The sequence below is a fragment of the Nematolebias whitei genome, chromosome 19 (genome assembly GCF_014905685.2).
Source record: "Nematolebias whitei isolate Nwh7 chromosome 19, NemWhi1, whole genome shotgun sequence".
NCBI lineage: Eukaryota > Metazoa > Chordata > Actinopteri > Cyprinodontiformes > Rivulidae > Nematolebias > Nematolebias whitei.
This window is the reverse complement of record NC_056516.1, coordinates 23677475-23746849: the sequence shown is the minus strand read 5'-3', so window position 1 is coordinate 23746849 and position 69375 is coordinate 23677475. Positions and strand designations below refer to the sequence as shown.

Genomic DNA, 69375 nt, shown 5'->3' with positions numbered 1-69375 from the left:
GTGCATTTCTCTGTTTGATTTTTTTTTTTTTCACTGCTGAGAGGAGAAAATATGTAAAGTTTCTTTCAGGGACCTACAGCTCAAGGTTATCGTTACTTTAATGAATGTGGGCAGCCTGACAGTGCTCCATTATGAGCCATGGTTAGTTAAACTTCAGAGTACACTGTGTGACCGTTTCCATCACAAGAGGCTGCAGTGAAGTTAATTATAGTTAACCGCTTCTCTTAATGTGCACATACCACTGGATGTGTCACTTTTGATCTGAACGTTTTTTGAAAGTGTACATGAACGGGTGGTGGGGGGGGGGGGGGGTGATGTCATCTCTCCTTCTCATGAATTGGGTGAGTTCTAAATTTATACCACTGCCTCCCATGTCATGTGCTGGTGAGTTACTGCCAACTAGATGTGAGGTGAATGGGGTGAAAGCACAGGAGGAGACATCACCTCCTAAAGTTTTCTCCCTTTCATTTTAGGATATACTCAGATGCTGGCTTTTGTACTGTCTTAGTGCTCCTACATCTTTCTGCTGCATTTGATACAGTGGATCATAATATTCTACTGAGCTGACTAAATTATTGGTTAGGTGTTAGAGACATTGCTCTGAGGTGGTTCAAATCTTATCTTCATGACAGAACTTTTTGGGTAATTTCTGGCAATAATTCCTCCAGTTCAGCTTCTCACCTGTGGTGTCCCACAAGGGTCTATTCTTGGGCCACTATTATTTTCTATGTACAGTATATGCTAAATTATTCATAAATTCAATGTTTCTTTTCATTTTTATGCAGACGATTCCCAGATTTATTTGGCTATTAACCCATCAGACCTCTCCACACTCAATAAACTTACCCTCTGTCTTACAGACATCAAAACCTGGATGTCTGATAATTTTCTTTCACTCAACAATGATAAAACTGAGGTGAAGGTGTTTGTACCCAAGGCCAATTTAGTATTTAAGTCCCTTTCTGTTCTTGGTTTTAACTGCACTCGTGAAGCCAGAAATTTGGGGGTAACCTTTGATTCTAATCTTAGTTTTTCTAAACATTTTAAGAACATCACTAAAACAGCATTTTTTCAAATGAGGAATATTTCCAAAATCAGAGCATTTATCTCTTTAACTGATGCAGAAACTCTTATTCATGCCTTTGTCTCCTGTCATCTTGATTATTGTAACTCTTTATTTTCTGCTCCAAAGTTCTCTTAATCGTCTTCAATGAGTACAAATCACTGCAGCTAGAGTTCTCACAAGATCCCATAAATATCAGCACATCACTCCAGTTCTGTCCTCATTGCATTGGCTCCCTGTGGCTTTTAGAACTGATTTTAAAATTTTATTGTCTGTTTTGAAATCCCTGAATGGTCTTGCGCCATCATGTCTATCTGAGCTTCTTACCCCCTACATCCCTTCTTGCACTCTCAGATCCTTAAATCTGTTCTTACTTTCCACTCCCAGAGCTCGACAGGTGACAGGAGGGAGGGCTTTTATGGTCAGGGCTCCTAATTTGTGGAATGCTCTTCCTTTAAATATTAGACTGGCCTCTTCATTGTCTTCTTTTAAATCATTAGTTAAAACTTACTTGTTTATTAATAAGGCTTTTAATATCTGAATTTATTTATTTCTCTTTCTTATGTTATCTATTTTAATTGATTTGGTATACTTTTGTGTTTCTTATGTCATTTATAATGTTGTTTTAATTGATTAATGTGAAGCACTTTGTAACATTTGTTTGAAAGGTGCTATACAAATAAACTATTATCATTATTATTATTTTCTATATATTCTGTTCAGGGTCACAAGGAGGTTGGAGCTTATCTCAGAAACCCTGGTCAGATCCCCAGACCATCACACGACCAGTGCAGAGACACTCAAGGAAATAACCCTGCAGGTTTAATAATTCTACAAGAAAGTGGCACCATGACTGATTACTTTTAGAGGCCATCAGTGAGCTAGTAGATATTTTATTTAATATTTGACCTCATTTTTATCAGCAAAACTTGGGAATTAAAAAAACTCGTTGGTTTCCTAACACAAACTACCGTAGACATTAATTGTATTTATTCATTCTCCCATCAGGTTTGATGTGTGGGTCATTGCAACATCGAGTTTAAGGTGTTCACTTTCTGATTTCAAGGACAAATTTTTTATAATTAACTTTGTGTAAACTGTTTCCTCCTGGCAGAGTGGAGAAAGATGCTGCTGCCACCAGGGTTCAACATAGCCTGAGTCAAAGTGACCAAACCTTTGTTTTCTCATCGAAACCAAACCTTCCTTCTTGAGGGTTTTATTTCCAGTTCACATGATCTGCTTCAAACTTTAGTCAGACTTGAAACTATGAGCTTCCTTCTTGGAAACACAAACAATAAACATCAGCAGCTTCTCAAAGACAGCAGAAGATTGCTCATGAATTTTTATACTTTACTCTAAACTCGTTTATTTTTATTTTATGTCTTCTTCCAAACTTCAACATGGTAGTCACATCTACCAATAGCATATGCTTTGGTTAAAATAAAAAAAAAAGAAAATGAATCGATAATCCTAAAAATATGCACTTGTTTAAAGTATGTACTGTAAATGTAGACATTTCTTCCTCCACTCCAGAAATTCCTTAAAGTTTCCTCATTAAGTTAAGCAAACCCATTTTTATGTTGATTCAGAGATTATTTACAGCGGCAGTAAAGATTTATCAATAATTAGCGTTCTTAAAATGTCCTTCAACATTCAATTCAGTTCAGTTTATATAGCACCAAGTCACAACAGAAGTCGTCTCAGGGCACTGAACAGAAACATTCATATATAAAAATAATAATTTAACATTATTTATCTGAGGAGCAGACTGTTTGAATTTAACTTCATCGCAGAACTCTCATCTTGAGCAAGCATGAAGGCGACAGCGGAAAGGAAAAACTCCTTCATGAAGAAAAAACTTTTAGCAGAACCAGGCAAAGGACAAGCTCCATCTGCTTCGACCAGTTGGGTTTGAGAGGAACAGGAAGGAGGAACAGATACACAATGGCAGGTCAAGAATCACATGTTAAGATAGAAATAGAAATAATATCAAATGAAAACTATTCAATTGTAACAATTCATTTAAGGAAATGAAGTCAATTTGTCCTCCAGTAGTCTAAGCCTATAGCAGCATAACAAGCCAACCCTAACTATAGGATTTATTAAAAAGGAAAGTCTTAATCCCAGTCTTAAAACTGGATCATGTGTCAGCCTCACGGACAGAAACTGGAAGTTGGTTCCACAAGAGAGGAGCCTGATAACTGAAAGATCTTCCTCCCATTCTGGTTTTGGAAACTCTAGGAACCACAAGTAAACCTGCAGTCTGAGAGCAAAATGCTCTATTAGGAAAATATGGAACAAGAAGATCTGTAATATAAGATGGAGCTAGGTTGTTGGGGGCTTTGTAGGTTAGAAGTAAGATTTTGAAGTCAATTCTGGACTTGACAGGGAGCCAGTGAAGAGAAGCTAAAACTGGTGAGATATGATCTCTCCTACTAACTCCAGTTAAGACTCTGGCAGCAGCATTTTGGATTAACTGAATAATAATTAAGAAGTATTTGGACACCCAGATAATAAACCATTGCAATAGTCCAGTCTAGATGTAACAAATTCATGAACCAGTTTTTCTGCATCAATTTTAGATGTTTCTAATTTTAATGATATTATGCAGGTGTTTTTTTTTTTTTTTTGCAAGAAACCAACCTAATGCCTTCGTTTTTATAGAAGTGCTAGTTTAATTTTATTAAATTCAACTAGAAAGTCTCCTTAACTGATTACATGGCTTCATTTTTCTCTAAATAATTTGAACTTACACCAATTCTTAAAATCAACTGCGCTTTTTCAAAGAGTGAAGCCAAAATCTTTTTAGGAAAAATAAAGAAATCTGTGGATGTCAGATACAAGTTTGATTATTAAAAAATAAATAAACAAACTTCTGCTGACTGTTGTCGAAGGTGTATTATAATAACGTGCAAAATCGGGTGATGCAGTTCTGCTTTAGATCCACGTGGTCCCGAGGATAACGACTGAAGATTAAATGAAGATTGTTGAGATCTGAGTCATTCCTTGTGGATTACAGTGGAGATGTTTTAAAGCATCTGGAAATCTATGAATCTTACAAGCTGAAGCTTGAAACTGGATCAGAGCAGCACAAATGTGATCTAGATTCCCCGAAGCACCTTTTCTCTTCGGTCGCAAAACTTGAAAACACTGAATACAACCTCTGTTTTTTGTGTTCAGAGCCCTTGAGCACATTTGACCACCACCACTACGACTTCTAGATCCTTGAACAGAGATGACAGGAGGTGTTTTGTTAGCTTTACTGATAAAACCAGCTTTAATGAAGTTCACAGGTAACATTCAGGACAATGAGCTGCCTCTCTGGAGGTCTGACACCCCCAGAAAAACATGCATATAGAGACAATAAATGATGTGAAACCTTAGGATGTCACTGCACGTCAAGGATCCTGTTGCACTACATTACACTTCCTGTTTCCTTTGTGTGTGTGGTTCATCTGTACCACCTACAGTCTGCCTCGTGGAAACCTGATCACTCAGTTGTGTGTACGTTTCAAAAGGGGCCGCCATGTGCTGCCTATAACTTACACACATCTGATAATGTAGCGTCCTCTGACTATGAGGGAGTCCGAGGGCACTTTAGGACAAGTGGAGATGGTCACATGACCTTGTTTTGTTTGTTTTACATGAATTGCATTTTGAGTTTCCATCAGAAATGTTTCACTTTATTTGCTTGACTAAGGAAGTAAACTTTACCAGATTAAGGTTTTATATAATTAGTTACTTATTCAGGAATAATAATGAATAGAAACGTGTCCGTCTGTTTGCTGCAGTGTGTGTGACTGTAGGCATGCGTCTGGTGTTGTTGCTGTCTCAGCTGCGCTTGTGCAATTTCTCTTTTTTGTGCTTCTTCTTCTTCTTTTTGTCCTGTCTTTCTGCGCTGCTGCTCTTACGTCTCCGCTTGGGTTTGCATTCACCGCTGCTGCCGTCGCTCTCCGACTCCTTTCTTTCCCTCCTTTTCTTCTTCTTCTTCATTTTCTTCTCCTGGAGCGTAAACGTACAAGAACGATCACTGATCTGTGACGCAACAGAAGAAACTTGACCAAAGAGGCTGTAGAGGCGGCTCACGGCAGTTTCGCTAACACCAAACTCAGATTGTCGTATCAGCAAAGAAATCTGAGATTTTTTCAAATATTCTCATGTAGCTGCAGCTACAGACATGTTTGGTCACATGAGCTGCTAGACTATTAAGCTGTGAACGCACAAAAGGTAGTGAGAGCCAAACAGATTGTTAATGCTGACGTTTTCACCTTCTTTTTCTTCTTTTTGTCTGCATCCTGCTGCTGTGCTGCTCTGGAGGTCTCTTGTTGCTGCTGCGGCTCTTCATCATCCTCTTCAGGCACCAGAGCGTACTGTGAGCCTGGAGCGGAGTAGCAGTCCTTTGTAAAGTGACCTGAAATTGGAGTAATGAGTTAATAAAACCTGCTGCATGAACTGCAGGTGAATTCTAGGAAATTAAACTGCAGAAATCCACTTGTTCTTTCAGGATTTGAGACATGATGCACCTTTGCAGCCGCACTTCGAACATGTTGTGTTGAGAACAGCTTCCAGTGTAATTCTGTTGCTGCCTTGATCTCTAAAATTCCTTCTTCTCCTTGCATCCTGCCTGCAAACACACACACATAAATAACACATTTCTGCAAACACACACACATAAATAACACATTTCTGCAAACACACACACATAAATAACACATTTCTGCAAACACACACACATAAATAACACATTTCTGCAAACACACACACAGATAAATAACACATTTCTGCAAACACACACACACACACACATTGAAAACACTTACTCTGCCTGAACATTGTTAGGGTCCAAGTCCCGCCCTGTCCCTTGATTGACAGCTTTCATTGAGAATGACAGTTTCACCTTGTCTCCCTGAATCTGACGGACGGAGAGCAGAACTGTGTTTTTCTGTGCTGACAACAGATTTAAAAGCCACGCTGCATCGCGTGTGCCACGTTTTTACGTTCTTACATCTCGTCCGATCACTTTGATCCACACTTGTTCCCCGACGTCAACGATCTCTGAGGCACTTTCAACCCTGGTGGCGGACATCTCGCTCACGTGAACCAAACCTGCGTATGGAAAGGTTACAGGGGTCCATGTGAATTACACACAAAAAGGCTGAGCAAAAAAAAAAAAAAAGAACATGGCAGCCTTTTGATAGGCTAAAACATCTTTGTTTTGCTGAGAATAAAGATGTCAACATTCAAGCATTCTCTTATTTATTATAAATCTTTAAAACAAGCACAACCAGATTAAATATAATATTTTTAAATGTATGCTCCCTCTTTTTTTTATCCACTCTGTCCTTAACACCCACTTCAAAAATTAACTCATCTTTGCCCTCTAGTGGAGAAAAATATTGCAAACGTGCTAAAGCCACAGTATAACTAAAACTTAATCAAAAAAGTAACTTAGAAAAACAGATTTCCAGGACTTAGTATTACAAATAGAGAATAAACCGTCTTCTACGTGCATTAAGCTCAGATGGAAGAAAGAGGCTAGTAAAGGATTATCTGAAGAAGACTGGTTAAATATTTGTAAAACCATGATAACAACGTCCAGCTCTGATTTATGGAGGGAGTTTACCTGGAAAAATACCATGAGGTTTTTTATTACCCCCCAGAGAAAAGGAACTATAAACTAAAAATGTTGAACATGGTAAATGTAGGCAACTTCGATATCTTTTGGGAGTATCCTAAGATTTCCCCTTACTGGACAGATGTGGTTAAAACTGTTCAACAAATTAATGGGCTACCGCTGGAGGAGAGCTTCAGTGCATATTAACATACCAACTGGACTGAAGATACAAGACAGATACTTGTTACAAATATTACAGGCGGCAAATATAAAAGAAAAAAACAAGAAAATGGTTCAATGAGGAACCGCCAACTGTCTCAGAATGGATGGACATAACACACGGACTTTATGTTCTGGAGCGACTAACCTTTTCCTTAAAATTCCTTGGAAAAATATGAACAATATGAAGAACAATGGAAATGTTTTCTTGATTTAAAACAAAGCACACTAGATTTGTAAAGTATTTATTTATCTCTAACCAGAAAACATGTGAAACATTTTACTTTATTTTGCTTTGTTGGCCCTTTTGTTGTTGTTTTTTTTGTGTTATTGCTGTCAGCTGTTCACAAAAAAAAAAGAAAAATGTTCCATAAAAACAAAGTTAAAAAAGGGTAACTTACAGAATAAAATAAAATAATATTTTACAAAATATGTTTGACACCCTTTATGCTTCCATGAATTTTACCACAAAATATTTTGACACTGACTAAAATGGTCACGATATGGTTAATAAAATGTAAACATATTTGTTCGTACTGTGTATTTCTTTGCTTACAGCTTCTAATTTATTTTAATTTGACAGATTTTATCTCATTTTGATTCATTTCACTGGGCTTGTGTTCAGGACCTTTATTTTTTCTCTTTATAAAAAAATTAAAAATACAAGCTCTCTTAACCTTTTACTAACCTTCCTTCCTGTACCCGGGCAGCCGGACAAAGGCTCCGTAGGTTTGCACAGAAACAACTTCTCCCTTGGCAATGCTGTACAGCGGTGGCAGACCGTCCAGTCCAGCTGGTTCTCGACTTGACCCTTCGCGACCGGACATCTTCTCAACAAGTGTTTATCAGAATACCTGGTAGATGGACGATTAAACATGTTTTATTTTTGCAGTATCATTAAAACACAATATAAGAACTGTGAAAAAGTGACAGAAAGCCTAAAAATACAAAAACATTTTCAGGATAAATTTGACTGAAAAACAAGCCGGAAGCTGTTGTCTAACCTCATTTCAGGTATTTGCACATATAAAAGGCTATCGCAGCCTCCAAGTTATATCACATTATAAGAAGGTAAATAATATCAGTCAGTGTGTAACAGGAATAATATATGGAGTTCAATCAGTTTTAACATTTATGAATGGTTAGTCATTATTCAGATAAAAAGGACGTGTTTTGCATCATTATGTTTTATTATGTGATTGCACTTTTACACTTTAAGGCTATTTTAACATTTACTAATGTTTTCTCTGTTTGCTGAAAACCAGCAGGATTTGTAAAGTCCTGATAAGAATAAAATTACTTACACTTTTATTATTGCTATAGCACATAATTTATTATATACTGGAAGAAACACAATCTGACATTGGAAATGCAGATTTAAAGAAATTATGTTGCCTTTATCTACAAAATAGGAGGAGTTTATGCTGATAAATTTAGTATTTTATTAGAAAGTAACTGTATACTAGCATTGACTAGTCTGGTTTTACAGAAAAAAGCATACATCCATTACTTTTCTGTAAGACTCGTAGTGTATGTGCGTGTGGAATACAAAACAATAACTGAACCATTGAATCACGCTACACATCGGTTGAAACATAAGGAGGAACTATGCTATAGGTTTTAACAAAATCTTGTGTCGTTTTGCTATTTAAAAAAAAATCGTGCTAACTTGAACCAAACGGATAGACTTCTTAGCTCTAAATCTGAAAAACATTTTATTACCTTCTTTCGTAGCATCTGAGCTTGGGTTGTTTTACATCCGGTGCAAGAAGCGCAGACAAAAAAATCAGCCAATCACAGCAGCCGGTTCACGTTTCAACCAATCAGAAGCCTCGAAACATGCGGAAATGCTTCCGCTTGTCTTCTTCGTCGGTGGTGCTTCCTTAGACGTTTCTTGTCGTAGCTGTTCATTCATTTTTGGAGCTGTAGCTTTGTTTTTACTCGTTTTTGCCGCTTTTTGCTCACTGCTCCCACGATGATTGAACCGATGAAAAGACCCGGAGACATGGCGGTGGTTCCTTCCGCCATGAAGCGGCCCCGGATGGAGCTGGTGTCGGCGGCCCAGTCTCAGCAACTCGTGGCTTCGGTTCGTTCTCTCAGTGCAACATTTGAGATATTTTTATTTATTCATTGTAAACATGCCTTTTCTTTGTTACTTTAAATGACAGGAATAATGGATATGTGATGCTTGTTTAAAAACTAATTCTGCTTTTCAGACAGCCTTTTGATTGAGTTTTTGAGCTTGTTTTGATTAAGAGAAATAATTGAGAGACATAAAACTATACAAATCTAAAACTGGGATTTTAGAATGACTGCTTATTTTATAATGACTGGTCAGGCAAAAATAATACTCAAAGTAGGATTAAAACAAGGATATTCATGTGCATGTAAACAGACTTTTCCAAGCTTTACTACACCCTTAAGTACATCTATTGAGATATTTTAAAATCTTTTATTTCCCATAGGTTAAGTCCCACAAACACTGAAGAAGTTCTGATTATAGCATATAATGTATGCATATTTTAATAAATCTCACAAGTCAGAATTGCATCTTTTTATTCCCTGCATAAAAGTTGGTTAGAAGCAATGCTGATCAGTGAGGGCGAAAATGACTGACCGTGAGAGAAACCAACACTTCCTGAGAAAACTCTGTGTGAATGCTTATTATTGAAGGGTTTTTGCTGAAACCTGCTGAAGAAGTTCAAATCAAGCTGAAAAGCTTTCATCATTAAACTGTTAATGCAAAAAAAAATACAAGTTGAAAGTAGAAAAATGGCAGACGTGTAGAAAAGGCTAAATAGAGCTGAAATGTAGCAGAATAAGCTGAAATAGGAAGAGAGAGGCTGAATAGATCGCAAAAATCTCAAATTGGCACAAAAACTGACCGAATGAGTCGACTTTACAAAATATAGTAGAAGAAAAATGCTGAAATCAGCACAAAAGTAACTGAAAAAGCTAATTTAACAAAGCTAAAATTAGCATAAAGAGGCTGAAAGGAGCTTAAAAAGTTGAAAATGTTAGAAAGAAGCACAAAAGGTGGGAATTAGTGACAAAGATCAGCAGAAACCTATCTAAAAAGTAGTTGGGGAAAAAAGCTGAAATGAGCAGTAAAAGGTTTTAAACAGCACAATGGGTTTGAAGGATGAGACGAGAGCTCCAAGAAAATCATGGCAGGACAGACTAAATGTGTTAAAAAGAAAAAATAAATGCTTGAATACCAGAAGACATAGCAGGAATGTGTTGAATGAGTTGAACGTTTTGATATATGAATTGTTGAAATAGGACAATTAATGGAAGCAAAATGTTACATCAGAGTTTTAACCAGTGATAACTAACAAGATTAAAAAAAATGCTACTAAAGAAAACGTAGTGGCTGTTATGCCTTTTGAATTATGTGCAGACTTTGCCTTTTTGATGTCAAAATAAAAACGAGGCGGACTCACTCTGCTGGTCCCACAGGGCCCTCCACGGACCTCCAGCTTGCAAGCTCCCATCATGTTGATGTCCGGCCACGAGGGTGAGGTCTACTGCTGCAAGTTTCACCCCAACGGAGCCACGTTGGCCTCTTCGGGATTTGACAGGCTCATATGTAAGCTGTTGTCACGGTTTCTCTCCTGCAACCGTTTGACAAACGCATTGTGTCGCTGTGAGAGACTTCACCGTGTTTCCTCGCTGCAGTGTTGTGGAACGTGTACGGAGACTGTGAGAACTTCGCCACTCTGAAGGGTCACAGCGGAGCCGTGATGGAGCTGCATTACAACACAGACGGCAGGTCTGCACGGGTGCAACAACATCCAATCAGTTCACCTCTGATGGGGAAGAATACGTTAGCCATCAAACATTCATTGTGAATTTAGGAGTGTGATAAGTTGTTTTGTCTTTGTTCCAGCTTGTTGTTCTCAGCCAGCACAGACAAAACTGTCGGTGTGTGGGACAGTGAAACAGGTGAGAGGGTCAAACGCCTGAAGGGCCACACCTCCTTTGTCAACACCTGCTACCCAGCTCGCCGAGGGCCCCAACTGGTCTGCACAGGCAGTGATGATGGGACCATCAAGGTGAAATGTTTTTTAAAAAAACATCCTCTTGTCGATCTCTTGATGCATGCTCAATAATCCAGGTAGAAAAATCTAAAAAGTTAAGTCTGGTCCTCTGGACATTCAAACAACAAAAAAAGTAGAAACGTTTCGTCTTTCATCCGAAAGACTTCTTCATTCTGAGGTGCTGTATTCAGCTCAGTCTTATAAATAGCACCTTCTCGTAGTGGATCAACCAGTTTGCTGCTGACAACTAAAACCAGCTGCTCTTGTCGAGTTGTTTTAATCTGAATATTTCTGCTCATTATCGAGGTTTAGCCCACAGTGGTCATGTAGTCGTAGATGTAGACACAAGTTTAGTTGTGTCAATGTTTATGAAGCATTCACACTATCGTGATCCATTTTTCTTCTGTACGTGTTTCTGCATCATATTCCACAATTTTCGTGCTATTTCAACAAATCATACATCAAAACGTTCAGCTCGTCCAGAAGGGTGCTATGACTTTTGGTATTGGTGCAACTTCAGCTTTTTGAAATATTTAGCCTTTTTTGCTATTTTTTTCCTCACAGAAAATGAATTGAGCTCATTTTACATTCTTCAAATCTATAGATGTTTTTCTGATTTGATCTGATTTTGTTCTGCTTCAGCTTCTTTCAGCTTCATTCTGCAAATTTAAACATTTTTCAGCTGTTTTTTCAGTTGTTTTGTGCTCCTTTAAGATCGTTCTGCTAATTACATTTTTGCGCTTCTTCTAACTTCTTTCTACTAATTTCAGCTCGTAATGATAATTTTCAGTTTATTCTTCAAGTTTCAGCTCTTTCTGCTATTTCAGCTACTATTGGGCTGTTTTAATGCTAATTTTATCTTTCTCAGCTAATGCCACATGTTTTGCACTCATTTAAACTTTTTTTAGCCTAATTTAGAAAATATGTGCTCTCCACTTCCTTCTGCTAACTTAAGCTTCTTTCTGCCTTTTTAGCTACTTTTCAGCTGATTTTTTTATATATATTTCTACGTTTTTCAGATAATTTCCACTTTTTTGTGCTCATTTCAGCTTCTTTCAGCATAATTGGGCATACATGTTTTCTTGCTCCTTTCATGCTAATTTAAGCTTGTTTTACCTCTTCAGTTTACCTTCTTAGCTTTTTTAGCGAATTTCAGCTGTTTTCAGATAAATTCTAGTTTTTCATGCTTCTTCCTGCTAATTTCAGCTTATTGTTTTCCTTTCAGCATTTTTCTGCTAGTTTCAGCTTTTTCTGCTCTTTCAGCTTCTATTTAGCTCTTTTATGCTAATATTAGCTTTTTCAACTAATTCCACATTTTTTTTAGCTCATTTCAGCTCTTTACACTTCCTTCTGGTAGGTTAAGCTACATTTTTCCTTTTCAGCAACTTTTCAGCTATTTTTTTAAGCTAGTTTCCTATGTTTTTACTAATTTCTGCTTTTTTAAACCGAATTCAGCAAATGTGTGTTCTTTCTGCTTTCTTCTAATGTTAATTTAGGGTTTTCCATTACAGCTACATTTCAAAATGTATTTTTTTTATATATAATTTCAGCTGTTTTTCAGCAAGTTCTTCTGCAATAAGCATTCATGAAGGAAATGCAATTTCTCTGGTTTTAAATTATATTTGTTTGCACCTCAGCTGTGGGACATTCGCAAGAAAGCGGCCGTCCACACGTTCCAGAACACCTACCAGGTTCTGGCCGTGACGTTTAACGACACCAGCGATCAGATTCTGTCGGGAGGCATCGACAATGACATCAAGGTGCTGAAGTCCTGCATGAACACGAAGCCAAGAGTTTCTAAGATAAATAGAAAATAATTTAGAAAAATCCTGTAATCATTTTTAATGAACTGCCAACAGGTAACATAATAAGTGTACACTAGATAAATTATCCAAGATCACCAAAATATTGATAGTAAATGTTATGATGGGTCCACATGTGCTGAATGTCACAATAAAAGTAGGATTTCTTCTGATGTTGCTTGATCAGGCTCTTTTTACGACGACATTGATCAAATGTATTGATGTGAAAGCGGCTCCATGCCCACCGTCTGTGCTGTAACCTCTCTGGGTGTTTGTGTTAAAGCCAGTCTGAAACTTCTCATCGTCTTCAGGTGTGGGATCTGCGGCAGAACAAGCTGATCTACAACATGCACGGCCACGGTGACTCTGTAACCGGACTCAGCCTGAGCTCCGAGGGGTCCTACCTTCTGTCCAACTCCATGGACAACACAGGTAGTTTTGGCTGTTTCGTGTCTCGTAACGTTGAAAGATGGGCGGTCGACTCATTTTCTTTCTGCGTCCTCGCAGTGCGAATTTGGGACGTGCGACCATTTGCACCCAAGGAGAGATGCGTGAAGATTTTCCAAGGCAATGTTCACAACTTTGAGAAGGTAATATGATTTACTAGCATTAAAACAAGTGCTTCTCCTCTAATTACTGGTGGAGGTTCTCAGTCATCCAGGTTATGATCAAGCCATAAAAAGGGTTCAAAACAAACAACAAAAAAAAACGGACTTTTCTTCTGAAGCTGAAGAGGTTTTGCTTCTTTCTTTGTTTTTTACTCCTTTGAATTGATAAAATTTCCTGGATGGGAAGCAAAACATCTTCAGCTTCAGAATAAAAGTCCAGTTGTTCTTGTTTATTAACCTTTTTTAGGATTCTCTTCTGCTTCCAGACAAATGGGCTTGTTATATCTAAGATCATATGAACAGTATTAAAAGTATTTTAACTTGTAGCTGTGACAACTTTTTATCTTATCGAGAGCTCTTCTTGCTGATGACGTCCAAAACATCTTTTCCCGCTTGTTCAGAACTTGCTCAGGTGCTCCTGGTCCACTGATGGCAGTAAAGTAGCTGCAGGCTCAGCTGACAGGTGAGAAACGAGCAGACAAACGCATAACATAAACATTTGTTCTCACTCTTTACATCTTTCGGTACTTTGTCCTAACCGGATGACTAAATTACAACTTCTTCGTAGGCCTGTCATGATAACAAATTTTGCTGGGTGATTAATTGTCTCAGAAATTATTGCGATAAACGATAATATTGTTTGAAATTTTACAATAATTAGTAATTATTGTCAAATTTAAGAAGAAATGTTTAATTTGTTTTGTGTTTAGTATCATTTTTCGACCACCAGACGGCAGTATAAGACTGTTTGAACCGAAGGATGGATAGTGAGGGAGCAAGCAGTGTGTCTCTTTAAGAAAAATGGGAGGGAGGCCCCTTGACGTGACATGGGCTGTCTCTCTTCGGTTCTCAAAATGGCAGACGCTCGGTGTGGTTTGAGCTCTTTAGCATAGCATTTTTCCACACAAAGCTTTTAACAAAATATCAGTGAACAAGTTCTCAGCTTCTTTTTGCAGAGAAAACCAAGTTTTTACACGAAGGCACGGGTTTCAACTGTGAATTTTGGAACTTCGACAAGATGGAGGTTTTTTCCCCGAGGTCGGCCTGTAAGCTTAGCTCGTAGCTTAGTTGCTTTTAACGATCCAAAAATGCGATTGTGGATGGTTAAAACAGATTTTAAAGAGAAAGGGAGAAAAGGGTCAGTGAAGAGCACCGGAGTTGAACTTTTGTCATCCAGTGTCTTCAGTAGAAAGAGAGAGACGCGAAGAAACGATAAAGCAGATAAATTAAAATGAGGTCAATAATTTTCATTTAGCATGCGATTAATTGATTTATTATCTCGACAGGCCTACTTCTTCTAACATTAATATAGTTTGCCAATTATTAATCTTTTTACTACGACCTGTTTGTTGCCTCATGGATTTAAACATGGAGAATGAGATGCTTTAAAAGTGAATTTCAAAGTAAAAGTTTGTTTCCTGTCTAAAAGCTTAAAGTCATTAGATTCAAAAATTGTATTTGGAGTTAAAATACTATGTATGCAGAGGCCTTTTTTTCCATGAGGTACTTTTTCTGATTTGGTAAAAAGGGAGGAAAAAAGTTGTTTTTATATATGTAACATTTAATCTGTCCTCACTTGAAACATGTGACACGTGTCATCTGGAGAATGTCTGTGATTTTTGTTAGCATGTGATGGTAATTAATTTAGCTTGTTATCACAAAGTGAGCTGAACTTTTACCAGAAGCTGCTTTGGCTCAAATCTTTGAATGATTTAGCTCTGTATGAGTAATATCTCTTCATGGTTGGTTTATTTTAAGCTTTACAATGAGAAGATCTGTAAGGATCCAAGTTGATGTCAGGAAAATTTTAAACAACAACCGCCAAAGACAAAGATAAAACAAGCACATTTTTTGGATAAATGAGGTTACGACACACAAAAAAGACAGCTATGAAAGTCTTCTAACAGAGGGCTCACGTGGTAAACTTATACTAAGACTTTTTAGACTTTTTTGCAGATATTGGACCTAAATCTTTACTCTGGAGGCTGAAAAGGACAGCTAGTCTGCAGGTCTCAGAGCACAAATGTTTTTATTGATAAATGAAAAATTCACAGTGAGTCAGAGTTTAAAACGAGGGGAAGTTGTGGATTTTTTTCAGTTCTTGGAAGAAATTAAACTGGCGCACCTAAAACTGAGAGTTGCCATCTTTTGAGGTGGGGTTCTGTTGAAAGGTTGTGAACAGTTAATATCTTACCTGTGGTAGATAAATCTTTGAGCAAAGTCTCTTTGGAGAAATAGTTTAATTTCGACCAGACTGACGAGCTATTGGCTAGATAGAGCGAGGCCAGGGCAAAGGTGGATTACTGAAGTTCTTAAACGACTCCTATCTTTAAAAATAATCGTAGTTCATTCAAACACTTTTATAAATCTTGACATTTTTTGTTTTTCTAATTGTTTAAAACCGTTCCACAGAATGTTAATATCAAAGGTTAAGCATCCTAATAAAGTACAGCTACAACAGTCAAGTTGTTTGGAGACAACTGACTAAATGGTGGTAAATGTAACTAAATTGCATTTCCTGTGGAAATGCAGTGTGATTGCTTATTGCAGAGGAACTTGCTGAAAAACAGCTGAAGTTGGTATATATCAGGTCTCAGGTCTCTCTTGTAAATGAGTCCTCGAGGCTCAATGGGATTTACCTGTATAAATAAAGGTTGATTGATATATATAAAAAAACATACTGAAATGAAAGAACAAGCCTAAATTAGCAGAAGCAGAAAGAACACAATTTTGCTGAATTTGGTTTAAATAAGCAAAAATGAGCACAAAAATGAGCAAATCAGCCAAAAAAGAGAGAGAAACTTAGAAAAATAATCTAAAAAGTAGCCAAAAAGGCAGAAAGAAACTTAACCTACGAGAAGGAAGTGGAAAGAGCTGAAATTAGCAACAAAAAAAGTGGAATTGGCTGGAAAAAAAACAAAATGTGCATAAAATGGCTAAATAGTAGCTGAAATAGCAAAAAAAAAAAAAAAGCTGAAACTGGCTGAAAAAAGCTGGAAAAAACAAAACAAGCTGAAATTAGCAGAAAGAAGTTAATTAGGCTGAAAGCAGCAAAAATTATCAAGAAAAATTATCTGAAAACAGCTGAAATTCGCAAAAAAATTCTAAAAAGGTAGCTGAAAAGGTAGAACACGCTTAAATTAGCATAAGCAGAAAGAACACGTTTGGCAGAAAGGAGCACAAAAAAGAAGAAATTTTCTGGAAAAAAAGCTGAAATTAGCACAAAAAAAAAAACAGCTGAAACGTACTGGTAGCTAAAAAGGCAGAAAGAAGCTGAAAATGCAAGAAGGAATTAGAAAGAGTACATTTTTGTAGAATTAGGCTCAAAAAAAGTGGAATTAGTTGAAAAAAATTAAATTAGCATAAACAGCTATATAGCAGCTGAAATAGTAGAAAAGGCTGAAACTTTCAGAAATAAGTTGAAAGGAGCATAACAAGCTGAAATTAGCAGAAAGAAGTTAGAAGAAACACAAAAATGTTGTAGATAGCTGAAAGAATCTGAAAGGAGCACAAAACAGCTGAAATTAGCTGAAAGTAGCAGAAAAAATGTTTAAATTTGCACGAGGAAGCTGAAAGAAGCTGAACCAGAACAAAATGTGTAAGGAGCAGTGAAAGGTTGTAAACAGATCTAAAGATTTGAAGGATGTAAAATGAGCTCCATTCATTTTCTACAAGAGAAAAAAAGTCAGAAAAGGCTAAATATTTCAAAAAGCTAAAGTTGCACCAATACCTAAACTCATAGCAGGATTGTCCTGAAAGAGCTGAACATTTTGACATATGATTTGTTTAAATAGCACAAAAATTGTAGAACGAGAAAGATGCTGAAAAACGTTGTGAAGAAAAATGGATCACAACCGTGTGAATGCTTCATAAACGTTCAGTCATAACATAACGTTTGTGTTCTGAGTGTCTTCTCTGACGTGAATGAGATAAATCCATCAGTCGTCACGTTTCTTTCTCTGCTTTGTGTCACAGCGTTGTTACTGCTAACCGTTCTGTTGGTGTCTGACAGATTCGTGTACATCTGGGACACCACGTCGCGTCGAATCCTGTACAAGCTGCCGGGTCACGCCGGATCTGTTAACGAGGTGGCCTTCCACCCAGAGGAGCCTGTAGGTGAGCGTCGGATTAGCTTTCAGTCGTGCGTTCACAAAGATCTACAAAGCTCCAAGGAATAATCTGGATGACTACGGAGGCTTTATGTGCTAGAAGTCTGTTTGTGTCAGTTGGTGTTAAAACTTATTAACTACTTTTGTTTTGTCTCTTCACAGTGCTTTCTGGCTCCAGCGATAAACGTCTGTATATGGGAGAAATTCAATAAGATGTGTGTGTACATTTGACTGTAAGTGTGTGTGTGTGTGTCCTGCTTTGGAAGCGTTTGATGGCTCGTCTCACAACCTCAGGATGATGTTTGTTTAAATTGGTTACAACAACCTTTTTTTACTCTGATTTCTTTCTTTTTAATAAACTTCAGTATTCTGTGTAAACAGCCCGTCGTGTTGTTTTGTCTCCGTGATGACTGACGTTACGTTTTATTGTTTTAAACTGGATAGGGTTTCTCTGACTTCACTGCATCTTTGAACAGCTGTTAAAATAGATTTATAAATGGGACGTATTTTATTTTATTTATTATTTATCCTAAATGACAATAAAATTTAAGTTTAGAGCAGTAGTAAATCCTATTTTCAGAGGCGGGTCATATTCTGAACCCGTTATCAAGTTGTTTTTTTCCAGAGGATTTTATTTAAACGCTGTAAACAGTTTTTATTTGTTTCCTTGCACATTTTGTTCCTGAAAATGATCCTGCAGCTTGGCCTTAATGAGTGCAGTTTTCTAATAAACCTTTTTGCAATTCTTAGGAGAACATGTGGTTAACACGTCTCACAATGCTCAGCTGTTTAACTTTATGTTGTTTAAAAGTTTATTTTTCCCTGTTGCATAAATTCAGTTTATTACTCAACACTGAAAGGATCCTGAACAATATACTAGAGTGGACACAAAATTTAACCAAATTTAAGTTCTTTAACTTTTGCTTTTAGGAAGTCAACCTTTCATTTATTCATTTTAAGCGGTCCTGATCAATGATCCTTCAGATGTTTCTGAACGTCTTTAAGGATCTTGCTTTGGACTTGGTTGTGTTTTAACCAGTTTCTCGGTTCTTGTAAGAGCTCAGTATGTGCTTGAAAATAAACAAGAGTCAGGCCAGCACATAAGCAGTATCTATAAAATATGAAAAAATAAGGCAAAAATCTAAAACAGGAGCTCCATCTTTTAGCTTCTGCTGCAGTGATTTCTAACCCTTTACACTGAACAGACTAATAAAGAAGTAAACAGATTGTTGTTTTCAGGTAGTTTCTCTGGAAATCCCTAGAAATCTGGAGCAAATTGTATTTTTGTGACAGGCTGCTGGTGACAGATGTGATTTTAAATGGTTGTCAAGTAAAAAAAATAACACTGGCTCGTCCTATGAACCTTTTTAAAATCTGAATGATGAACATTTAAGAGTTTAAGTGGATTTTAACAAACGTAAAAATATATATATTTAAAAAGAAACGACTTGATGTTGAAACCCTGGGAAAAAAATAACCAAAAAAGTCTTGCTTAAAACAAAACAAAAAAAACTATAAAGACTTGAGTCTTGTTCACAGTTCTGTAAATAAATTAATTTAATTCGTTAACAGGATGTTTGTTTTGACGCGACCTGGGCTCGAACCCGCAACCTCAGCATTACTAGACCGCGGACTCCATCTTTTATTGTTCCCCGGCGGCGATTAGCTAAATGAGTGTTCGCTGACCTAACGTCACTTTATTGAGCTGGAGGTCTCTAACAGAAACTAAACGATGCCTTTGAATGAGCCTCCCCCCTGAACGGCCGCAGGCTCCTCACTCCCACACCGTAAAAACCATCATTTTCGCCGCTCTTTCCGTGCTAGCTCCCCCCGTTCCTTTCGAGCTTCAGACGCCTCTGATGTTCGCTCGCGCGCAGTCTCGCACGCGGATCTGCAGAATCCACGCAGCTCCTCCTCGAGGGGGGGTCGCGGTTACTGTGAGCTCCCACCCCCCTCTCGGCCCCGACTGTTGACAAAAGACGCTGGGAGACGGAGCGGAGGAGGCCACGCAGAGAGGGAGACACCGGTACTGGTGAGCGGCTCCGTCGGTTAACGGGTTTTGTTTGTCTCCGCTGAGCCGCGCGAGGAGAGCGCGATCCGGACGACGGTTGAGGGGCTCGCGCGAGCCGCTTTGTGTCCGCGGCGGGCTTGTAGCCAGGCGTTAGCCGTGGTGCCGCTGCGGGGTTCGCTATCTGTGATCCGGTATCATGTGATGCTCGTCTGTGTCTGTAGCCCGGGGCACACTGTGACAGCTTTCCGTCTCTTTGTGCCTTTGTGTGTCCCCCTGTTCTTCGGAAGGTGTGGCCGAGGTGATTCGGAGTTCGCAGCAGGCCGGTGTGAAGCGGACCCAGTCCTCCTCTTCCTCCTCTTCCTCGCCGCGACTGGAATTTAGTAACAACAATAAAAAACAGGAGGCCAGCATGGGTCAGCCGCTGTGAGGGAGAGCGCCGGAGCAGCGCTGCTGGAGGAGGCGGCCCTGAGCAGTGTTCACCCGGGAATGGTGTGAGCTGACACGGGCAGGCAGTCTGGATCTGACCGGGGACTCGTCGTTTCCCCGGAGCCTCCGCGGCTCCAAGCCGCGACCTGAGCCCTCCAAAATGGGGAAGTGCGACGGGAGGTGCACGCTGCTGGTGATCTGTGCACTGCAGTTGGTAAGTGTGTGCGTGCGAGAAGATATAATTAGATCAGCATGCTTCAGACATGCACATTGTAATCAGACATTTTTCCAGCCTGTCTTTGAGCTGCAGCTGTTTGGGGGGGGGGGGGGGGGTCATGCCACATTACAGGAGGTGGTAGAGGATTTGGATACAAGGTGGTGCTACACATTCAGTCAGAAGCTAGAGGTTATTAAACAAGCTTCCCTCCATCTAAAGTTCAGACTGAGCTTTCCCTCCCAGTGTCCTCAAATAGCTCCGGCCTGTTCTTTAAAACCCATAAATAATAAAAATAAATGAATGTGTAATGAGAGTGATTCTGTTTTGATGCAGCAACGTGCGCTGCAGCTGTTGGGCCTATTGTTTCCAGGGATGATGAGTTCTTGTGCAGCGGAGGGATTTGGCCTGTAGATTCTCATTAGTTTTGGGGGAGCTTTTTTTAGTGGGTGGGGGTGAATGAGAGGGGGTGCTCCTCTTTTTACACTCACTGGACTGGCTGGCGGCTCCAGTCAGTTGCCATGGAAACAGCTGCGGCAGCCCCTATGTCTGTGTTTCCTGTCACTATGTGTGTGCAACACCTTGAATAAGTGTGAGTCCCCTCCTTTACGTTTCTTTTTTCTTTTCTTTTGTTTGTTTGTGCGTGTGTCTTCTCCAGGTGGCAGCCCTCCAGAGGCAAGTGTTTGATTTCCTGGGCTACCAGTGGGCTCCCATTCTGGCCAACTTCCTGCACATCATGGCCGTCATCCTGGGCATGTTTGGCACTGTGCAGTTTCGATTCAGATACCTCATTTTTGTGAGTGTTGCCTATCCATCCCCCGCTCCCACCTGTAGTCACAGCTCTGGTTAGTAAGGTGTTCAAAAACAGACGATAATGTACAGTGTGGCTGTCTGTTAGCAAAATATCTAATGAGCCAATGGGCAAGTTTTGATGGAAATCCCATAATGTAATCATTGGATGTAGATCTACAGCTGATTTAACTTATTGAGTAAATCCAATTCAAGATGGCTGCATCCGCTAATCAGTTTAATCCAGCTCAATATTGGCTCTAACTCAGTGAGTTTAACAGATGTTGGGCTAAAGTTTGGTGTGGTAGTAGCTGAGAGTCATTCACAATTTATAGTCTATGACACGTTATTTTCAAGGTTTGACTAAAGCAGCTACAACTTTGTCACTTTGTATCATCAGATGGTCTTAGTCTACAACTGGTATAGAATGCAGCGGGTGGTGTACATTCCTTTAAGAAACACTTTGGCTGTTTTTAAACGTTTCTGTTTTTGACAGTATGCAGTGTGGCTGGTCCTGTGGGTGGGATGGAACTCCTTCATCATTTGTTTCTACCTGGAAGTTGGAAACTTGTCTCAGGTAAGTCGTGGTGTTTATTTAAAGATAAGGTTGACTGACGGCGCAGCCCTGATAATCATCCTCATGGTGTGTGTTCAGAAAAGAGACTTTCTCATGACTTTTAACACGTCCCTCCATCGCTCCTGGTGGATGGAGCACGGTCCTGGTTGCCTGGTAACGCCGGTGCTAGACTCTCAGATAGCCCCCGATGACCACCATGTCATCAGCGTGTCCGGGTGCCTCCTTGACTACCAGTACATCGAGGTGCTGAGTTCGGCCATTCAGATCCTTCTGGCCGTACGTACTAAGCCCTCCGATCTTTCTGTAATGTGTGTCACGCAGCTTTTGCTTGACTTTTGACCGTCTTTTCTCCGACAGCTCTTCGGCTTTGTGTACGCCTGCTACGTAAGCAAAGTCTTCCAGGACGACGAGGACAGCTGTGAGTGCTTTTGTCTTCTAAAAGCTCGCTGATGGTCTTCCAGCTCTTTGTCAGTTCATTTTGCTTGTCTGGCAGTTGACGAAGCGTTTAGTGCTAAAGAAACGCAGCTTTGTGTTTGAGAGTTGTTGTCTTGTTTTTCTTCTTCGTGAGTCACGCTCGGAGATGTATCAGGGCAGAGGATCCCCCTCTGGGTGATGTGAGCTCTCCATCTTTGAGGAGCATTATGTGTGCTGCTGAAATATTCCCACCATGACGGCGTCCGTCCATCTGTCTGTCAGCCGTGCCATCTGTGCCTCTCAGTGGTGTTTTATTCTCACTCTGTGAACGATACGAAGGACTTTAAGACGTTATACGTCTGATTTTCTTAGAGTTCAAGGTTTGGCTGTGATGTCTTTAATAATTTACTGTTTTATTAGTGGTGGACCTTCATAACAGCAGTATTGATATTGCTAAACTTATGGATGCACAATATTGGATTTTTGGCCGATATCCAATACCAATATTTTTTTTTCCCAAGACTACATAGCTTTATCTGCTGTGGAATTAAAATACTACATTATTCTGCATGATATTTGGCAATTTGGCCTGCTACCAAATGCAGATGCCAAAAAGGCATCTGGAAATGATGCAACACTTCAACTTGGATTATGTTTAATGTCAAATGTATTCATGACATTTACTCTTTAACACAATGTCAACACTCGAACAGTGCAAATTTGTAAATGTTCACAAATCTAAACTCACCCTGTTCACAAGCGACAAGTGAAAAGTGCATAAGTAGTAGTGCATTAATACTTGATAGTTTCTTAAATTAAAAATTAACTTAAAACAGAAGCCTTTTATATCGGTCATTTTGATGGAATGTCCGATATTTAACTTTATCGCTAATATCGTCCGATACCGATACCACCCCGATAATATCGTGCATCCGTAGCTAAACTAAAACAAATGACCTAACATTAATTACGTTGTGCATTTTACACATCATCCCATAATTTCTGGAGAAGAAAATGGGGAAACATCAAATATAAAATAATATGAGTGACTTTTTTTGTTTTGTTTCCTAGTAATAAAATGCCTAAGCACTAATGGTTCATTTCTAATAGCCTTTTTACTAATGTAGGTCTGCAAACAAATACAGCTGCAATAAATAATTAATGTTTACTTAGATTTTCTTGTAAAATAAAAAAAAAACTAATGTCTTGAAAATGACAAGCTTTCACAAGAAAACTGGTAAAAAATAAGAGATGTTGCACCAAGAAAAACACTTATCTCCAGTGATGTAAAATATTTGCTTAATCGAAGGACATGTTTTTTTTTTAAGTTTCTAATAAAGGTGGAAGTGATATTTAGGCTACAACTGTCAAATGATAAAGATCATTCTTGCACTTTTTAACATCACAGTAGGTTTCTAATGTTTTTAAAGGTACATCAAATTCAATAGATGATGCATGACATGTTAAACTAGAATCTGATCTCGCTTACAAAAAAAGTTCAAATTAAATAAAATGATGTCTTTTTTTTTTTTCTTTCAAAGTTGATTTCATCGGTGGGTTCGACTCGTACGGCTACCAGCCGCCTCAGAAGTCCTCTCATCTGCAGCTACAGCCTCTTTACACGTGAGTCACAAAAATAAACATTTCTTCTACTTCAGTCTTTTTTAATTTTTGACCGAATGCTGAGTTTGTCATTTTAAATGCTCTTTCCATTTTTATAAAGACTGTGGATCCTTAAGGATCAAATTCATGTGTATATTGAGTTTCTTACGCTGTTTCCACCCCGAGTACCTGGAACGTTCGGTCCCAGTTACTTTTCATCTTTTTTAGTGGATGATTTTGAGGTTGAGCATCTCATTTCCTTCTTATCCTCAGAACTGTTGAGTTGAAAATTGGTTGATTCATGGTTAATAATACATAATTATATATTCACATTTTGCATTATCACATTAAGAGGTAGAGACATCCTAAATATTTTAGGAATGAAGGGTGAGGGTGATAAACTGAACCATTTGGCCCTACAAATAAGTAGAGGTTTGTTTGGGGGAAACACTTAAAGAAAACAGGTTACTAACATTAGTAAAGCAACCCACAGTTGAACTGAATAGATACATTTTATCCTAAAAAGAACAGTTCTAACATTTAGTATGAATAGTACATTAAATTTGGTGCTGAGGTCAATCTTTCTTAACAAACATTTATAAATTGCTTTGTATCCCAGTGTTTGTAGCAAAAGTAGGTAATCTAACAAAGTTAACTCAGGTTCTCTGGACGGATTCTCATTGTTGAAATGTTTCGTCTTTTATCCAAAAGACTTCTTCAGTTTGAGGAGCTGCAACAAACTCAGTCTTATTAACAGCACCTTCTCATAGTGGATCAACCTGTTTGTCGTTGACATCCAGAACTAGGTGTTCACGTGATAAAGGAGGACCATGAGCCTAACAATTGGTTGTTAGTGCCCTGATGGCTGTTTGCTATTCACAGAGGGCTGAGTGATAATAGCAATAAGAGGGGGACAGTTGAACCCGGAGGCCTCCACCCCTGTTTAATGATGGACGGTTTCTTTTCACAAAGATGGCCTCCTTTACTCCTCTTTCAAACCATCGTTCCTCGATATCAAGGATGTGAACATCTTCATCCCTGAAAGAGTGACCGCTGGCCTGGAGATGAGTGTAGACCGCAGAGTCCTGGCCTGATGATGTTGTTCTTCTGTGCTGGGCCATCCTTTTGGCCAGTGGCTGTTTAGTTTCCCCGATGTAAGACTGATCACAACCCTGAGATCATAGGGCTTTTATTCATAAAAGTTAAGAACAGAATCATTGACAACCAGAAACCCAGGTGGAGTCCAACTCTCACCCTGAAAGGGTCTGATTTACTGCCAACAATGCAAACTAAACTCTCACACCTCTTGTATAGGGACCAAATATCCCGTAGCAACAGACCCCCAATCCCATACTCGAGGAGCACCCCCCACAGTGTACCTCAAGGAACATGGTCAAATGCCTTTTCCAAGTCCCCAAAACACATGTGGACCAGACTTGGAAAACTACCTTGACCCCTCAAGGACCCTGGTGAGGGTAAAAAGCTGGTCCACTCTTGGAGCCCTGCCACCATGGAGCTTTTTAACTACCTTGTTGACGGCGCATAGGCACAAACCCACCCGAAGGTGCAGGGAAGCTACCCTCTCATCTACCAGGGAAAACTCCAACACACAGGCTCCAAGTCGGGGGGGCTAAAAGTAGACCCACATCAGCTCAGCACATCTTCCATGGACATTCCAGAGTGGAATAAGGTCCAGCCCCTCTCAAGGGGATTGGTTCTGGAGCCCGTGCTGTGTGTCAAGGTGAGCCCAACAATATCTAGTCAGTACCTCAACCTCACGCACAAGTTCAGGTTCCTTCCCCGCCAGAGAGGTCACTTTCTACATCCCAAGTGCCAGCTTTGGTAAGCCAGGGACAGAGCGCCTTCGGCTACAACCCATACACTTCACACCTAAATCATATGTTCCATCCTGCAGGTAGAGGGCCCACAGGAAGGCAAACCCATGTTGCTCGTTCAGGCTGAGCCTGACCGGGCCCCCTGGATAGAGACCCGGTCACCAGGCACTCTCCAACAAGCCCCTCCCCCAGGTCTAGCTCCAGGGTGAGGCCCACGTCCGGGCAAGAGACACAGAGCTCCTTGCTGTTTTGTCTCTATACGAGTCATTGGGATCGCTCTTTGCCTGGCCTGTCACCTAGGACCAGGCTTTGGTCTTGGATCTGTCCTTGGTAGACCCTACCAGGGGAAACTGCCCCCAACAGCATAGCTCCTAGGATCATTTAGGCACTCAAACTCCTCCACCATCATAAGGTGGCGATTCAAGGAGGAGGCTCATGAAGCAGACGGATAATTTCCTCGTGACTTATTTTAAACCTTGGCCCCTGACAAACCTCGTTTTACTGTATAAACCTCTTTGATGTAACCTCACGAACTACAAAATTGTTTTTTACAGGCTCAGAAGTTTTACTCTTTAGTAATTTTAACTATCACTATAAAGGGTGAACGAAGTAAAATCAACAGAGACCATGCTTTTATTTGTGCTGTGTACTGCTATCTAATGGTACAAACAAAGATGGCTCTGATGCCATGTTTTTCTGTATTGCAGGGCTGGATAAGTGCTGGTAGCACCCCCTGGTGGTCGAAACTGGTGACGTCACTGTGGCTGGAAAGAATCAGCAGGTCGCCCAGATCACTCTCACTTTCTCTGTGTGACAGTTTACCTGAGGAGCAGACTTTTAACCCCACCCAGAGGGAAATGGATCAGCGTGTGTGTGTGCGTGTGTGCATGTGTGTGTGCTGGAGGAGAGGTAGCCCTGAAAAGACTGTACAGAGCTCAGGGAAGAACCAGCATGATGATGGAGGTGCAACAGATGCAGAGACCAGGAGACGTCCATCAAATCACAGAAGAAAATGTTCACTAAACTGCCAGCTCGTAACACTTCATCCAGTGTGTGTGTGTGCGTGTGTGTGTGTGTGTGTGTGTGTGTGTGTGTGCGTGTGTGTGTGTGTGGATATGACTGTGCAACTCCAAGCTGGAGCTTTTTGGTTGCACCCTGGACTCTTGCCACTCTGTGCCCCTGTGATTTAGTTGAAATTTTTTTTTGTTAGGTGGGTGTCACTCTGTATATGTGCCTGTATGTTTCGGTGGGTGGGTGGGGTCACACAATAGAGTCACAGCTCGTACCTGTTGTCATTTTAGAATGTGGTGATGTCAAACTAGAGCAGTCTAACAGCGTCCTCTTCTCAAAGCCTTCTTTCTTTACTTCACAGCCGAGCGCCTCTGAAAATACCAGTGAGTAAAACTGGTATCATTCTGTGTTGATGTCCATTTTCAATAAAATCACCATCACAATGTTTATTTATCTTTTAATTATTTCAATTTTATGTCAACCTTCTGAACCAAATAGTTTCATTCTGATTTATTTTGGCCACCACAGTTTTTATCTAACAAACGTAAACGGTACATTTATTTGGACTATTCGAAATATTAAAGGTTGCAGGTTGGTCTGCGGGATTGATGGGAAAAAATAAAACAAATAGTTGAGTTTTTATTTTTGGAAAAAAACGTATGGTACTTTTTTTGTTTGCGCATGTTTTATATTTTCATCTTGGTTTCAAATAAGAGTGTAATCCTGTTTGTTGGTGTGTTGTTTTGGAGTCAGCCATACGGACCTAACACAGGTAAAAGTGAAAGAAATACTGTGTAAGAGTCAAATTTGCTGTGCCAGGTCCGTTTGTTTCCAGGAAACTGATTTCAGCTTGTGTTGTTTAAAGATGCAGATGGCTTTGGGATAAGGCATAGTGTCTAAAGGGCGGCAGGCGTAGTGGGGAAACTGCATGTACATAACCAGCCAATGATTGTTTTGTTGGTTCCAGTTACAAAAAAGGGGGTGGTTGCATTAATGGTGGGGTTGGAGGAACTGGTTACCCATCATAGTATTACTTTGTATCTGTTTCCCTTCTCACTTTTTGGAAACTTTCACGCTGCCTGTCTTTAGCCCGTTTTTGCCATAAATGTCCTCCACTATGGGGTGCCATTTGTAAAGTTACACAGTCAAAATTTAACAGCAATATTTTGGTTTATTTAGCCTTTCATAAGAAAAAAAGGTTTTTTGTTGTTTTTTCAGTTATATTTTCACCATGTCGTAAATGCATTTATAAATGTCATAGTTCCAAACTAAATATTTAATTTACAAGTTAAATATTGAATTTTTAAGCTAAACATTTAATTCCTAAACTAAATATTTAATTTGCTAACTAAATATTTAGCTCAAACCTATTTATTTTCCAAGCTAGACATTTAATTTCCAAAATAAATATTTAATTTGCTAACTAAATATTTAACCTGGACCTAAATATTTAACGCTAGATAAATATTTAGCTTGTGAGTTAAATAGTTAGGTCAGTTTGAGCTAAATATTTAGATAGCAAATTAAATATTTATTTTGGAAATTAAATGTTTAGCTTGGAAAATAAATATTTAAGTCTGAGCAAATTAAATATTTAGTTTAGGAATTAAATGTTTAGTTTAATAAAATTTAATATTTAGCTTGGACAATAAATATTTAGTTTGGAAATAAAATGTTTAGTTTTGAAAATAAATATTTAGCTTGGAAATTAAATATTTAATTTACACCTGAATATGTAGTTTATTAACTAAATATTTAACTTGCAAGTTAAGTATTTAGTTTGTAAACTAAATATTTAGCTTGTAAATTAAATATTTAATTTGGAACTATGACATTTCTAAATGTATGAACATGGCGAAAATATGACTTTGAAAAAAAAACTTTATTTTTCTCATGAAAGGCTAAATCAATCAAAAATATTGCTGTTATTTTTTGATTGTGTAACTTTATAAATGGCACTCCATACTCTATCGTCTCACTCGCCACGTAGATGCTTGCGGCTTATACCCCCGATCCTTATCTGGACATAAGAGACCTTGATGGGGAAAGTGTCCTGATGTGCGTATAAAAAAACAAGGATGTAAGGAGGAAGACAAGTATGAGGCACAGAACTTAAAGGTGAAGTTTGAAAAAAATAAAGACACTTTTACAATAAATGGGACTTCTGTCGTCATCTGCAGACACATTAATCTCACCCGGTGTCTAAAAATTCAACGAGCTGCTTAGTTTTGTATTCGTTTTATTAAAACAAAGCAACTTGTCAGCTACTGTGCTGACAATAAAATTAAAGTGCATGTTATGAAAAGTCATCTAAACATTAAAAAAGCATAATAAATATAAAATGAAATATTCAGTGCCTGCAGTAAAATAACATTTTGGGTCACCTTTAGTTTTGAATTTTTGGTAATTGGTTTCTTGCAACAATTAAATAATTTAATAAAAAGAGACTAGAAAGAAAACAAGGAAACTTTAGTCACTAAAATATTGATAATGGTGTCAAATTGTATTTGGATTATCATTAAGTATTCATTTATTTTAAATCCCCACCCCCCAAAGTCATACAACAGTTACCGTATATTTTAGCTCAAACTATCCTCTTTAAAACTATGTCGACCTTTTTAACTTGCTGTGTTTATTAATTCAGTTCTATTCAGTTTTTTATAGCGCCAAGTCACAACAGAAGCTGTCTCAGGCCACTGTACAAAAACATTCACATACCGTATTTTTGGGACTATAAGGCACACCTGATTATAAGGCACAATATCAATAAACGGGTTTGTTTTCATACATAAGGCACACCGGATAAGGCACATTAAGCGAAACAAAACAGTCAAATAAGTCAAACTTTATTCAACTCATTCACAATAATCACATAAAATCAGTTCGAGGTCAGTAAGCACAACCAGAATTAATACATATGGCACCTGATTATAAGGCTCACTGTTGATTTTTGAGAAAATTAAATAATTTTAAGTGCACCTTATAGTCTGAAAAATATGGTACATAATAGCCAATTTGTAATGTAAGGAGGCCAGCAGATTGCGTTGAATCTTCACATATAAATTCACGTGCTCGATGGAGAGTTCTGTCGCTTTCCCTTCAAGAATTTTTAAAATCTGACGTAGTTTTTGCACTGCGTTCTTGTGTTTGAGGCTTACTTTTCAGTCTATTTTCTGTCTGCTCTCTTGGCAGTCCGAGAGACACCGGTGTCCGTTATGGTGACCACAATGAGCCACTGGTAGCTGCTTTAAAATGTATGTTTACATTACATAGTCTATTCATTTATCAGTTAGCATGTAAGGGGCTAAATAAATAAAAACAAACACAAGGCCTAGCTTAATGCTCCATGTTTCTGAGGGAACTTAGGGGCCATTGTTGACTTCAGGATCCGTATGGAGATCAACACACCGGTTCTGGATGGACTTCACTTTAAACAACGTGGTATTTTTAATTTGTGGACAACAAATTCACCTTTTTATTCCACATACCGTAGACATCAACAGAGCGCTTGGCAGTCACGCACTTGGAGGGCCTGTGGTTGCCATGGCTACAAGCAACCCCGTTACCGTGGAGACCCCGCTGCTTTGTCGACAAAATCGTGTATTATCAACATATGTTTGATTAAATCACAATACTGAGATATTTTAAGCGGGTTTCCCATTGGTACCTTCATGCTACAGCTTATAAAATATTTGAAAAGCATTTGTTGTTATAAGTCTTCTTCACAGCTGCTTTAATTTATGATATTAAGCTGCTCGTGTGCTACATACACACCATCTTAAACTGCAGTAAACCCTTTCCTATTGCAGAAGATCAATGTGAATGAGGTCAAAGAAAAACCATAATAAACCACTGAACAATACAAACATTTTACACACAACCAGTTAACAAAGGAATGATTTGTAAGGCAAGCGGATTTATCATATAATAAAGTTGTTCACTTCAAAGTAGAGAACTATAATTCAAAGTTTCCTTGGGGGGAAAAAAACAAACTTTTCTGTGAACTACAGTTTTGTTATTAGTACTTATACCTTAAATTGTGAATATTTATAATAAAAACTATTACATAAATGTTTAGAAATTTTTTTTACTTAATTTTTTTTTCACTAGAAGAAAAAGTCATTGTGGATTTACATTTTTCATATTATAATTTGTTAAAAAGCAGTTTTACACACCCACACTTAGACCAAAGTTTAGAAACAATGTAAATATGAATGCTATGCATATATTGTAGATATCTTGTAAAAATCTGATGGGATGCTATTTTAACATAGTAAATGCAGAATTACATTTAAGAACTACAAGCACATTATACATATCTGAAATATTGATTCTTGTAGTAAAAGTTGTTTTTCCAGATATCCACAATGTTAATCTAGATAGGAAGAATGTACTTATACATAAAAACAGTGGTGTAGTCTATGAGATACGCGGGCATACGGAGTATCCCCACTATAAAAGCTTGGGAATTTCTGTAAAGTGCACAATGACACGTGTCATTGTCAACACATTTGGAACATTTTATAAACACATTGAGTTGGTTCAGTCTGATTTTATATAATTAATACTTCTGTACTTACTACTACTTGAACATGTTTTGCTTTGATACTGTTTTATAAATTCTATAACATGTTTTTTTAAACACAAAGCCAACTGTTGTACAAAGTTTGTTGTACATTTATTCAAATAAAAGCATCAGAGAAATTTTGAAATGCTCAATACACTTAAAAATCAAAATAAATTAACGATTACATTGTACTAACCAGTGTACTTTGGTTTCTAAGCACAGTATACCCACTACAAAAATGTAGATTACACCACTGCATATAAAAAAGAATGATGTGATTTCTAACAAAGTTAAATCTGGTCCTCTGGACATTCAAAAAAACAACAAAAAAAACAAACAAAGCAAATCAACAAAAAAATGTAGAAACGTTTCGTCTCTCATCCGAGAGACTTCCTCAGTCTGAGGTGCTGTATTCAGCTCAGTCTCTTAAATAGCACCGTCTCAGAGTGGATCAACCAGTTTTGCTGCTGACAACCAAAACCAGCTGATCACATGCTCAAGAAGGACCATCAGCCTAACAATGGATCATTAGCACACTGATGGCTGTTTACTGTTCACAGAGGGCTGAGTGATACTAGCAATCACAGCATTGTAAGAGGGGGACAGTTGAACCCGGAGGCCTCCACCCCTGTTTAACGATGGACGATTTCTTTTTCACAAAGATGGCCTCCTTTACTCCTCTCTCAAACCATCGTTCCTCTCTGTCCAGGATGTGAACATCTTCATCCCTGAAAGAGTGACCGCTGGCCTGGAGATGAGTGTAGACCGCAGAATCATGGCCTGATGATGTTGATCTTCTGTGCTGGGCCATTTTTTTTTTTTTTTGAATGTCCAGAGGACCAGATTTAACTTTTTTAGATTTTTCTACCTGGATTATTGAGCATGCATCAGGATAAATGATGTGATTTGTTCTTTAAAAATATCAAAAATGTTGGTTATTGAAAGATAAAAGGCATTCTGCATAGTCACATGGTTCGTTGTGACTAGGAAAAAATAATTTATGAATATAAGCCATACATTTCTTTAAATATATATACACTTTTTACGGATTTTTAGGCATCTTAAACTTGTTTTTTTCCTAATATACACTCAGTTTTGGAAAACTTGAAATATAATTTTAATATAAGTAATGCTAATTATATAAATCAAACTCTGATGAGGAAGAATGCCATTTTGACGAGTGCTGCTTATAAAAACAACTAAAGATAGAAGCGAGGTCTGATTATATGATACAAGGTTCTGCCCTAAACGCAATGAACCCTCCGCTCCCTCTCAGCCCTTCCCGTCATGCTGCGCTGCTGCCTGCTCCTCCGTCGAGCCGCCATGTTGTTGGAGTAAAAGCCTGGGGTGTCGGAGACAAACTGGGGCCAAAATCCGCAGCCATCCACCCTCTTCGCCGGTGAGTATCGCTTTTTCCCTGTTCGCGGTTGCACTAGGCACGGCTTATGAACCTATCGGTACGGATATTGTAGCCACGGCGGCTCAAAGAGGGGTGAAACGGGAGAGTTTTGTGATCTGGAGCGGCAGTCTCCCTTTCTGCTGCCTGCCTCCTTCCTCCCCTTGTGTCGGTCTTCCGCTCCAGACAGCTCTGGGCCTTTGTTAGCATCAGCGTCAGCGGGGACCCGTGTCGGTAGACCGACTGAGACCCCCCGGGGTGTTCGTTTGTAACGTAATTATAACGTTGCGGGGAGGACCGACGCGGTTGAAATCGTTGCGTGACGGCTGTGTTCGGCAGCCGGTTTGAGCTTGTGACAGGAGGCCGTGTTATTGTTGGTGGACTCGGGCTGTGGAGCCTCCATAGCTGGTCCAGGTTGAGGTGAGCGGCCGCAGGTGCCTCAAACGGCGGAAACACCTCAACACCCGCCTTTCTTAAAACAATTTACACCGAGACAACAGTTTTCTCCGCCAGCTGCAGGTTGGCATTGTCACACCCCTCTGTGTGCCCGGTGTGCGGTGGATCGATCCCCGGTGTTGAGCGGTTTACCCCCCCGGGAGGACTCCGCTCGTTTCCGGGTGCTGGAGGTAACACGGGCCGGGGAGCCTCGTCTTGTGGACGAGTGGCGGATTTCCGGGTGTTTCGCGCACAGGAATGGAGAGCTGACATTTCCCTGACGCTGAATGGAGAGTGACAGGAAAACAAAGGCAGGACTGGTTCAGAGAACGACCAGTTGTTGAGCAGGTTTGTTTTTATTCTTTCAGGAGCTGCTCAGCGCCTGGTCGGGTCTTTGACCCGCGTGGTTTTCTCTGGGCTTAGCAGAGAGCTGGAGGGTTTGAAGAGTCCCAGTGTCAGACTGTGTCACACAAAGGTAATTATGGCCGTGGCTCAGCTTGTCATTTCCACATGGCCTGTAGGGACTCTAATGCCAAACTGCTCATTTGAAGAGACTGGTGCTTGTTGGAGAAGAAGAGGCAGTAAAATACAGATTATACTACGCTCACTGCTTCTCCGGGGTTAAAACGTTTACTAATTAACTTAAAAGTTCTAGTTGTATACCTAATGATTACTTTCTGGGTTTCATTCACATCTGTCCATCTGTTCACGAGATATTTTGCTAACTGACAGATAAGCTCTTACAGGCCCTTTATCGTCCACCTTGCCTTTCTTTAGCAGGTTCAACACTCTGTCCTTCACTCCGCTCTGGTTATAAGTAACCACGCGACCTCTGACCCTTTCAGAATGACCACCACTAGGTTCATGTTAGGTTTATTTGTCATGTGCACAATCACAAGGTCAACAATGCAATGAAATGCTGAGGACGAGAAGAACCATCTTGACTCGCCCAAAAAAACCCAACAAGAAATACAAAAGCATGCTGCAAAAATACTAAAAAATACTACTAAAATACTAAAAACATACTAAAAAAATACTACTAAATACTAAAAAACAAGGCACCAAAGTTGAAAAAGGCATACATCTACAGTGTGGTTTGGTTAATAGTGAGGTTCTTTCATCATCGTGGTTCTGTTCGGTTAGCGGCGTGGTCTTGTTAGCAGGTCCAGTCAGCAGCTTGATGGTAATAAGGACCGCAGCAGCACTAGTTTGTGTCTCCGTCCTGTAAACAAATCTGTAATCTCCTCTGTGCACACACTTTTAGATATGTTTCAAGTAGATTTACCGTATTTTCTGGCGTATAAGTCACATCAGACAAAAAAAGCATCATGAAGAGGAAAAAACATGTATAAGTCGCTTCAGCGTATAACTCACATTTATTATGCATCACTGCTGACCCGTCGCGTTTATTATGCGTTTATTTAATGGTAAAAACAGCTTCATTTCACCTGGGCGCCACGGTTCCATCCATCGCAGCCGGAGTTGTGAGCTCTCCAGCTCTCCTCCACCTGCACCAGCTGAGTGAAGTGAGCGGGCACCGGAGGACTCGCTGTTGCAGTTCTTTGAAATTTAAAGCGTCAGTCAAAAATTGCGTTATGAATATGGAAGAAAAAAAAACATAAGTCGCAGGACTGACAAATCTATGCACAAAACTGACTTGTACGCCAGAAAATACGGTATTTAAAACACCAAGTACCAAGTTTAAGGTACATCCAGGCTACACCAAGCTGTTCTGAAACATTTAACAAGAGTATTGTCTAAAAAAGTGTTTAAAGTTATTTTTTTTATCCTTCTGAGGCACATGTTTGTGATGCCGCTTGACTTGTTTCAGTTTGTTTATTGAAGAAATCAGAATGAGCACTGACACCTAAAAACATAGTGATTTGCGTTACGAGTGTAGTAAGAGTTTGTTTTTGAGGCGTCGTCTTTCTGTGACTGATCGATCTGCAGCCGTTCTGCTGCCTGAGCAAAGTTTAATCACAAACGTTCCTGCTTAAAGAACAACCAGAACCAAAGATATTAAAGTAATCAGCACACTGGGGTGGGTGTCACGCATGAATTAACAATTTGTTGGTGGTGTTGTTTTATGGTTCTTGTGCAATACCAAAGTTGGCATTGTTTTAATAGGTGTTCAAAGTTTAAACCACTTTATTTGGATTAAAAATACAAGTTTCAGTCGTTCACAATGTTCTAACGTGCATTTTGTTTTACGTGAGCGCAGCGACTTGCATGTTCATATTTTAGCTTTTACTTTAACTTTCTTTAGGGAATCCACAGATATTTGTATTTTTATTCAGCTATTCAAAATTTTAAATGCATAAAGATATGTATGTGGACCACTTAAAATCATTTCACAAAGACAGTATAAATAATGCATGCTTTATTAATTTTAGTTTATAACATTTACATTGACAGAAGTTAAAGTGAAGCATCCAGACAGTCATGATGAATCTAAAATATTTGATTTTCACCTTTTAGAACTAAAAGTGGTTTCAGTGAGAGGGAAAGAGAAAAGACAAACGGCTGCACTCGTCCAGTTTGCTTCGAACTTGAGTAGTTTGAAAACACGACAACGGTGGAACTACACTTTGGACTTTTTATTTTGCTTTAATAAACAAAGTTAAAACACAATATGTAATCTAAATTAAGTCAGGTCCTCTGGACGGATTCTTCTTTGGTGAAATGTTTCATCTTTTATCCAAAAGACTTCTTCAGTCTGAGGAGCTGCAACAGACTCAGTCATATAAATAGCACCTTCTCACAGTGGACCGACCAGTTTACCGCTGACAGCCAGAACTATCTACTCGCGTGTAAAAGGAGGACCATCGGCCGAACATTCGGTTGTTGGTGCCTTGATGAACGCAATAACAGCATTGTAAGAGGAGGACCACTGAACACGGAGGCCCCTGTTTAACGATGGACGAGTTCACTTCACAAAGATGGCTTCCTTCACTCCTCAAACCGACATTCCTCTCTATGAAGTATGTGCACGTCTTCATCCCTGAAAGAGTGACCAGATGAGTGTAGACCACAGAGTCCTGGCCTGATGATGTTGCTCTTCTGTGCTGGTCCATCCTTTTGGCCAGTGGCTGTTTAGTTTCCCCGATGTAAGACTGATCACAGCCCTCCTGTGTTCATCTTTGTGATGAACCAGTCTGGATCTTTGTGATGAACCAGTCTGGATCTTTGTGATGAACCAGTCTGGATCATCACAAAGATCCAGTCCTCTGGCACAAACGGAGTAATATAGTGTATGCTCAGTGCCAGGAGGGCTGCATTTCTGGATAAATACTAGCTAGCTGTCAAATATTCTCCAGATGAAACTTGCAATTTAACTTTGACAATCAAACAACAATGTGCACACTCTTTATTTAGACGTAAGGTCACTTAGAAACACGTTTTATTCACTTTTATAGTGTGTCTGGGTGTAGTTTAGCAACATTCAAATAGTTTTAGTCCAACATTTTGAGCGCAGTTACCTTTAAGCTCTTCAGTGTTGGTCATTCTCACGTGTATGAGGTAATGCTGACGTCCTCTGAAGTTGTGCACAAAGATCTTTAGAGTTGACATCGTTTTTGCTTCATTTGTTGTGCAAGCGTGTTAACTATTATCTTTTACTGTTGGTGCTAATCACAGGGGATTGTTGTCTTTTGTTCATAAACTGCAACAGCAATGCCTTGTGTTGTGTGTGTGTACGGCACACCTTCACCCTTGCGTAAACGGCACTTGTGTTAACGGTTTTGTGGGACGTTGCAGCTGACTTCAAAGTTTCTGGTTGGTCAGGTACTGCCTTTATATCAGGCTAAATCAGCTGAAAAGAGACGATTTGAGCTAGTGCCGACTAGTTTTAAGAACGGTCGAGGGGAGCTGTAACCGTTTCATCAAAGTAACCAGTCAGAGAAACATCACTTTTGGCTGGTAGTGATAGTGGTTGGTTTGTTAAACAAATATAGACGTGCACACCTTGCCCCACTCATGTTGAAAGGTACCGAACAGTTGGTTTGTGTCACTTTGGCCGAAGCTAATAGTTTTAACTGTGCCAGATAACTTGTTTCACCTCGAACAAGTCAAGCAGCGAATCAGTGTTCAACCTGAGTAATCTTCTCGGTCTGCACTGAACACACAAGTTGTCAGATGCGTCTTTAAGATGCAAATCGTTCTGTGAACGTAGATGATCTCCATATAAGGAAGGTAGTCACAGTTCCAGTGTGTGGGATGTACTGCTTGGGATGAAGATTAGGAGTGGATGGATGGAGGGCTGGTTCATGAGTGCAACGTTTACTTAAATATTTTATCAAATGCTGCTCAGTTTAAAACATTTTAATAGCCAAGACATTTGTAATTAATTAATAAATGATCATTTAATTTAGCTGCCTCCCCGTAAAGTCTTTTATTAAACCTTATCCTTGGGTCAAAACTTCTGCCCTCGTCTTGCAAAACTGTTTTCTAGGTCGTTCATGTTAGTGTCCATTTCTTCTCACATTGTACTCGCAGCAAGCTTTGTGCCCACATTAAGTATTTAATTTACAGGAGTATACATTAAAAAAGATAGATTTCATCCAGTTTTTTAGTGATTGCTTATTATCAGCTTGTTTTTTAGACCTGGACATTCAGGACTGAAGTCTCTGTGTATTTTTTCATAGGAGAGTTCCCTTGCAAGTGTCAAAATACAACTCTGTCCATCCAACTTGTTTACCCACTTTTCTTTTCTGGGTCACGGGAGCTGGTTCCAATCTCCAGCAGTCACTGTGCGAGAAGCAGGGGACACCCTGGACAGGTTACAAGTCCATCGCAGGGACACAAAGAGACAAACAGGACAAACAACCATTAAAACTCTCACTCACACCCAGGGACAATTTAGTTACCAATTAAACTAACATGCATGTTTTTTGGTCTGTGGGAGGAAACCAGAGTACCTGGGGGAAGAAAAAAAATTCACTGGGAGAACATGCAAACACCTCCCAGAAAGTGTGAGAAGACGATCCTGCAACATACATTTTAAAATGTATGCATAGAATGAATCTTTTGTGACAAAGATGAGTTTGAGATGCCTGCAACAAGGAATTGTGTTGCACATTTTGCTAGCATGCAAATAGTTTCTATGTCGCTCTGTGATGGACTTGCGACTAGGGGTTGAACGAGTATATAATTTTAAAACTCGACATTAACATAATAAAACTCGAGTAGAACTCAAGTATTTGATGACGAATTAGATCTCAAGATACATAAATGAATAAAACCGCAAAAAAAGGTAATTATTTACAAAAAAAAAGACCAACAAAACATTGGGAGCGTATATTATGCTCCTACCATTTATCATACTGCAAATAAGTCACAGGAAAAACTAAACTATTAGTTATTATTATTAAACTACAAACGTGAAGAAACATGCAGCTTAAACCGAAACTGGTTCGGTGGATTGGACCCGGTGTTACACCATACTCTGTGACCTGCAACAGTGCAACACCGCCCCCTACAGTCATACGGTGGTCACATAATATGACGTCACTACGGATACTCGACGTTACATTTTTAACCTCGATAGATGTCCTAGCAATCGATGTGTAGATTACTCGAGTACTCTGTTGATGCCCTACTTGCGACCTGTCCACGATGTTCCTTGTCTCTTGTGCAGTGACTGCTGGACATTTGCATCATGTCCAGCAGTCACTGCAGCCCAGAATGGAAGAAGCGGGTGAAGATAATGGATGGATGAAAGTTCAGAATTCAAGTGACCGCACTGAGTCTCAGGGGCTCACATTAGGAAATTGAGAACCTCCTGAATGTTTTGAAATTCTTTTGCAAATGTTGTTTGCAAACTACTGTCATCAACAGTTTGAAGCTCAGTGAGATGCTGTGTTTAGGGGCTGAACTCTAGTTTCACTGAACTACAGTTGGCAGTGTCTAATTTTTGTTTTCTTCTGCTAATTCTGTTAGCAGCTATGTAAGCTTACATAATTGATACATTAACCTCTTCTTCACCTGCTACAGTTCTGTCTCCTGGCAGCTCTCTTGATGAATACAACAGTAATTTCTGTTGTTGTTTATAGTCCAAGATAGTTAATTGGTGTGGGGAACTTATACTTGTACCATCAAGTCAAATGTTTGCCTTTGAAATACTCTCACAACCATCTGCTGAGGTAGTTCTATTAGGGCTGCAGGGATTTAAGAAAACAAACAATATTTAATATTGCAATATGCAACTTTAAAACAGATTCCCAGCCGGTTTTCACACCTGATGGGAACAGAGGGGCCTCGACTGTGAATTAGAGGAACAAAGACCTACTGTTTAGGTTTTTAGATGTGAACTGCCAATCTACATATATGTGTGTATGTGTGTCTTATTTCACTCAGCCTTATAACCTGTATCTCTCACTCTCTGCTCTTTGAATTGAGAAAGCTCCTCGGATGAGGAGCGAAACGTCTTCTGTTACAAATAAAGTCCAGTTGTTTTTGTATTGAACGCTTTTTGAATATTTAATATTAAACTTTGAAATGAAAAACTCAACTTCTCTTCTTTTGTCTCAATGCTTAGAAACCTTGTTAGTTTTAGCATCTCAGACATTATCATCTAAAGTGGAGGTGGTCAGTGAGGGTCCCATCAAGTAAGCCAGATATGTCCATGAATGCATTTTACCTGGAAATATTATTGCCTACTATTACTGGCAGTTCCAGCAGTCCTTTATTGCATTGATATTGTGATAGTAAAACAGTTGTAACATGTTGCACTGCCCTAAACTTCATTCTTTGAAGATGATCACCCATGAAAGACTGATAAGGTCACTGTCAGATCTTGGCTAGATGCACATAAAGAAAAGCTTTGCAAGCTTCTGAAGAACTCGACACTTGTGCTGTTCAGCCTGAACGCCACAAACAGAACGTTTTATTGACTAAATTCTGTTCTGAACTTGTCAGATCTTGTCAGACATTTGTTGTTCTGTGTTGAACATGTTTGCTGTCATCTACATAAGACGTGTGTTTTATTCCTGGCAGGCTGTGGTGGAATGAGCAGCGTGTGTGTGTTGAAGAGGAAAGCAGTGCTCTGGCAGGATTCATTCAGCCCCCACCATAGAAGTACATCTCCCAACATGCCTGTGGTGCTGAGCAGCAGAGGACATGCCCCCCCACCTGGACAGGCCCCTCAGGCCACACCCCCTATCCAGCAGGTAATACCCACTACTCTTTCACAATAAAGCTGCATCCAGACATTCGTGCAGGACAAGTACTCGTACAAAATTAAAACACGTTTAACATGTTCTGCCGGAGACCTAATTGTCATTGGGGAGAGGCTGTTTTTAAATTGGTTAGTGCGAATCCTGATCAAGCCCCCCCCCCCCCCACTTCTCTATCAACATCTGCACTCTTGAACCATTTCTTTTCATTAGGCTCATAAAATGTGAAAGTCGCTGGGCTTTTCTGACAGCGACCAAGATGTTAGCTGTGATGTAGGTATCCACAAATAAAAAAATTTTGCCCTGGTCCAAACCATCATGATTTATTAAAAAAAAGTAAGAAGATTTGTGCTATGCTTCCTAAAGTTGATGATTAGTTTTGTTTTTGTTTTTTGTGTTTAGTGACAGATTTGTTTCGTGATTGCTAGTACACTACACCAGCTTCTGGACCTTGTCCCTAAAGGCTGACTCATCACCATCCAATTAGCCCCACCATTGTTGTCACTGGCAAATTTTATGCTGGTGTTCGACAGATGAGCAGGTGTACAGTCAGTACAATGTGGGACTTGGCACACATCCTTGTGGTGAGCACGTTGGTGGAGGAGAGATGAGGTCCAAGTTCCACAGTCAGTGGACGGCCCATCAGAAAGTCGTTTATCCAGGTGTAGTTGTGTGTAGAGCAACCCCAGGCCAGACAGCTTGTTGAGCAGGATGCTGGGAGTGATTGTATCAAATGCAGAGAGCTGTAGACAATGAAAAGCATCCTCACATAACCCCCACTATGCTCCAGATGGCTGAGGGAAGAGCAACAGCAAAGGCATTTTCTGTAAATCTGCCCCGCCGATGGGCAAACCGGTGCTGGTCCAAGACGGGAGGCTGCTTTGTAGTTGTTGTTTTTCTTTTTTAAGCACCAGTTTCTCAAAGTACTTCATGATTACAGGTGTAAGTGCAACAGACCTGTAATCATTTAGACTGTTGCTGGTTGATTTTTTTAGGAACAGGGATGATGATCCTGGTCCTGCTGCTGTTCACTTTTATATTTTTTTATATAACTAGTTGTGTTAGTTTATTTTTGCTAATGTTGTTGTTTGCTGCAATTTGAGTAGGAGTGTAACGCAATTTCAATTTCTATGTATGTCCTGTACATATGCAGAATTGACAATAAAAATCAATCAATCAATCAATCAATCAATCAATCAATGATGGTTGATTTTCAGTAGAGTGGAACAATGGTTTATGCCAGGGAGCGGTTGAAGATGGCGGTAAAGGCAGCGGTGAGCTGGTCAGCACAGGTTTTAGTACTTTCTCTGGTATTCTATCAGGGCCAGCAGCTTTCCCTGGATTCACATATCTAAGTGAACATCGCACTTCATATTCCTTCATAGCGAGTACATGGGGACTAGGAGTCTGTGTTGTTGTACACAAGTTAGTTTCTTTTACCTCAAAACATAACAACAAAAAACTTTAACCCTACTGCATACATATACCATGGTTTGGAGGTGCACTGAATGGAGGGTGGTAATTATTTTCAAGACTTTCATTAAAGTATACGAAGTCCTGTAGTGAACTGTCATCGTGATAAACAACTTCTTTTCATGCTCATCTGGTTTCATGCTGCTACAACTCTAAAGGTAGCAGTAACATATCAGGTTGCCAACTGTAGTAGTTTTCTTTGCGAGGTTGTTTTATTTTCTGGCACAACAGCAGCCCTTGGACACAAATATCCTTTGCTTGCAAAATAAATGAATAAATGGATGTAAAACATTACAGTTTTATTTCTTAAAAAGTCAAAAGCGGAAAGATATGGCAACAGCAGTTCCTCGCCTTAAGTACACGCGCTCACTTCTCAACGTTGATTTTTTTTTGACTGGTGAAAATTCAGTCCTCTTAATTTATACAGCACAAATTCACAACAAATGTTTTTCAGGGCACTGTACAAAAACATTCACATACATTATAAAAGCCAGTTAGTAAAATGTATCTCGGGAAGCTAGAAGATTGTGTAGAATCTCCACATCATCGGAAACTTCCATCCCAAGCAAGCACACAGGCAACAGTGGAAAGGAAAAACTAATTTTAACAGGAAGAAACCTTCAGCAGAACCAGGCTCAGGATGAGCGTCCATCTGCCTCATCCAGCTGGGGAAAGAGAGGGCAGGAAAACAAATACAAACACAGAATGGCTAATCCAGGTCTAGTTTATATGGAGAAAGATGAAGAAAAACATGTTGTTGATAGAATTGGAAAAATTTGGACAGTAGAGTGAGTAAAGACAGCAGCAGAGTGAGGTCAGTTTGTCCTCCAGCAGTCTAGTCTATAGCAGCATAACTAAGGGATAGCTCAGGAAACCCAAGCTAACAACTATAAGATTAATCAAAAAAGCCATTGTTTTCACAAACTCTAGGAATAACAGGTAAACCTTCAGTCTGGAGCAAAGTGCTCTGTTTGGAAAATATGGAACAGTACAACCCTTAATGTGAGATTGAACTTGGTTGTTGAGTTTTATATGTTGGAAAATTATTTTAAGTTCAATTTAAAATGTAACAGGGAGTCAATGGAGAGAGGCGCAAACAGAGAAATATGATCTAACTCTCATTAGAACTCCAGCAGCAGTATTTTTAATCAACTGAAGAGTTTTTGTACATCCAGATAATAAAGAATTGTAATGGTTCATCCTAGACGTGATAAATGCATGGACCATTTATTCTGCAACAGTTTTGGACAAGATTTTTCTGATTTTAGTGATATTACGTAGGTGGAACAAAACAGTCTTGAAAACATTTTTTTTTATGTGGGGTTAAGTGACAAATCTTGATCAAAAATAACACCAAGGTTCTTTACATTAGGACTGGTGATCAAATTAATTAAATCCAGAAGAAGTGGGACAAAAAAGTGTTAAGATGCTCCAAAAAACAGAAGCTCTGTCTTGTCTGAGTTTAAAAGCAGGATGAGTCAACCAAGTTTTATTATTTTTGTTCAGATGCTCAAACAATTAAATTACAACTATTCTTTCAGGATTTTTTAAAAACTAATGGGAGACTGGATATAGGTCTATAACTGGCCAAAACTCTTGAATCAAGAACATTAAGTTTGATTACAGCGACCTTAAAGCCTTAAAGTACATACGGTAACCATTCATTAAGGGCAGATTAAGCAGATCCAAAATGAGGATATTAATCACAGGAAATCCTCTTTGAGGAGTCTGGATGAGGCGAGATCTAGCAGACATGTTGATGGTTTGGATGAAGATCTTATTTTTGACAAGTCAGAGCTCAACAGGACAAAAACAGTCCAAACATAAATCAGGTTCTAGTGACATTTCTGATGCTGCTTTGTTTGATAGAGTATCTGAGGCAGGAGTAGGAAGGATGGAGTGAATTTCTTCCCTAATTGAATTAAATTAATAAAGAATTTCATGAAGTCATCATCACATGAGGATACATGGCACTACAGTACTAAACTGAAACCTGGGGTTGGTCTTGTTCTCCTTTATTAAAGAAGAATAATGCACAGTTCTAGCTTTATAAAGGGCTTTCTTGTATGTTAGCAGGCTATCCAGGTTAAATAAAAATCATTCCATGTTATTGGAGAATAAATTTATTTCTTACTTTCTTCATGCCTGTTTTTAAAGACAAAACTTAATTAAACCAAGGAGCCAGCTTCCTCTGACTGACCACTTTCTTTTTTTATAGGAACAATTTTATCAAGTGATGTTTGTATTGAAGCTGTAATATTATCAGCAAGACAGATCTAAGTTGCTGCTCTGTAACGTATCAACAAAATGGAAGAAAACGACAATGGAAGAGCTTCTTTACGTTTGGTTACAGTTTGGTTACTGTTACAATTTGGTTAAATTTGGTTACTGATCAACACCTGCTAGTGGTTGTGTAGTCAGTTAATGTAAACTTAAAGGGTATTAAAAATGGTCACATAGAACAGGACCGTAAAGATATATGAAGCGTTTACTCTCAATGTCGCAGGTCATTGAGCAGGTTTGGAGACATTTTGGGTCAAATCAATTCACTATTAAATGATTAAAGGCTATGCTTAAGCTATCATTTTCTACATCTGCATGTATATTGAAACCCCCCCATTATAATGGCTTTATCGGTATCAATAGTAGGTCAGATAGAAAAATTGAAAACTCTGGCAAAAATTGAGAATAAGGATCTGGTGAACAACAAATAACAAATGTGTTTTTTATTTTCTTCTGATTTTCATTTTGGATGAGAAAGACTGAGAGTCGAGGACTGAAGAGTTATAACTGATTGGTTTAGCATTAATCAATAATCCTGACTGAAAAATAGCAGCAACACGTCCTCCTAGGCCTTGCTTTAGGAATATAACAATTTAGATAATTAGCAGGAGCGGATAATTTATGTTAATAAAATCTTCCTGTTCTAGCCAGTAAAACAAAATAAATGAATATGATGATCAGTCATCAAATCATTAACTAACAGAGATATGATGGAGATCGTGTTCAATAATTCACATTTAGTAAGTTTTATTTTGCTTTTCTGTTTAAGTAACTTTTTTAGAAGATTTGTATGATTTATTTTTCTTGAATTAAATTTTGGTTTGCTTATTAAATTTGGGCTGTGTGTGAGTTTTAAAGAGGGTTTGGGGTGGGTGACGGAGGAGAAGCAGCAGAGAGGTGTGTTAAGACTACAAAAGAAAAGAACAGAAAAATAAACACAAACATCCCGGACATGGAGAATTAGTGAGGATTGGCATCCCTGCAACCTCAATACCATCAAATGGCCATTAGATTATTAAACATTTCCTGTCACTGACCTTGGATGAACTGAATGTGAATCAATAGCATGCAATATTTCAGGGCAGCAGATATATGTATACGTATATATATTAGCAATTTAAGAAACAGTTTGTTGTTAAACTGTGCCAGTAATAGATTTAATAGATTTATTTAAACCAAGGATACCTCAGAAAACAATGTTAAATGTTAAAGCACTGCCTCTGTTGCTGTGTGCGTGTATTTAATCTGCAAACATGGTTCCTAAAGATCATCTGATGGTAATTTGTCTTTAGAAATCAGTGCAGCCGATGGCAGATATACAACACCGATTTTAATTTTATTAATCTTTTAGGTAAATATGTAATTTTCATTTACCATAATATATTAATAATTGTTCCACTTAAACAAATTAATATTCACCGCTTATAACATTCACTGTTATAATAAAAGCAGCCAAAGCTGGGGATCAATCAATAACTCTGAGCAAAGAACAGCAGCTTCTTTGCTCAACAAGCTGGTTAATATAACGCCTGGAAGGAAAAATAACAACTTTGTTCTACTTTAAATAGAAACACCAGAAGGTGGCTAATGGCAACGATTCAACAGAGTAGGATTTTCTTCACTGATTATCTTGAATTTATTATACAGAAAAGCATTCTGGTTAAAAAAACAACAACTGTTTTTCCTCAGTAAAGTGACTGCTGTCTGCAGTCATCACACTTTAACTGTACGTGTGTTTTTTTGTTGTGTTTTAAAGTGATTATTATATTTAACGCAGAGTAGACTTGAATAAACTGATAGCTACTTTTATAGGTACTATTTTGTACTTGTATGCAAGATGCAGATAAAATACTAGTGTTTTTAGCTTCCTATCTGATTTGTTTTTCATTGTCTAGAAAAAATAATTAAAGTGATATTGTTGCTGTTTTTAATTCACACATAAGGTGACCTGTTCGTGGCATATAATAAAATAATTGATTTATTTTCTCTTGATTTGTTGATTTGCCAATAATGAGGAATTCGCACATAATAATTATTAGTGATTTGCAGTCTAGACAGGTCAATCTGTTATTATTGTGTTGGGAAAATTAAGTTGTGCTTTCTGCTTGCTAACTTTATTCACTTTGTCTGAAAAGCATTTTTCATTTATGATGCAGCTTTGAGTTCCCATCTCCAATGGTTGGTGTGTAATTTATGCTATTTGGATCAAATAATGGCTGTATATTGGTCCATTTTACAGACTTTGAGGTAAAATTTGATGTGGTTGTAGCTTAGTCATCCTCAGCACACACTTTAACGGCTCTCCTTCGATTTCACAACATCACATGAGCTCTGACGTAATGCCATTTACAAGGTTTGACCAAACTGGCACAACTCTGTCCCAGTTTTACTATGATTGACAGTTTAGTTGCACATTTCAGTATTGTCCTTCTGCACGATCTGTGTGTGAGCAGATGACTTGGGCCATCTGTTTCCAGTACAACAGTTTGTGGCCGTGTCTTGAGACAAATGTAATGAGTGTAGAAGTCACTTGGCGTGTTGCTGGTGAAGAGAAATGTTTCTCTTTGTGTAAATATGAGTTTTAGTTTTATAGAATGGTATGTGGCCTTAAACTGCTCGCTGTGGGTTTTGTTGACAAGAATGAGGTTTTAAAACACAAGACAGTTTTCTGTTTCTTACTTTATATGATTCTTCAGAATACTGTAATAAACTTGTGTGGTTTTATTTTTTATTTTTATACTTGCATGACTAATTTGCATTCACCACTCCAATAATATATGTGACATTTCCATCCCTCTCATCAGTGATGGAATATTAATGTTGAGGTATTTTCCACATAGTCTTTGTAGAAATCATGATGATCGTGTTTATTTTGTTCTGTTGTAGCATTTCTCCAGTTGCTGCTCAGATGCTGCTACCTGTAATTTCAGAGTAATCTAAATGCGTTTGCTTGTGTCTCACCCAAGGGTGTGGCGGGCGCAGGGCGGTCGCAGGACGATGCCATGGTGGATTATTTCTTCCAGCGGCAGCACGGGGAACAGCCTGGCAAGCATCGCTGGCCCACTGGAGACAACATCCACGACAGTCAGGTTTGTCTCTGTTAATAAAGCAAGATATTAAACATGCAGCTGCATCAGTAGAATTACACTTCAGGCCTTGCTGTTGTGAGCGATTGTTTTTCATGTGTAGTTTTAATTAAGTTTTAGACAAATTAATTACTGGGCTAATAACTCAGTAACGTGAGTAAATGGACTTTAGATTTTGCATTAGCTCAGTGTGAGACTTCTTTTAGTAACTCAGTAGGTTCTTTTGTACAGGTCCGGTCCATGGACGAGCTGAACCATGACTTCCAGGCTCTGGCTCTGGAGGGACGGGCTATGGGAGAGGTGAGCAATGTGAGTTTCCTGCTCAGGGTCAGACTGAAGGTGATGGATGTAATTTCAAACAATTTAATTTGTGTTCTTCCTCAGTGTGTCCACTAGTGTACAGATGATTAAAGTCCTGTCCAAATGACTGTGTTGATGCAGTTTGGAAACACCTGTCTGGTGTTTTTTGGTATCTGACTCAAAAAACTGAAATGCCTATCATGAAAAAGTGAGAAAGCCAATAAAAAGAGGTGACCTTGTTTTTCAGACTTGCAGTTGATCTGTTTAGAACCAAAACGTTTGAGCGGAGATCATTTTTATTTTAAACCTGCAGAATGTAATGTTGGCGTTAATTTAACTCTTAATCTGATTACAGTGGTTCTGATCCGTCATAATAATTTTACCTTTAAGTAAACAATATGAAAAACTGTTTTTCAGTGCTTGCCAAGATTTGGTTTCAAATAAGGGCCTGTTCACACGACGCATATTTCGAGTGAAACCTCAGCTTTTCTGCTGCGATTCGGCCGTTCATTTACACAACAGCAGCCTCCACTCTCTCTGAGTCTGAGAGTTTTTGAACCCAGGTCTCAAAGAGTGGAGATTTTCGGAGGGAACCCCTCACGGAGGTGTGAAAAGCATGAACAGTGTAGTCATACATGCGCACTACAGGCATATATTTCATACGTGTGTGGCGCTGGAGTATAACACACTGAATGTGCTTAATAATAGTAAAAATTATAAACAGTACTTCTATTAGTGGTGGGAGATGTAATGCACAGCGGGCATGGATGGGATACAGCCTCCTTGGTGTTCAGTTCCAACCCATTGGTGGGGGCAGGTGCTGTTGCCATGGTGAGAGACAGGGATTTATCTTGTCATGACACGTTAGCCGTCTGTCACTAGCACTAGCAGTGTGCTTAAAATCAAGCTAACAGCTTATGCTAAAGCAGCTCGTCATAGCACATTAGCTGGAAACAAACTTTAAAGCTACACCGAAGGAGTGCTAGCTCGCCTTGATGCGCTAGCTTGAGTTACAGCTGCAATGGCTCAGTTGCTTAAAATCGAGCAGTGTCAGCAACAGCTCGCCTTGACGTGGTCACTGGTCCTAACTGTAACAAATCTACTTCTCACAAAGCAACAGCTTTTACCCGATTCAAAACTGAAGCCGGGAACTGCGTTTGCCGACGTGCTCCGTTACATGACGCCCGGGAGCTGTTTAGTAGCTAACCTAGCCTAAATGTGCTGAGGAAACTTAGTTGTATTCTCTCACAGGAAGAAAGCAAGAATGAGCAGGAGATGGTCTGTTGACCTTGGTATAATTATGAGGGCAGAGCCCCGAGCACGGCTCAGCTGGTCTGTCTGAGACAGGTGTGATGCTGGAGCGTTTCCCCCAGTGAAACACCGAACAGTTAGAAAAACAACCACCGTTTCATGACTGCTCTTAAGAACTAAAGCCTTAGCTTTTAAATTAATTTATATAGTAAAATAAGTTGACTGCTCCCAAACTAAACCGCTTGTTTACATTCAAAAAGCTAAATATTTAAAAGTAAAATAAGCCGTTTTGGATGCGCCCATTGAAGGCGAGCGTATAAAGGTATGATGTGTACATCCATAAACTTGCTCTTGTCCTGCCAAAAACTTGTGATCTGCTCAAGATAATTTCTAGACGGAGTGTTAGACATTTTTCATTACCCCAGGTTCAAGTTCAAGGTCACAAATAAAGGTCAACGTTAAAACAAGGTTTTTGCTTGTCCCACCCATAACGTCTGATCCTTTTAAGGTAATTTAACGAAACTTGTCACACATTTGTGTCACTACTAGACAGCACGTTGCATAATCTTTTATCACCCAAGCTCTAAGGTCAACTCACAAATCAAGGTCAAAGGTTAAACAAGGTCTTTGCTTGGCCAGGCCGTTGTTATAGATTGCTGTATATTAGTTTGTCAACGGGCATATAATGTGCCGTATGCTGTTCTTGTTGACATTTCTGCCAAGATATTTTACAAATACCACAGAAATTTTATATTTATATATTTTTTACAACAATAATCAACTTTTATTTCTTCATCTGTTTCCGCTCTGTTGTCTCTGTAGCAGCTCCTAACTGGTAAGAAGTTCTGGGAAACAGATGATTCTGGGAAAGACGGACCAAAAGGGATCTTCTTGGATCAGTGGCGGGACAGTGCATGGGGGGCCTCAGGTATCGAGCTGTCTGGGTTTATATTGAATTCAGTTCGGAGCTGAATGCAACTTTATGCAAAACTTTCACAAATATATTTTTTATCCCCCATACAAGCACATCAGTTCACCACCACAAACTATCAACATGAAATGCTTCACGTGTTTCTCCTGATTATAATCCTCTAATTCTGCTCCTTCATTCGAGCTGATTGTAGTTATTTCTGTAAACATGATGATGTAAGCACCGTGACTTTACACCTGAAGTTGATGGCGCTCATTTGAGCAGATGCTGCAAGTTTTGTTGGTCATCAAACATTATTAATTTTTGGATTCTTCAAATCAGATCACAGAAGATGATCGTGTTTACATAAATGTTGTAGCATCTGAACGTATTGCTAAAGACAAATTCTGAATATAACTTGAGAATCTCCAGTCAAGTTGAATAAGAAGGCTCCAGTAGCCACCACATCTGTCATACTTATTCTTTAGAAGTCATATCCAGCTGTTATAATTCTTTGTGTTTATAACTGTTTTCTCCTGGATCAATATTAATTTTTTCCCCCCGTCGTGACAGATCACTCTGTGTCTCAGCCAATCATGGTGTCCCGTCGGCCGGGGCAGGGTTTCCACGGCGGAGGTGAAGTTGGGGTGGGCTCAGTGATGTCACCACGGTCTGAAAGCGGGGGGCTGGGAGTTAGCATGGTGGAGTATGTCCTCTCATCCTCGCCAGCTGACAAACTGGACTCCTGCCTTCGAAAAGGACCCTATGTAAGTTTTCAGCCTTCTCTTCTTTTAGTTTACTGTTTATTTCAAGTCTTAATAGTCCACAAGGTTCCTATGTGTTGGACTGAATGACCACTGATGGATGCAGGTCACTCCACAGCCCCGGAGAGAAATGTTTGTGTTTTTGGACATGACTGAAAACCCTAAATTCCCGTCACTGGTAGCACCTTGTGTGGTAGCTGTATCTGAGTAAGAAATTAATGTACAACACCGTGTACCACACAAATTAAAAATGTACTGTGAATGAGCAAATAATTCATCACAGGTTGCTTGAATTTTATGCAGCTTGTCTGTCACAAATTTGCTAAAGCATACACAGATTTTTATTTCTGTTCTAAATTAGAGCTTAGGTACACAAAATGAGCACGTCCATAAAGACTAAAGGAGTCCTACAGCATAAATTCACAATAATAACCAAATATAGTTAAGAATTTAGTTCCCTTTGTTTTCTTTTTTTGGCTACGGTTGGTGCCTTTTTATGAATTTTAAGTCATACCAATAATAAAACTGAAACGCTGCGTGTAAATGTGCAGTAAGGTATTAAAAATGACCTTTGGCTTCAGCTGTGAAATCAACATATCTGAGTATTAAAAGTACATAGTTGTGAAATTAATAATTTGTAAGACTGTTTGTGCTCTGTGTTTATCTCTGTCATGGCCTGAGTTCTGCTTCTTTTTTTGTTTTTGACGTGTAAGAAACATGTTGTGTGTTGCCACGGATGCAGGGACCAAGAGATGGAGAGGTGGAGGAAGATAAGAGGGAGAAGCCGAAGACGGTGTTTGAGGGAGAGAAGCTAAAAGAGTTAACAGAAAGTGAATCTGATGTGATCAACGACGTCATCAACCCAAACGGGCTGCCCGTACAGAACGGCCTCGACATTGATGTCAAGGAGTTTGGGTAGGACACGGCGTTATTAAGTAAACGTTGACATTACTTGGACATCGTTCACATGTGAACTGCATCTCTCTGGCTCCTGCAGCCGTCCCTCAGGCAACATGCCTGCCCCCGGCCCTGAGGGCGACCTGCTGGGTGGTCCGGGCGTCGGGGCTGAAGGCTTGACACCCCTTGGAGGTGGTGGAGGCCCCAAACCTGAGGACTTCTCTGGTGTGGAACAAGGAGTCACCATGGACCCCATGGAGTCGGTCATGGAGCCGCTTCAGTTTGACTACAACTCTCAGATGCCCATGGACTCGACACCCACTGTGGGTTTATTTGATTACACTAACCAGCAGCAGGTAATGGCTGCAGCACACAAAACGGGACGTTGTCATGTAATAATCTCAGAGGCTCTGCTGACGTTTAACTGTAATTTACCTGTTGTCACACTGCTTGCAGCTGTTTCAAAGAAACAACGCCCTAGCCGTGCAGCAGTTAACAGCAGCCCAGCAACAGCAGTACGCACTGGCAGCAGCGCAGCAGCCCCACATTGGTTAGTCTGTTGTTATAATGTCACTTTGGAACATGGGACCTAACTGAGCCTCTTCATAAATTTATCCATTTTTTTAGGGTTTATCTTTGTGTTTAAAGGGCTTTTTTTAGCTACTCCTGCTCTAACAGTGTCCCATATATACCTTCAAGATGTCATCAGCTGAAGATTAACACACAGCTAAAGATTCTTTCAAAGAAAGTCACCTAAATCTTAACCAAAACTTGTTGTGTTGCTGGTTTTTTTTGTTTGTTTTTTTGTCCCAACTTCACTCTTTCTCCAAAATTAATAAACTTAGACTCACTCTTTGTGTAGTTTAGTGCTAACTTTTTACTGTCCTGTTTAATATTTGTGCTGATTTAATTAAAAAGGCAAAGCTACAACAGACAAAATTATATCTCACTGGGGCGATTCTTAAACTGTGAGCATGTGGAAATTTGATTATGATTTGCAGTTTTTGTTATGAATTTGCCTTGCCACTTTAAAGCAGTGCCCATGGTTTAAATGTTCATTTGAGGATATTCTCATTTAGCTCTTTGTTCCCTTTATGTGTTATCTCTCCAGGTCTGGCCCCAGCTTTTGTGCCCAATCCTTACATTATCAGTGCTGCTCCACCAGGGACGGACCCTTACGCAGCAGGACTCGCAGCAGCCGCTACACTCGGTGAGACGCGAATGTTTAAAACCAGAGTGAAGAGGCACATAAGTGGTACAAGTTTAATTTCCCTCTGGTAGTTACGTTCATAAATGTCTGTTTACATCCAGGCCCTGCGGTAATGCCTCCTCAGTACTATGGTGTGACCCCCTGGGGGGTCTACCCAGCCAACCTTTTCCAGCAGCAGGCGGCTGCAGCCAACAGTTCAGCCAATCAGCAAGCAGCAGGACAGGGCCAGCAGAACCAGCAGCAGGTTTGTCCACACGTTGAGATTCTGAAAGATTTGGAGCGCTTGTGTCAGGTCAGAATATACAGTAGGTTCAGTTTTTGCTTCTTTGCCTTAAAACTTTATTTTATCTTTACAAATTAAAGGTTCTTCCACAGTCTGTTCCTGCTGTGTTGTGTGCCTAACACATACATGAGCAATGTTCTCAGTATGTACCACCATAGTTTTCAGTCTGTGGACAAATTTTAACACGTTCTCAAACCTAAAGCTCGTACATTACACCAACTGTTCCACATCTTTTATAATTTGAGAGCTTTTTAAATATTTGGAGCCCAATTTACTTTTTTATTGTCGCAATTAAAATGATTCCTTCTTTACTTTTGTAAAGGTGATGCGTGCTGGAGGAAACCAGCGTCCTTTGACCCCCAGCCAAGGTCAGCAGGGTCAGCAGAATGACCAGCTGGTTGCAGCGGCAGCAGTAAACTCAGCCCTTGCCTTTGGCCAAGGGTTAGCAGCGGGCGTTCCTGGTGAGCACAAGACTCTGTCTGGAAACAGTCTCAGCAGATGCATTTGATTTTACAGAACTGCTCAAATGAAGCGACCATCTCCACTTGTGTCTACGTGAATGAACCATTATGAATCTACTTCTGTCTCTTCCTCAGGGTACCCAGTCTTAGCACCTGCAGCCTATTATGATCCCACAGGGGCCTTGGTGGTCAACACAGGAGCCAGGAGTGGTCCTGTTCGCCTTATGGCCCCTGCCTCTGTCATCATGTCTCCTTCTGCAGCACAAGCAGGTAAAACAATGATGGACCTTAAACACTAGTCAAGAAATTCAGCTTTATGAACACAAAACAACAGATTAAACATTAAAACGTGTTCTGAATGTTCCACTCAGGAGAAGCTGCACATCAGTTTTAAAGCCCCAGCATACAGTTCTTAGATATATTGCTGTACTGATTATTTCCTGCACCACTGTCCCTGTCCTCATCCAGTTGCAGCAGCAGCAGCCTCTGCAGGTGGTGCCAACGGTGGTTTGGGCGGTGGAGCCAACGGTCCATTCCGTGCCATGACGTCCCAGCAGCCTCAGCAGCAGGGTGGCCCTGGCGGTGCTCTTGGAGGAAGCTCTTTCTATGGATCCTCGTCCCTGAGCTCATCCTCCCAGAGCTCCTCTCTTTTCTCACAAGGCTCTGCTCAGCCTGGACCCGGGTCTGCCTCTCTGGGCTTCAGCCAACCTGCTTCCTCCTCCCTTGGTGCCACTCTCGGAGCCACACTAGGAGGCTTTGGCACCGCAGGTGAGAACGCATCATTCTCATGGCCTAACTCCAAGTTGAACACAAGTACAAATATAGTTTTGAACAGGTCAAAAGGAACAAAAAAGCAGTTGATTTGTGTTTCACTTCCTCTGAGACCATTGTCTTTGTCTCCCTCTAGTGGCCAACTCAAGTGGTGGCAGCGGTTCCAGGCGGGACTCCCTGACAGGCAACAGTGAGCTGTACAAGCGCACACCCTCCAGTCTCACTCCCATTGGTCACGGCGGGTTCTATAATGGCACCCTGGGCTTCAGTCCATCACCGGGCCCTGTGGGTATGCCCCTACCCAACCAGGGGCCATCCCATTCCCTCACACCACCACCGTCCCTGTCCAACCACAGCTCCTCGTCCAACCTCAATCTTGGTAAATTTGATTTTTAGAGACTGACTAATCCAGTCTTTAGTTTTTTATCTATTCCTCATCAGTGAAACGTGTTTTGATAAATTGATATTACACTGTATATGCCCGATACGTGTCAGGTATCCCAATATTTTAATGTTTTCATTCATTCTGTAGTGAATGTCTAGTACTGAAGCATTTAGAATCAAATACTTTTACAGTAGCATGTTGGAGGAAGTAGTTACTGTCAGGGACTAGTGTTGAGTCTATTGTATTATTGTTGGCTGAGAAAAGTATAATTCAGTTGATTACCCTTTAATGAATTGACAGATAAACTGACCTTATTGTGTCCTAATAATTTAATAATTTTAAAATATTAAAACAGCTGTAAAGGTGATATTATGAAGGCTTCATTATTTAAATTTTATTATGGACTTATTCATGTGGTCCATTTTAATTTCATTCATTTCCAAACAACCAAACTAATACGTGTGGAACAGATGTTTGAGAAAGTTCACGTATAATGATGCTTATATACACACACAAGCTGGACTTAGTGTTGTCAGTGTATTTAATGTTATGTTACATGATTTTGAATTGATTTTCTAGTTTGGTTCTGATTTTCTTCTGTCTGACCCACAGGAGGTCTAACCAATGGCAGTGGCCGTTTCATCTCCGCAGCTCCCGGAGCCGAGGCCAAGTACCGGAGCGCAGTAGGCTCAGGCTCTTCCCTCTTCTCACACAGCAGCCAGCTGTTCCCGTCGTCACGGCTACGCTACGGCATGTCGGACGTGATGCCTTCGGGTCGGAGCCGCCTGCTTGAGGACTTCAGGAACAACCGCTACCCCAATCTGCAGCTCCGAGACATCGCTGGTCACATCATGGAGTTCAGTCAGGACCAGCACGGCAGCAGGTGCACAAGTGCAAATTGCTTTAGCCTAAGAATTACCAGCACCCTTACAAATTTATTTAATAACCGAGAGGAAACATTTAACAATTACCTGCTGTAACTACACCCAAATCCTTGAGAAAAACTGGACATCATGCAGTACAAGATAAGTCTTTGAGCTATAGAGGTGTTTGGACGTCTCAAATGGAGCCTCTTTTTTTTCAGCTATTTTTAAGAAAAGGTCATCACTGAACTGTGAAGCTGGATACCATAATGATAAAAAAAACATTTCCATGGGAGCAAACAAGTCACAAACTCTAGTGATGATTAGAGATGTTTAAAAGCAGGTAGTTTGGAGCCTTGATGGGTTGCAGATAAAAGTTGGTTATTTTGTCTTCAGCTAATGCCAGCAGGCTGAGTCTGTTAATGTTTGCTGGTGAAAGGTCCCGTTTGTTGACTTTACGATACATTAGTGTAAATATTTCAGCCTAGTTCTCAGTCTGTGACGTCGTATCGCTGGATAAACATGTCTCAGGCGTGCAGATGGGTTTAGGCTTCATGATATTTTTAGTCTGCATGTTGTAAGTGCTTTCATGAACAACAGAGTTATCTGTGATGCAGTTAATAGAAGAGTGTTAATTTGGCAGTGTGAGACCCTGGAGACCGCTCAGGGAACCTGGTTTCAGGATCCGTTAAGTCTGGAACCAGCTGATGTAGAGTTTTACCCTGAAGTGAGGTATTTACGTACCAAGAGGTCCAGTCTGCACATTACAGATATTTTCTTTGCCCTGACTCTTCTGGATCACGGCCTTTTTTTATCATTAGCCTGGCATCCATCATTTCACCACCCAGGCTGCTTTGGCTCCTTCGTCTACCTCTTTGAGCTTTCTCCACTTTGAAATTCATCTCATTTTGCCTCTCCGCTCCCTCAGGTTAAACACAGGGAAGTTTCAGTCTTGCGTTATTGCTGCGCGTGTTTATTCGTTTTCAGAGTCCTGCAGACTTTTTAATCCCCTCCATGTACCGAGTGGATTTAAGGAGATCTGTCTGAATACTTCCTCATCGCAAAAGAAAATGAAATCTTGACGACGACGAGCAGTACATATATGAATAATTCTTAATCTGTTTGGCTTTTTTAGGTTCATCCAGTTGAAATTGGAGCGAGCGAGTTCAGCAGAGCGCCAGCTCGTCTTCAGTGAGATCCTGCAGGCAGCCTATCAGCTCATGGTGGATGTTTTTGGCAACTACGTCATCCAGAAGTTCTTCGAGGTATGAGAAGTTTGGGCTGTGTGCCAAGATTAAAGTCTTTTGACCTTTCAAGATACACATGTTCTTTTTGTTGTGCATGTATAATATTATTGGATGTAACAGAGACTTGTGTGGTTTGTTTTTAGTTTGGCAGCTTGGACCAGAAGCTGGCTCTGGCTGAAAGAATCCGGGGTCACGTGCTGTCGCTGGCCCTGCAGATGTACGGCTGCAGGGTCATTCAGAAAGCTCTGGAGTTCATCCCCGCAGATCAGCAGGTCATTGTAAGTACACTCGTGCCCGTTTGACTGTGGAAGCATGTAAACATCAGTAGCAGACTGCACCTTTGCCCTCAAGATTTTTGTTCTTAATAAAAAAAGGAAAGCGGTTTAATGCCTCAATTTTAAACCGTATTTTTCATCTAAGCATCAAAATTTCTGCATCGGTTCATTTACACGTCTTCAATATTCAGTTTATATTGGCGCTGCTTGTGTAGCAGCAGTTTCCTTACGTTAATCCTGTCCTCAGCGATAAATGAGGCTGATGAAATCATAGTTTATATGCAAATGTTGAACTGTGTTATAGTGAGGTAAAATGATGAATATCAACAGGAAATATGCTTGCATACATTTAATGTTTTAGAAAAGCCTGTTTTGCCTCCCTGTGTGTGTTTGTATGTGTGCAAGTGTGAAAAAAGTAATAGTTATCCATCTTTCCTTAATGGACTCCAATAGATTTCCCAAAAGGGCATCTGTTAAAAGTCCAGCGTTATTTGTTGGGCAGTGAGTCACAGCGTTTGCAACAAGCCTTCGGGCAATATTTGATTCCTCACAATTACCCACCGTCCCTCCGCTCCCTCCCCCTGCAGAGCGACATGGTGCGGGAGCTGGATGGCCATGTGCTGAAGTGCGTGAAGGACCAGAACGGTAACCACGTGGTGCAGAAGTGTATCGAATGTGTCCAACCTCACGCGCTGCACTTCATCATCGAAGCCTTTAAGGGACAGGTGGGTTCTTTCTGCTCTCTAACTCAAAGTATTTCTTCATTCAATCACTGATGTCTGCCGGTGCTCGGCTGACACACACACACACACACACTGTCGTCGCCTGAAGGCAGCGAGCTTATTGTCACAGAGTACACAGACTCAAGTCTTTTGCAGGGACAGGTTGTGTTGCCTTGGCAACAAGAACCTCATCCCAGTTTCTACTGAAAAACTAAACGGAAGAAGAAAAACTGTTGAAGTAAAGATTTTCTGCATTCATTCAACGCTGTTGAAGACGCCACTCGATAAATCTGTGTTTTGCTTCTCATATGTTTGTGTTTCCTTTAACTCCATATTTCCTACTAGCTGGCAGCAGATGAGAAATGTGCCCTTGCCTTCTCTGCAGGGGTGGGTTGAGTTGGTGGAAGCATTCCTCAGATAATTTGGCGCAGCAGCTCGAGACAGTGTCTGGAAAAGCACATTTGTGTCGTGTTCACTCGCCTTGGCTTTGTGCACGTTTTTATCAGGAACGACTAACGGTGATTAATTGTGTCTCAGGTGTTTGCCCTCTCCACTCACCCGTACGGCTGCCGAGTCATCCAGCGCATCCTCGAACACTGCCTTCCTGAACAGACGCTGCCTATTCTGGAGGAGCTGCATCAACACACGGAGCAGCTAGTGCAGGTAACGCAAACACTCAGACGAGCACGAGCGAAATGACGACTCGAGTTTGGCTCCAGTCGGCTCCTCTCTGAGCCTCCAGGTTTTGAAGCTTTGGCAGCGTTCGACGTGACGTCAGAGGCACCAGCTGTCCTCCTCACGCTGTTGTTGTTCACACGTTTCTGTGGTTTGTGTGATTTAGGACCAGTATGGAAACTACGTGATCCAGCACGTTTTGGAGCACGGTCGAGCCGAGGATAAGAGTAAAATTGTGTCTGAAATAAGAGGCAACGTCCTGGGACTCAGCCAGCACAAGTTTGCCAGGTGAATTCCTCCGCAGACATCCTGACACGCTCTCTGACATCACCTCTGACATCACCTCTGACAATTATGTTTTAGTTTGTTTTTAATTTCTTCCTAGTTGCTGCATTAACAGGAAGTTAGATTTTTTTTTGTTTCTTTTCTTTACACCAGGATGTTTTGCTACTTGCAGTAGTCCCTCGTTTATTGTGGGGGTTAATTGCGGGGGTTACGTTCCGGACCCCCCCACCCCCCAGACGCACACACACCCCCAACACACACACATTTTAAAGCTTTAGAAATCCTTCCCACACTCTTGCAATGTTCTAAACTCAAACCTACTTCATTTTAACAACATAAAGTACTGTATATGTAGCTACTAAATTTTACTCACCAGTTCTGTAGAACAGCAGCGGCTCGGTTCCGCTCCGACTTGGTTCCATTTCGGCAGACCTACCCTGCCAGTTCTGGTTGGCTCTCTGGCTCGGAGTAGTGGCGGTGGGCTCCGGAGGGAGCGCCGGACCTACGGGCAGTGCGTCCCTACCCGGGGATCCTTGTGGGTCAGCTAGCAGCTCTCGAATTTGCCAATGGGTCTAGAGATCTGGTTCTGGTTTGGTTCTGATCCGGTTCCCGGTGGGTTCCGTGTGGCTTTCTTCATCCGCTGCGTTGAAGTCACCGTAATAAGGACCAAATGTTTTCCGATCAAAAACATTCCCTCTTAGTATTTCAGCAGAAGGAAAAGGGGCTTCTGGGAAATGTAGTCGTTATGAGTGGGGATACAGTGTAGGCTTATTGAGAGAAAACTACAAAATGGAAGCGACTGTCCGAAGTATTTTATTTTTTTAGCTTTTTACTGTATAGTATTCCATACTGTCCCAATCGTGTGAGTAATATTAAAGTTGACAATCATGTCGTGTACTTTTTTCGTGTACAATTTTTCTTTGAAAAACCGCAAAAGAGCAAATCCACTAAGGTCGAACTGCGAAGTAGCGAGGGACTACTGTAAACATTTTTGTCCAAGTGAAATGACTCCTTTTACAAACGCATGACGCTCCCACAAATTGCACATTAATCTTTTAGGACGTGATTTTCTCTTCTGCGTGAACGTGGCTCTGCTCATTTATTGTTTTTTGTTGGAATAACTTAGCAAAAAATATGCTCCGCCCCCACACAAGTCTGATCAATTTGATAAGAAACTTGTTGATATTCACCGGTGCTGATGATCATGCAGCTCTTCCTTAACGTCGCCCCGTGTGTCTTTTCTTCCAGCAACGTGGTAGAAAAGTGCGTGACCCACGCGTCCCGGGCAGAACGGGCTCTGCTGATAGATGAAGTGTGCAGCCTGACCGAGGGCCCCCACAGTGCCTTATACACCATGATGAAGGACCAGTACGCCAACTACGTGGTGCAGAAGATGATCGACGTGGCCGAGCCCACGCAGCGCAAAATCGTAATGCATAAGGTTGGTGGAGGGTCGAGGGTTCCTGTGGAGAAACGAATACCTTAGAGAGTCACTGCTTTTCTCTAAAATGTTGTTTGCACGTTGGTTCTGTGTGTGAATAAGTTGATTGTTATTATTATTATTAAGAATCAATTTAACACCAGCTTTGTTTACCCAGAAGTACAACACGTTCAGGTATTTTATTTTATACCTAAATGTGGATTGTACAAAATAATTACATTGTCTGGAAGCAAATGAAGCATTTTACAACGTTTCACAGGATGATGAATAAAAACATTTAAAGAGGTAATGATGTAGATAATTTAGAATTATCCAAAAACAAAACAAAAAAAGTCAGAATTAAAACAAAGCCTCGAAATTTCTTGAAGGGTTTACCATCATTTGTAAAAAAAAAACCAAAAAAACTGTAGTTTTTATTTATATTGTTTTTAGCTTTTTTATAACTGTTTATTGTTGTTGCTGTTGTCCATTGTTGTCATCTTTTTGTTGAAATCAGGTCTCTCTTGTAAATGAGTCCTCGAGGCTCAATGGGATTTACCTGTATAAATAAAGGTTGATTGATTGATTGGTTGATCACCCTCTGCCGTTTGTGCTGACGTGTTTAAAGTTTTCTTTAAAAAAAAAAAAATGTTACGCTTGATCTCGTGCAGTCTGTTAATGCTCAGAGTGTGTTGTGAATGACTCTCAGCTACTACCACATCACCTTTTAGCTCATTATCTGTAGAATTGACTGAATTGCAGCATATTATGGGTTTTGTAAGTTCAGTTGTGATGGCCGTCCTAAATGGGGTCGACTTCAAAAGCTGATCATCTGTATGTGCACATCCTGTGATTACATTCTGCTTCGTTAGATATTTTGTTAACAGACGTGAACAAACGCACTATCGAAAGGCGGGCAATAATAAAAAAGATCTCCCATCAGGTTGTTTGTCACGGACCAGTTTTCAGAAACGTGACCTAAAAGTAAGAGGACGAGCGAAGGTACCAGTGTGCCATAACTCAACCTTTACACGCATCGACGTGGCCGTCGGTGTCGCCGGTTTCCTTGGAAACGGCTCCAAGGTTGACCAAATATATTACACTTCACTGCTGCTAAAAGGAAAAACAAAAGTTTTTAAAGACAGCCTCAAATGATCATCACTGCGTTCATCCTGTTACAGGCTCCGACTAACGTTTGTGTTTTTTGTTGACGTGTTTGTGTTTTTGTTGACGTGTTTGTGTTTTTGTTGACGTGTTTGTGTTTTTGTTGACGTGTTGTTTTTTTCTGCCCGCACAGATCCGGCCCCACATTCAGACTCTGAGGAAGTACACGTACGGGAAACACATCCTCGCCAAGCTGGAGAAGTACTACATGAAGAACGGCGTGGATCTGGGTCCTCTCTGCGGCCCTCCTAACGGCATCATGTAACCCCGCCCTCTGAAATCATGTCCACCACCTGCCCCGCCCCTCCCCCACCCCTCAGCTCACCTTCCTTCTGCTGTATTGTCTCGCAGCTCCACCCTGCCGTCTTTCAGGCTCACATCCTGACACCCCCCACATCTAAATCCTTCCCACCGAAGATGCAGAGTATCCCTCGCACCACTGTTTCCATGACAACCCTTCCGAAGGAGCCCCGTTCCTACAGGCAGCCTTAGATTTTTGTCTCGTTTTGTCAGCCCCCACCCGAGTTTAGGCCTGCTGAACTGGGGCAAGCAGGGCAAGAGGAGGGGGGCAGAGCGAGTGCTGAAACCTGATCACTCACCGTTTGTCTATTTTTGTTTTTTTTTACCGTTTCACATCCTCTTTTCGGCTAAACTGAAAAAAATAAATCACCTTTTGCTACAGCTGTGCACACAATCTACCCCCCCCCCCCCCACACACACACACCTTCAGCTGAGATATTTACCACTATGAGATAAAGTATTTAATTTGTCACAGAATCATAGACGAACACACGCCATCAGCTTAACCAGCAGACAGATCATTTAGCATGGGAGATTCGTTTTCTGGTCTTGCTTCTATAAATATAACGTGTATACTTGATGTAGACCTTTGCATATATATATAAATATATATATATATATAAAACTTTGTAGTTTTTCTGGTTTTTGATGTTGAATCTGTATCTAATGTATCCTAGTAGTGACCACATACTTCTGACTGTATAATTGTACATTTGTAAACCCTTGTAATGTAAAAGTGCTTTACCACCCTTTTTGGTATGAGGAGAAAAAAAAAAAACGACAAAAAAAAGATGATTATAGAAAAAAGAAGTGCATTTCAGTGTATATTCTCACCTCATTGGTTGTGACATATGAGTTGTTGTATATTGTAAATTGTAATATCAAACTTTTTTTTGTTTTGAGAAGCCCTTTCTACTCAGCGTAGTACCTGTACAAAGATTTGCCACGCTCGGTTTTATCTCGATCCCGTCGCCGCTTAACTTAAAAGATCTCCCACTGAACCCCCGTTCTGTTAGAATCTGGTGATTTCTGGTTCTTTTCCTTTTATCTTTAAGATCTTTTTTTATAGGAATGCTTTACCCCATAAAATGTTTGCATATTATGGGTTTGCTGGCTGGGTGGGAGAAATAACTTGACTCCTCACTCGCCTCCAAACCCTTTAATTACCCACGACTGTTTTCAGGGGTAAATCTCTGGATTGTACAGAGGAGATTTGTTTTCTCATTCTCTCTCGTGCTGTAAGTGCTGTATCATACATGTGTTTTTGGGTGAGAGGCAGCCCGCCACGGCGCGGTGTACATTTGGAGCAGCCTTGTGTATATTTACTACGAGCACACCTGTAACCATATGTGTATAGTTAACAGAACCTGTGTATGCTTATGCCTGGGCAACTATTTTTTGTAACTCCTGTTGTAGATTGTCTCTAAACAATTGTGTGATCTTTATTTTGAAACCAAACTGAACAAAAAGAAAAAAAAAACTTTGAAAATTTCACCGTGTCCAGCGTGTTTTATTGCTTGTTTTTTTTTTTTTTTCTCCTGGAAAATGTTTCAGTTTTGAAAGTTTTCCACACTTGTACTAAAGTATTGATTCCGTCTTCATTTGATAATAAAACCAAATCAGGTCCTCTGGACAGATTCTTTGTTGAAACATTTTGTCTTTTATCCAAAAGAGTTTTGCAGTCTGAGTATGGAAGAGGATTAGGGCCGTGGTCCAATTTTTTTCCCCTTAATTCTGAGATAAAAGCAAATTTTGAGATTAAAGTCATTACTTTTGAATTCTGAGGAAAAAAAAGTCAGAATTGGATGGATTCTGACTGTAATCTCAGAATGTTGACTTTATTCTCAGAATTCTGAGAGTCAGAATTTTGAGATTGTTCAGAATCCATCTATCTGACTAATCTCAAAATTCTGACTTTAATTTCATAATTCTATTTCTCAGAATTTTGATTAAATCTCAATTCTGACTTTTTATTCCGATAAAAAGTCAGAATTGAGATTTAATCAGAATTCTGAGATTATTCAGAATCCATCTATGCCTAATCTCAGAATTCTGACTTTAATCTCAGAATTCTGACTAATCTCAGAATTCTGTTTTTTTCTTCTTAGAATTAAGGAGGAAAAATTGCACTGCGGTCCTTCCATACCTGAGGACTGAATCTGAGTCACTCAGATTGAAGTCTTTTGGATTCAAGATGAAACGTTTCAACCAAGAAGAATCCCTCTAAGACCTGACTTAATCTTGTTAGATTCATCTACCTCCTGGATTATAGAACATGCATCAGGATATTTATTTATTTCTGTTTTGCTTACAAGGAGCCGGACTTAGTTTTATTTAGATTTTTTTAAGCGGTCTTCATCAGTATTCAGGGTGCCTACATTTTTGGGAAAATATGGATTTTTATTAATTTTTTTGCTACAACCCAGTGTTTAAACGTCTGACCGTTCTTTTCAGATTTATTTCTTGTAAAATATGTGCCGAGTATAGTCCAAAAGTTTAAAACCACCCCTAACTATTTGCTTCCAAAATCAGACTGTGTGGGTAAAAATAAGAACAAGGAATACAACAAATCCAAATATTTGCACAATATTTTAGTTTATAAGATTTCTTTACAAAAAGCTGAAATATACAGCTTTTCACTTCGAGGTCCACGCCATTTAGCTGATGCCAACTTTTAGAAATCAGGGCAGCCAATGACGGAGTTACAGCACAAATTGTTTTTATTCTAAAAACTGCTAAACGTGTATTTTATAAAAGAGTATTCCTGTTAAAAAATAAACTTCATTGTGGGTTAATTGGTTGATGACGTGCTCTTCGAATGTTAAAAATGGCAAAACAAGTCTGAAAATTTCAGAAAGTTAACAGCTGGACCTGTTGGAACCCTGAACATTCCTTCAGACTTTCTGAATTTTTTTAAAACTTTTTCTTTTTTACTTCAAGACCTGATTATTATTTTTTTTTTTTTGTTGTTGGTTAAACTACTAGACTCAGTCCTGAAAATCATTTTAAGAATTAAAAAGTCTCCTAAACTCTGTTAATGAACAAACGCTGAAACAATTTCAAACTGATTTTTAAGCACTTTATTCACAGCTCGCAACAAAGACGTAATTTGCTCCATTTCCTTTAGATTTTATTATTTTTTTAAATAATATAAACTGACAGAGAAAACAGGATGATTGTCAAAGATCTGTTCCCTGAAAACTGAAGGAGGGTGCAGCTGCAGGTCCACGGTTCAGGCCTTTACAGAACATCCTTTTTTAAAAAATAATACACGACTTTCAAGATCGTGGATATTTGTTTTTAACACTTTTTACAATATTCCTTGTCAGACACAGACTAGAAAATGAAGCCAAGGTCTAAACTTGTAAATACTTTCCGAGAGTCAGGAGAACTATCAGAAACTGATTAATGAGGCTCGTGCTTTAACTTTGGCCTTTTCCTGACGAGCAGAGGGCCTGAGTGGTATTGAGCGTTTCCACAAAACAAATCATCTCGCTCGCCTGCGTCTCTTGTTTTGACTCGGCTGCAGATTACCCAGATAAATTTACAATCAGGACAGAGCTGATCGATCACCTTGTCTTGTGTTTCACACGCACGGGTCAGAGGTCATCCGCCTGAGCACATCGAGCCTCGGGTGTTTTGATTTAAAGCAGAATCAGACTTTACAAACCTGTTCTTACCTGTCCAGCTGTTTTAGGAACAGCTGGATGGAAACTTTAATTTGAAAGGAAAATAATCGGGACGTCCTGCTGTGTTTAAAAGCGTTTGAATCTTTTACTCTGCTGTTAATTGTGGTTGTGACGTCTTTTATGCTCCATTCTTCTAAATTCTCCACTTTTTATTTGATACTTAAATTTGGGTGAAATTAGGGGGAGTTTTTGTCTCACGGCTCACGAGTTTCAGTCAGGCTTTAATGATTGGTTGCAGTTGTTTTGAACAGCTCTAATAGTTCTCACAGTTTTCTGATTGTTCTTACAAACTCAACGGACTCGTGCACAGAATAAATAAAATCCAAAGCAAGAACATTCATAATTATGAGCTTTTATGGACAAAGCAGACGAGGAATGAATGAAAATACAGATTTCCTCACTGAAGCGGTTGTTTCTTAGCTCTGTTTTGATTCTTTAAAGTGGGATTACGTGGAAAGGCGAACAGTTAATAATTTATCTGTTGTGGATAGCTCTGAAAGGATTGGGTTCAAAATAAATAGAGTTTGGTTTGGACCGGACTGATGAGCTAACGGCTCGTCCAAGCAGGACCAGGACCAAAATGAATCGATTGTTGGTGAATTTGCACATGCCGCCATGAAATATTTCAGATTGGAGTTGCGTTCAGACAACAGTGATGCCCTTTGGTCTTGACCTCATGATGACCACTCATCTGGTCAGGATTAAACTCCCATTACACCAAACTGGTTGTTCAAAGGCCAACACTCCAAAAATATAGTGTTTGTGTTACTTTTCTTTAGCCTGCACTCTTAATATATATATAGTATGTATATCTAATCTATAGTATAGATCCAGCACCACTTTTTTTATAGTTTTTGCACATTTTAAAGCCACTTTGCGTGACAGTTTTGAGCCTACAAACGTTAAATATATGGTTTGTGTAACATTTTCACAGCCCACAAACTGTCCCAAGGAGGAATATGAGTGAGAAATATGAAATACTCTGGATAAAATTAATATTCTGGATCTGAAACGGTCATGCTCAAGTTGCTTTGAGGCTCCCGAGCCTAACTATTATATGACGCAGCGGCTTGCCATAAAAATGTGTGTTATGCTGCTTCTGATCCACAGACATGAATTAAATCACTGTGATAAATAACGTTTAACATGTGGCGTGTGAGCTGTGCGTCTCTAAACCAGCTGCAGGGGGCATCATCGCCCTTACCCGGGGAACACACACACATACACGCACGCACGCGCGCGCTCACCCCCCTCCTCCTGCCACACTCGGAGGCCGGGCAGCGACGCCATACGGAACATCCTGCACGGAGTCGAGGGGGGAGGAGAGAGAGAGAGAGAGAGAGAGGCTGCGCGAGCTGAGACACGCGCACACACGGAGAGACGGAGCTCGTGCTTCTCTCAGCTCACGGTTCTCACGGTCACCGAGCCAGAGAAACTCCGGAGCGGACCCCAGGTGACCGGGACCAGCTGCCTCCACTCCCTGGATTAAAAGACCAGGAGCACCGATGGTCGCGCGGACGGGCGGCGCGCTTTGAAGTTGGGACCCGCTACAGAGAGAGACCCCGGGAGCTAACAGCCCGTCCACCTCCTCCCTCCCCCCTGAAGGCGGCGGCACCGGGAGGCTCAGCCCGCGGACCCCCACCATGAAGCTGCGCGTGCTGCTGGCGCTCGCGGCGCTGCTCGCTCGCGGCACCACGGTAAGCTCGCGAGCGTCGGGGCTCTCTTTGTTACACCCGCGGGTCTCGTGCGCTCGGGAGTCAGCGTATGCGCGTGTAACGAGACGGCGGTGATCGGTAGGAAATCCTGCACGCGACCTACATATGAGCGTCAAATGAGGGAGGGGGTGCTGGCGGCTCCCCAACCCCCCACTTAACACACACCGCAGCCTTTGTGTCTCAGTGTCGGGGCTCGTGGAGCTCCCTCCACTCAGGAGGTGTGCGCGCGTGCACGTGCGCGCTAGTAATTAGCGGGTTATCTCTAATTGGGGCTGATTACTGGTGTTGGATGTTGTGTGGTGTCTGCGGGGGGAGGGAGGGGGTCGAGCCATACTGCGGCTCCCACCACTTTATTCACTGGTGTGTGTGTCCATGCGTGCGTGCGTGCGTGCGTGCGTGAAGGATGGTTGAGATGACCAACCTGTATCCGGATGTCTGAACTGTAGTAACTGGAGGTGTGTGCGTTTATTTGAGGCTAAAAGTGGGTGGGGTGTGGGGGGCTAGTTAACTGCGATGCGGTGCGCGGACGGTGCTCGGATGGAATGATGTCATCGGGAACCGCGAGCACCTCCAGCACCTCCTCCTTCTCCCCTCCGGAACCATCCGCGCAGAGCCTCACACACGCACACCCCTCCCCAAAAGCATGCCCACACCTTCCGTCACCCATAATCCAGATTTATCCTCTGAGCAGGAGGAGGTGGGGGCAGAGGAGGGCGCGAGCTCGCTGAATCATTGAGAGAAAAGCAAACAGGAACTAAAAATAATCGACGTGCAGATCCACCAAGAACACTCCCGGAGCTTGTAGTGGTGTGTGTTTTTATGGCTCACCAGAGGATGTGTTGTTTTAGGATGCTGAACTTCATTCAGGTCTGCAGCACTCGTTAGGAGGCCCCTGGGGGCCCCTGCTGCCCCCACATGCACTCACAGGCTGATGGAGTCAAAGAGCTGAAGGGGGCTACAGCCCTGAAGTCTGACATCAGTTTTGTGATAATTTAATGAATAAAAATGTCTATTTTGATGTATGAACTGCTGAAGCTGCTGCATCATTATGGTCACCATGGTAACCACACACCTGTCTGTCACTCCCTGACAGTGAACTTGCAGAGGCAGACGGAAACCAGCTGAAAACTAGAATAATGGCATTTTCTGTTAAAATTGCAGCTTGATTGTCGTTAAATGCTGAACGACTGCGGAAACTTGAAGAAGCACACCTCGAGCTAAAAGTTCAAAGGAGCTAAATAGCTAAATAAAGTGTCAAACACTAGCAAAAAGCTAAACAAAATAAAAATTCAAAAGTACCAAAACTCCGGATAAAAGCTAAAAATAGCCATATCCTAGCTACAAGTAAAAATGGTGGAGTCTAAAAGTAGGAAAAGGCTAACTAAAGGTAGCAAAACTGTTGCTAAAATTAACACAGTTCGAGCTAAAGACTCGCAAAACGCTAAAACAACAAAGTGCTAGCTAAAAGCTGAAAGGACAAAAACCATGGATAAATGTTTAAAATAGCCAAACTCCAGGTGAAAGTAAAACGGTAGCTAAAAGTAACGCATTTTAGCTAAAATGAGCCGAAGGCTTGCAAAAATAGCCAAACAGCATTTAAATAGAAAAATTATAGTAGCCAAAACAACAAAATGGTAGCTAATGCTAAGTGCTGCACAAGGCTAGCTAAAAGAAGTGAAAAGATAGCTAAAAACAGCTAAAGGAAGGCTAAAAGCTAAAAACTGCTAAATGTCATCAAAAAGAAAAATGTAGCAACGCCTAGCTAAATGTAAAAAGTAAAACAAGACAAAACCAGGGCAAATACTGAAGCAGATGTTAAAGAGAAACATGTTTTTAAAGGCTTTTAAAATACTTTTATTATATATTTGTGAATAAATTATTAAAATTAAAATTAAGTGTTTTGAATATAAATGTATTTAAGTATAAAAGTTATTAATGCAAAATGTGAGCACCCTTCAAAATAAACTAAAGGTTTTGATATGGTTAAAAAAGCACACAGTTACGGGCATATAGTTGGATTATTTAAAAACATAGAAAACAATGAAACAATTTAACGTCAAACTGTCGCTGTGCAAACACTTTGTGTCTTTACAACTTCTTCCACAGAAAGCAGCAGAGGACTCTGATGGTCACGTGTGTGTTTCATGCTCCCTCCTGGCTTTTTGTAGGAGAAATGACTTTTAAACTCTTCACGTTTTAAAGTGAATATTTTGAACTAACATTTACAGAAACCTCGTTGTGTACTCTTTATATTCAGAAATAAAGATAAAACCTTAAGTCTTGTTATACAGAAATAAAATTAAGGCTGAATATTTTATGTGCTAATATGCTAACGGCCACTTTCCAGAGGTGAATAGTGTTGTTGTTTTTTTAAGCCAGCAGGATAGAGCCGGTAAACCAGTGAGATACAAAACATTTTTTAAAGCAGTGTTTCCCAACTCTGGTCCTTGAGGAACACCATCCTGTGTGTTTTAGTTGTTTCGCCACACCTGATTTGAATCAATGGGTGACTAACAGGCTTCCGTACAACTTGATGGCTTAACTAAATCACTGAATCTGGTGTGTTGGAGCAGGGAAACAATTAAAACATGCAGGATGGTGTTCCTCAAGGATTAGTGTTGGGAACCACTGTTTTAGGGCATCCCCTTTTGGTTTAAAGGTCCTCAAGTTTGGAATATCTTGAATAATAATTACAAAAAAAATGAAACACCTCAATCTGCCTGCGTTTAGCATTCAGACACAAACTTTGGAGTTTCATTTAGTCGTTTCTGCTAAAGCTGCAGTAGTCTACACACACACACACACACACACACACACACACACACACACACACACACACACACACACACACACACACACACACACACACTGATAACTTCTGGGTCAACCGGCTGTAATCTCTGCCAAAGATCCTCAGCCTCCAGCTGATCTAATCTGTCTTGAGGTGTCCAGATGGAGACAGGTGTGACACACGCGCTTGAATATACTGTAGGCGCACAGATAGCTGTAGTTGTTGCTCCAATAGGTGACACACACACACAC

General features: G+C 40.2%; 5 protein-coding genes across 6 annotated transcripts in view; 4 read left to right on the top strand and 1 right to left on the bottom strand.

Annotated features, from left to right (window-relative positions):
• Positions 1-4378: 4378 nt before the first annotated feature.
• Positions 4379-8662, bottom strand: zcchc17 (zinc finger, CCHC domain containing 17). The gene is made up of 7 exons (XM_037693487.1): positions 8619-8662; positions 7585-7750; positions 6069-6169; positions 5884-5975; positions 5587-5687; positions 5332-5474; positions 4379-5065 (listed from the first exon to the last, which is right to left on the bottom strand). Exons 2-7 carry the CDS (start codon positions 7721-7723, stop codon positions 4895-4897), a joined length of 747 nt encoding a protein of 248 aa, XP_037549415.1. The 5' UTR covers positions 7724-7750; positions 8619-8662; the 3' UTR covers positions 4379-4894.
• A 101-nt stretch (positions 8663-8763) lies between these two features.
• Positions 8764-17728, top strand: snrnp40 (small nuclear ribonucleoprotein 40 (U5)). Its single transcript, XM_037692772.1, has 10 exons — positions 8764-8982; positions 10356-10485; positions 10575-10668; positions 10786-10951; positions 12574-12696; positions 13050-13170; positions 13246-13328; positions 13748-13809; positions 17359-17462; positions 17618-17728. The coding sequence occupies exons 1-10, from the start codon at positions 8872-8874 to the stop codon at positions 17665-17667; spliced, it is 1044 nt and encodes a 347-aa protein (XP_037548700.1). The 5' UTR covers positions 8764-8871; the 3' UTR covers positions 17668-17728.
• A 2245-nt stretch (positions 17729-19973) lies between these two features.
• nkain1 (sodium/potassium transporting ATPase interacting 1) lies at positions 19974-27471 on the top strand. Of its 2 annotated transcripts, XM_037693388.1 has the most exons (7): positions 20053-20106; positions 20765-20902; positions 21392-21472; positions 21551-21748; positions 21830-21890; positions 23428-23509; positions 26031-27471. In XM_037693388.1, exons 1-7 carry the CDS (start codon positions 20053-20055, stop codon positions 26038-26040), a joined length of 624 nt encoding a protein of 207 aa, XP_037549316.1. In that variant the 3' UTR covers positions 26041-27471. The 2 variants fall into 2 exon arrangements, with proteins under 2 accessions (XP_037549317.1, XP_037549316.1); XM_037693389.1 differs by having other exon boundaries at positions 19974-20106; positions 21392-21748.
• Positions 27472-32204: 4733 nt separating this feature from the next.
• On the top strand, positions 32205-62421 carry pum1 (pumilio RNA-binding family member 1). Its single transcript, XM_037693338.1, has 23 exons — positions 32205-32300; positions 39726-39898; positions 46627-46749; positions 46978-47055; positions 49120-49225; positions 49781-49974; positions 50714-50886; positions 50969-51224; positions 51325-51418; positions 51980-52078; positions 52180-52322; positions 52684-52822; positions 52958-53092; positions 53291-53590; positions 53730-53972; positions 54591-54861; positions 55977-56106; positions 56232-56366; positions 56951-57088; positions 57623-57748; positions 57927-58048; positions 59294-59486; positions 60763-62421. The coding sequence occupies exons 2-23, from the start codon at positions 39737-39739 to the stop codon at positions 60892-60894; spliced, it is 3492 nt and encodes a 1163-aa protein (XP_037549266.1). The 5' UTR covers positions 32205-32300; positions 39726-39736; the 3' UTR covers positions 60895-62421.
• Positions 62422-65911: 3490 nt separating this feature from the next.
• The window catches only part of sdc3 (syndecan 3), a 47809-nt gene continuing 44345 nt past the window's right edge, over positions 65912-69375 (top strand). Inside the window, exon 1 of the mRNA XM_037693539.1 lies at positions 65912-66315. Coding sequence (XP_037549467.1) covers positions 66262-66315 — 54 coding nt within the window. The 5' untranslated portion in view covers positions 65912-66261. The remainder of the gene's footprint in view (positions 66316-69375) is intronic.

What these genes read in the sequence shown, in the direction of transcription:
- snrnp40 (XM_037692772.1), top strand. Translation starts at nt 8,872, where the DNA reads ATGATTGAACCGATGAAAAGACCCGGAGACATGGCGGTGGTTCCTTCC. An exon ending in GGGATTTGACAGGCTCATAT is followed by an intron (nt 10,486 to 10,574) that starts GTAAGCTGTTGT and finishes TCCTCGCTGCAG; the next exon opens with TGTTGTGGAACGTGTACGGA. An exon ending in CAACTCCATGGACAACACAG is followed by an intron (nt 13,171 to 13,245) that starts GTAGTTTTGGCT and finishes GCGTCCTCGCAG; the next exon opens with TGCGAATTTGGGACGTGCGA.
- zcchc17 (XM_037693487.1), bottom strand. Translation starts at nt 7,723, where the DNA reads ATGTCCGGTCGCGAAGGGTCAAGTCGAGAACCAGCTGGACTGGACGGT. An exon ending in TCAAAGTGATCGGACGAGAT is followed by an intron (nt 5,976 to 6,068) that starts GTAAGAACGTAA and finishes TCCGTCCGTCAG; the next exon opens with ATTCAGGGAGACAAGGTGAA. An exon ending in TTCGAAGTGCGGCTGCAAAG is followed by an intron (nt 5,475 to 5,586) that starts GTGCATCATGTC and finishes CTCCAATTTCAG; the next exon opens with GTCACTTTACAAAGGACTGC.
- pum1 (XM_037693338.1), top strand. Translation starts at nt 39,737, where the DNA reads ATGAGCAGCGTGTGTGTGTTGAAGAGGAAAGCAGTGCTCTGGCAGGAT. An exon ending in GTTAGCAGCGGGCGTTCCTG is followed by an intron (nt 52,823 to 52,957) that starts GTGAGCACAAGA and finishes TCTCTTCCTCAG; the next exon opens with GGTACCCAGTCTTAGCACCT. An exon ending in AGGAGGCTTTGGCACCGCAG is followed by an intron (nt 53,591 to 53,729) that starts GTGAGAACGCAT and finishes GTCTCCCTCTAG; the next exon opens with TGGCCAACTCAAGTGGTGGC.
- nkain1 (XM_037693389.1), top strand. Translation starts at nt 20,053, where the DNA reads ATGGGGAAGTGCGACGGGAGGTGCACGCTGCTGGTGATCTGTGCACTG. An exon ending in GATTCAGATACCTCATTTTT is followed by an intron (nt 20,903 to 21,391) that starts GTGAGTGTTGCC and finishes TGTTTTTGACAG; the next exon opens with TATGCAGTGTGGCTGGTCCT. An exon ending in CCATTCAGATCCTTCTGGCC is followed by an intron (nt 21,749 to 21,829) that starts GTACGTACTAAG and finishes TTTCTCCGACAG; the next exon opens with CTCTTCGGCTTTGTGTACGC.